General features: G+C 39.9%; 2 long non-coding RNA genes across 2 annotated transcripts; both read left to right on the plus strand.

Moving 5' to 3' along the window:
- The first annotated feature begins 2627 nt into the window (after positions 1 to 2627).
- LOC123579665 lies at positions 2628 to 24709 on the plus strand. The gene is made up of 3 exons (XR_006702881.1): positions 2628 to 2704; positions 16245 to 16336; positions 24339 to 24709. It is a non-coding gene; the product is annotated as an uncharacterized LOC123579665 (long non-coding RNA).
- Positions 24710 to 27862: 3153 nt separating this feature from the next.
- Positions 27863 to 32909, plus strand: LOC123579666. The gene is made up of 2 exons (XR_006702882.1): positions 27863 to 27961; positions 32628 to 32909. It is a non-coding gene; the product is annotated as an uncharacterized LOC123579666 (long non-coding RNA).
- Positions 32910 to 72089: the final 39180 nt, after the last annotated feature.

Consider the following 72089-nt stretch of genomic DNA (forward strand, 5'->3'; position numbering starts at 1 on the left):
TCAGGAACACATGGTGTTTCCAGGGTTCTCTAGACTAGCTCAGGAACTGGACCATGGGCGAGAACTGACATTAGAGTTAGCTGTGAAGACTTGGGGTCACTGAAAGGAAAAGCAGACCAGAACTGAAATTATAGATCTTAACACAATCAAGATGTTGAAGACGACTACTTCTGGTTCTCAAAAGCTTATGCTCTACTATGGGAAACAGTCTAAGAACATGATATACCATGAGAATGTTGTCTAGCAAATGTAAGTGGTTGATTCATGAGACAACTTTTCCAAATGCTCACACCCTCTGGTGGTAGTAGGCAGTCAATATGTCTCTGCCCCATCACAGAGTTTTGCTTATGGCTTTCAAAGTAACTTGGAAGGTGTGGAAAGTGGTGGAGTTTCACTGTCAAGTTCTACAGAACACACTATATGCTCTAAAGCTCTAAAAATTTAGAGGATTGAGATTGAAAAGAACTATGGAGGACTAATGAGTTGGAGTGGGGCTTAAAGAATTTCAATAGGTTACGACAGGGCTTTTCAAGGGCTAATAAATGTGAAAAATCTTGAGGGGGGGAAAGAGCAAGGTGCATTCCTGGCACAGTGCTTTGTCTGGAACACTTCCTGATTCAGCCCAGGAAGTCCTTATTTGGTTAATCCAGGGTTAATTTGCAAAAGCAAACATTTCTTCAAATGGTTGAAAATGTGACTATATGCTTCTCTCTGCTTTTCCTTCCTGACACAGAATTGGACCCTAAGCCTCCCTGAGAATTTTCGATTCATGCCAACGTATCATAAGTATAGAGGCTCATTTCTCATCTTGAAAATCTTGTGCCAGAAAAGAACTCCCACTGGCTTCCAGAGCATTTCTGGCACAAACAAACCCCAGAAGGCACAGAGCAGGATGAGCAGAAGGAGAACTGTGCATGTCTCCCCAAAGCCTGACAGGGCAGAGAGAAGGCTCTGGTGCTATTCCCCTCAGGGGGAAGAATCCCACACACTAAGTATAATTTCCAGGCAAGTCAAGTAATGGGGCAAAATTAAATTGGACTCTCCTTCTGTCTTAAATCTAATTAATCTTCCCCTGCCATGCACTCGCTCCACTAAAATATGGCACTAAAATTCCAGCACTTTAGTTTGCACTTTCCAGCAGCTTTTTGTAAGCAGGAGTAATCTGATCTTCTAGCTCATGAAATCCTAATATGGGGCTGACTTAGAAAAGGGAAAATATTGGTCCTCAGCAAATGTGTACTGAGAGTTTCAGATGCCAAGAAGTAGTATCCCAGGAATAGAATAATACTATTATCATTATCGTCATCATTATTAAGGTTGTACTGAGACTAAGAAATCATCCATTGTGTTAGTTGTTAGTGGAATTACATTCTCCATGTACACACTTAAATATTTCCTGGGAATGATTTGTAGAAACAGCATTGCTTAAAGCAGTCTATAACTGTTGGCAATTCATATTTAATTCTGAATTCGTTCTGGCTTCTGTTTTTTTGTTTTGTTTTGTTTTTGTTTTTGTATACAGTTAGGTGGCTTTGACCTGCTATTGTCTTGGGGGAAGAAAAGTTTGCTTCAAAATCAAAATCAATCTTATCGAAACCAACCCTGACTCCAATATATCTTATAGCTTCAGGATAGAAATATACAGGATTGAGTTAGTTGAACAAGGGTGTGTTTTAGTATTTCTTTAGAACTAAGTTCTTATTAGAATCTTTTCCTCCCTCTCAAGTGAGGAAATCCCAGATAAAACTTCTCTTGTATTTACTTGTTTTGTCCATGCCAGAACTACAAAAGGAGAAACTGTATTCTGGCAACAGTTGTCCTAAGAGGGAGACATTGAAAAATAAGCTAGCATGTTGAAACACTTAGAAATATACCACAAATATTTATGTATTATGGGTTGTTTATTTGTACATGTACATATATATGTTTATATTATAATGATAGCACAAGAGCCAAGATTCTTGCATATTATAAAACTTAGATTTATTACCAACTCTAGTTTCGTGACATTGACTAGAGAGGATGGACTAGAAATAATCACCTCTTTAGCTTTAAGTTTCATCATTTTATAATTTATATATATCCTATCTGATTGACTTAATAAGGTGGAATACATGATCAGGTCACATGCATGCTTTTCTTTCCCTCCTGGAAGCCATGTGTGTGACAGTGTATGCAGGGGTGAATTTCTAAAGGATTTTGTGCGTCAATAATTGCAACAAGATGACAATTGATGTCTAGGTATGTTTTGAAAGGACAGGAAATTATTTTATGCTTCTTTATATTTTTATATTATTTATTTAATTGCTTTCATTATTAAATTGTATACAGAGTGAGGGAATAAAGGAATGAGTGAATGAAAAATGTGCTTATATCAAACAACATGTATAAATCTAAAACAGTCAGATAGTAAATATTCTAAGCCCTGAAGTTCATACAGTCTCTGTTATAACTACTCAACTCTGCCATTTTAGAACAAAAACTATAGACAATGTATAAACAAATGATTATGGCTGTGTGCCCATAAAGCTTTATTTACAGAAATGGTCTGTGGGCCATAGTTTGCTAGTTGCTGAACCGAAGCATCAAGGGCAATCCTTTATTTTCACAGTAACTGTTTAACTTACAGGTATTTGGATGATTTGCAAGACTTCCTTGGAGGGTCAGCTCAGAGGAAACTCTATTTATCCGAACTGTTCTATTGGTAAGCTATCGATACATAGATGGTCTCTAGGACGAGGCAGCCTTTAGTACTTTTCTCCTCCCTGTCAGTAAATTCCTATTGGCCTTGCTGCATTTTATGTGCCCTTCCCATTTCCAGGCTAAATGAGGGAAAGGGGATAGATGGCATAAGAGGACATTGAATGAGACTGCAGGCATCCCAAATAGTCTACCCATTAGTCACTTTGGATTTCCAGCGGGGTGAATGCAGCATTCATTAATGCCCAGAGACAGCCCGGGCAAGGTCCAGACAGTCTGCTGGCAGAAAGAAAGCTAAAGGCAAAGGAAGGCCTGTGTCGATTGTCGTCTGTAGTTATGAGCCTGAGAAATAGTAGCTATGAATCAGCCTGTCTGAGGCTCAGCTGTCTTTATTTGCAACAGTAAGGAAGATAATATTTTAAAAAGCTTTTAGGAATAAAATGAGTCTTAACCACTAGAGAGAAGAATCACAGTCTGCAGCTATATTGCTTCAGGGCCTAATGATGATTCACTGTAAAATTAGACCAATTAAGCACCCTCCCCCAATTCTGTAGTCTTGAGTGAGTTAGATAAGATCATTGGTTCCTTTTGACTCATGCAATCCTAAAATAAAAGGGATCTCAGAAATTTTCTGGTTATGGAGTTATGGGATGTTAGAAGCATAAGACATCTGGTCACCCCTTTTATTTACAGATGAGAAAACTGAGTCCCAGTGAGGTAAGTCATATCCAGTGATTCATAGCTAGTGGGTGGTAAAGGTAGAATATGAACCAGCACTCTTGATAGATTGATTGGTTCATTCATTAAGACAATTATTATTCATTCAACTAATGTAGTTTACACATTGGTTCCCAAAGTGATTTTATCAGAGAAGCCGTTTTGGTTTTTCATGAGGATCAGAGAAGACCAGCATTCCCCAGAATCTACTTCAGGAAATGCTGTAATTATTACTCCACACCTTCAAGCCCTTTCAACTCCACCCACACATCCACTTTACAGGTGAGGGAAAGGAGATCCAAAGAGTCTAGCTTGATGGCTACTGTGTTTGTCTGCATATTAGAATGACATAGGGATCTTTTTAAAGTGCCAAAGCCTACACCGCATCCAGACCAATAAATCACAATCTCTAGGGGGAAAAGCATAGGATGCCCCATTTTTTGAAGTTTCCCAGGCAATTTCAGAATGTAAATAAGTTTTGGGAACCACTGGGACAGGTGATCTCTTCTTATGTTATACCTCATGTAGAGGGACTCACCATCCTTTGTGGAAAAAAATGATTTGGGGACATCAGAAGAATTGGAGTTATACTTCTCTAAAGGAGGCCCCATCTCATACATACATACACACACACACACACACACACACACACCCCAAAGAGTGGTCCTGAAGAAGAGATAAACCAATATAGGTGAAAGTGCTCTAGGAAACCAAAGGAGTTATATACTATAGTACTGTTTTTATCTTAGGAGACATTCAAACTTCAATTACGTGTTGATGTTCTTTTGTCTATTTACTTGGAAGAATTATTCAGAGATTCAAAAATTGGTAAATTTTCTAAAGCACTTAAGCTTTGAAAGTAGGACTAAAATTAGTTACTGATTCTCCTGATATTTCTAATATTGCAGCTGTATGATGGCATTTTAGTGGGAGTCTTTCTGTTGTACGGTCCTAACTTAGCAGCCCACCTGTACTGTCTCTCAGAAAGCTTTAGCATAGATGATGTTCAAAGATTGTAGCAGTAGTCATGGTTCATTCATGCTTTATACAAAGTAATTTACTCATGCTTTCTTGAAAATTAAAGCCTAAAAACCATTTTAGAAGAAACTGTGTTTATACTATATTTTAAAATTTAAAGTTATATTGCAGATGTATCCAATCAAAGATGATGCAGGACTGCCCCCTTTAACTCGATGCTTTCACATAAAAAGCCTATTACCACATTCCACTGAAATACCATATACAATTTTTTCTTGAGTTTTCTTTATCAAATCTATTCCTATCAGCCTCAACTGGGCAGTAGGTGACTTTGGTATAATAAGTTGGAAGATTATGATATATTCAATGTTTCTGTTTTAATAAAATTCCAAATGGTTTTTTAAGGCGGTTGTTTCTGGTTGCAGTTTTAGTGTCTTCAGACCTCGCTTACTTTCTTCAAGTCAAAATGAACTTTCTAGTCCTTGCTACCCTGGCTCATTTCAGCTTCCACTATTTGTGTTTACATTTTTGGCTCTATCTTATTTACCTGAGGCTCACCCCCTCATCCCCTTAGATCCTCTATCCTTCCAGGGGTAAGGCAGAGCAGCAGAAGCCCCCTACCCCAGAGTTGTTCATCTAAAACCAGTTAACTGTCTTGACACAGTCAAAATGCACTCTTGCTCCTAGTGACTTGAAGCAGTGTAGCATTGTGAGCATACTATTCTTACTGAGATTGTGTTTAATTGGGGTTACTTTAAGAGATTATGGGAGGAGCTAAGTAACTCCCACCTCCAGCCATCCCCAGAGTATTCTCTCCTATAGAAGTGTGGAATTTAAGGCAAAATAAGATCTTTTTCCTGCTCTTTGGGTGCCTGGGTGGCTCTTCCATATTCTTACATTCACAAATCTTGCTTTCTGTAGGAAATTGTTTTGTGAGATTTAGGAAAGAAGAGCCAAAAAAGGCTTGCTCTGGGAATGCCTAGGTGGTTCAGTTGGTTAAGAATCAGACTCTTGATTTCAGTTGAGGTTATGATCCTATGGTTTATGAGATCAAGCCCTGTGTCAGGCTCTGTGCTGATAATGCAGGGCCTGCCTGGGATTCTCACTCTCCCTCTCTCTCTGCTCCACCCCCACTTATGCATGCATGCATACATGCTTTCTTTCTCTCAAATAAATAAACTTATTTTTAAAGAAATACTTGCTCTGAAAACTGAAGGACTGAGTCAATAAGAGAATAACTAGAACCTTGATTAAAAAAAAATTTGAAAGCACTGAAGATCTCTTTTCTTGTAGTGACAGAGCTATAAAAATAAACAGGTCATGATGTTCCACTACAGTGACAGAAATACCACTTGAAAATCCTGGGAAAGTGACCACAGGAAGAGCTCTGCCCCCCAAAATGTCACTCAGCTTAGGAGAGGAAAGGAGGAGAGGGAAGATGTGCTGCCCTAACAGGAGAAATGAAAAGGATGGATGACAAGTCCTAGTGTTTGCTTTTGTGAAACCCAAGACAGCATTACATTTATAAAACTTTCTCACCAATCAAAACAGACAGGTTGTTTTTAACCTTCAGTGCATGCAGGCAGCCTGGGTATTTTTATCCTGTGGCCAGTAGATGCTGATCATAGAAACCATGTATCCTCAGGTGCTTCTACTTCTGGAGCATTGTTCCTAGCCTATGTTAACAAAAAATGAACAACCATCATATATTCCCATGGGAGAGAATGGAAAAGGACAGGAAGGAGAGAGATTGAAATGCATCACACTAAGACGACAAAGATAAACAAAAGAATTTTCAAGTGATATTTCCACCACTGCAATGGAGTGCCATAGGAGGGTCCCTGCCCTACCTGACCCCAAGAGGAAGAAAAAAATTAAATGAAAAAACAAGTCAGGAAACTCCAAAATATTAGAAAACATAACTGTCTTCTGCAATAAGAAGTGAAGTCACCATCTGCTTATTTTCATCTATTTATTGCCACTAGGACAATAAACTATGTGTCTTCAGTGTTTGGGGATTCGTTTTTCATGATAGCTGTAGCTCTTCCCTTACTGGCCCAGTCCTTTGGTTTTCAGAACAAGAACTTCTTGGCTCTTCTTTCCTAAATCCCACAAATAGAAACTGAGGGACTACTAAGTGCCAAACAATGAAATAGGTGAAGTTCAATTCATGAGATGTGTCTTTACATGTAACAAGTCAAACACCTCTGCTCTTTGTTTTTAAGAATATCCATACTCCCGGTGCCTGGGTGGCTCAGTTAGTTAAGCATCCAACTCTGGATTTCAGCTCAGGTCATGATCTCACAGTTTGTGAGTTCAAGCCCCGCGGCAGGCTCTGTGCTGACAGTGCGGAGCCTGCTAGAAATTCTCTGTCTCCCTCTCTCTCTGTCCCTCCCCACTCATGATCACTCTCTTTCTTTCTCTCTCTCTCTACAATAAATAAATAAAAATTTAAAAAATTACCCATACTCATCATTTTAGAAGATAATGTCAATGTTTTTATGACTGTTGCTTCCCTGCAAAACATTTTGAGCCATTTTCTTTCATGAGTGTGGAAAACATGACTGAGTATATGAGGACACTGGAATATCTCTTTGTGACATTATTACCAAAATATTGCCTGAAATTCCTCATTTTCTATGAAGCTGATGGTACTTGTTTTCTGTTGTTTCTGTGTTCGTGTGTGTGTGTGTGTGTGTGTGTGTTCCTAGCTTATTCACCGAGGAGTCATATTTCTTTTTATCATCTCGGGCAGTAATATTTGTTACTAGAGAGAAATCTGTACCAGGCTCAACAAAGCAGGAATGGTGACTTCACTTCTTATTGCAGAAGACACATTCCATGTTATGTTTTCTAATACGTCTGGGTTCTATGACTTATTTCTTCATTTATTTTTTTTTTCCTGTTGGGGTCACATAGGGCAAAGAACTTCCTATGGTATGCATAATAATAACTGATGCCCTTATCACTGTCCTGGACTTTTCTTTCACCCAGAATCCTTTCTTTACTTTGCTGCAAAGAAACTGATTGAAACTCCTCTAGCAAAATATGGCACCTGAGAACTGACAATACTAGAAACTTTGTCTAGCTCCTCTTATAGTGGCCCTGATTTTTTGGATAATCAGCCACTCTGAACTTTCAAAAGAGATACAGCAAACCACCGTGTGAGTGTTGAAGGAGGACAGGAGGGTCTAACGCACGTGTCTCACTATCTGCTTTCATCAAAGATCCCATGCACGTGTTGTTTTTGTGATACATTTCCATACATTAAATGGGAAATAGCCATCAAAATTAATGTGGTTTCTTGCTGGGGTGTATGAATTTAAGTGATCTGGATGTGTTCATTCATTTATATAGCAGTTAGTGATTGAGGACCTGGGTGCTAGGCACAGCACACAAGCAGTGGTTCTGCCTACGAATTAGCAGAACACCCTCAGTCTATGAGTCTGAGAAAAAATTACAATATTTCTAGAATCATAGAGAGTACCTTCCCCAGATCTGAAATTTAATTAATGTGGAACTATAAGCAATGGACTTAATTTCAACGGATCTCAATTTTCTGAGAATGTAATAAAGAATCAGGCCCAGCTCACAGGGATGGAGTAAAACTAAATGACGTACTATATGTAGAAGGTCTGGAAGAGGCCAGGGGATCAACAAAAGTTAGATCCTTTTCTCTTGGTACGGTTTGTCTTTCTATGCCCTAAGCGATAGGACCCACTTCCATATCCCTCCATTTGACCTTATTTTGGTCAAGAACAACCATGTGGAAAGATTCAAGTTTCCTGGAAGCAAGACCCATTGGCCTTCACTTGCCAACAGACATTTCATTGCCTTAAAAGGAGCTCTGTGCAGCATGAAAAGGAGAAAAGGATGCTGCTTCAGAGCAGGGTGAATTTACTGCTCTCTGCTCCCTGTAATTTAAAGGGTTAATTTGCTTTCATGTTGCTCCTACTGAGAAACACTGTTATTATGATGCAGGTTCCCACAAAAATGAAGAGAGAAGCTCTTTCAAAGCACAAACTGGAAAGGCCACAGTTAATTTCCATGAGAGTCAAGAGAGCAAAACTTTGGGCAAGTCTTTGAAAATTCACTTGGGACAGTTTATATCCAGGAGACGGTGCTTAAAAGACAGGAATCCCATACCTTGAATTCACTTTCCCATGAAAGCCTGCAGAAATTACTGCAGGAAACAAAAAGCAATTTACCTTTACCCTAACCAACCCTCCCTGCCTTCTCCAACCTCCTCTCTCCTACTCCATCCAGCCCACTACCTGAAAAATTCTAGCAGTAGGAGGTAACTTGCTTTAACTCATTGCTACTCCAAGTGTAGTTCATGGAACTGGTAGCTTTGGCTTCACCTGAGGGGTTGTTAAAAATGCAGAGTCTTGGGGCGCCTGGGTGGCGCAGTCGGTTAAGCGTCCGACTTCAGCCAGGTCACGATATCGCGGTCCGTGAGTTCGAGCCCCGTGTCGGGCTCTGGGCTGATGGCTCAGAGCCTGGAGCCTGCTTCCGATTCTGTGTTTCCCTCTCTCTCTGCCCCTCCCCCGTTCATGCTCTGTCTCTCTCTGTCCCAAAAATAAATAAACGTTGAAAAAAAAATTAAAAAAAAAATGCAGAGTCTTGGGCCCCACCCAAACCTACTTATATTTTCAGATCTTCAGGGATTCTTATGCATCCCGGAGATTGGGGAGCAGGCCTGGAACTGGCATCAATGTGGAAGGGCCACACAAGGCTTCATTCTTAATCTTAGAAATTCTGATCAAAGCCCTGTTTATTATGCATCTTTTATGTCTATTTTCCTCTTGTAAAAAGGAACAAAGGAACACCATAACACCAAAGAAACACCATAACACCAAACACTTCATGTGGAAAATTTAGACTCTAGGAGTTTTAGAACTATGCATTGCTTATCACTGGCCTTATATTATGTTTAGGCCCACTGAAAACCTGCACGTACATTCAGTGGCATTTTGACTTTATAATGTCATTGTCTAATAAGAAGTGTATCACTTTTACTTACGAATAACACAGGCCAGCTTTGAAAAACATACTCTACTTTTGTTTTCTTAAAATAGCAGTTTAATATAAGCCTCTGGATAAAGTAGATACTGTTTGGCTGACATACACTGTATTAAGAAAAGGGTGAAAAAAATCCATATAAAATTTAAACACAGTCAATTGTTAAGGATACTCCAAAAAACTCCAAGACCTGTTTGTGTGTTTGCTTAATTTGTTTTGTTGTTGTTGTTGTTGCTTTTTAAACTAAGACATGGATGTGGGATTAATACTGTTGAGCATGCAAAATATGCAATTAATGTCTAATATAATTATATCATGAAGTATAATTATATCATGAAGTCATGAATTTCTGACTCATTTGTAAACATCATTTATTAGCAGGTAGATGTTGAGCATCAGCCATATGCAAATGATGTTACAAGATCCCTTGAGAAATATGAAATAAAGACATTTTGCCTTCATGAGCTTCCTGTGAGTAGAAGAGATTAACATGTTTATGGCTTATCATTACTCACCACCCAAGAGAAAGCCATATGAGTGACACAGGGAAAAGGGAGCAATGAGAAGTAGAAGATGAATCTGGTCAAGGTCACGAGGAAGGCCACATCACTGAAGGGATCACCCAAGAGAGGTATTAACCAGAGACACAACCTACTGTCCATGCCATCCTTACCTTCCTGAGCCTATACATCATAAGCCCTATATGTTCCTTCACCCAGGAAAGGGTTCAGCAGAGAACCTTCTGGTTGGATTAGGGGCAAAAACCCTCTACTCATGAGAAATAGGAGAAGTGAGTTGGCGGACATGGGCTGTGACCCCCTGACAGGCACGTCCCTTCACACTGTGGCATAATGTGGCCCGGTATGCTTTGAAGGTCTCACATGGCGGTGGTCTTGACATGTCTTTCAGTGGACACTGATTTTTATCACCAATCCATAACAAACTATTTTGCCGACAGAAGGAAAAGGAGGGAGGGGCCATGGGAGAGGAGTGGGGTAGCTGATAACAGTCTGCATTTAGAAAGGGTTTAGAAAGATCAATATAAGCATACTTCTGTGACCACATCTGGCTGCCAGCTAGCTGCTTCAGGATTTTTACATGTACGTAGTGGGGGACTGAAATCATCCCTTGTGCTTCTGAGTTCCTAGGAATTAAAGAGAGCTCACACAGTCACAAAACAAACTTGTAATGCTCTATGTTTATATCAGTTTATACATGCATAAACAACTGTCAAAGCTCATGGAACTGTATATCTTAGATCTGTTCATTTTACCTCACGTAGATTATATCTCAATAAAAACAAATAAATTAATTAAATGACTTAACTGGGAGGGGATGATGAGAGCAAGAGATGGGGATTATATGAAACATGATTGACCTGTCATTGATAACTAACTATTAGGACTGAATGATTGTGATTACATGGGGGTCTCTTTACCATTCTTTCTTTAAAACAAAAAGGCAAGGAACTGGTCATTTTAAAGTCAGAAGACTGGTTTGTCTTTACAGGGGAGGAAGGGACAGCATTCAAAGCAGGCAGAAGGGGAACTGGCAGTGTCTGCTTATTGACACCTGGAGGGTGGTTACAAGGTTGTTTACTTTGTGATAAATCAGTGAACATATATCATTGTTTTCTGTATGTATGTTACATTTCACAATAAAAGTTTCTCAAACATCTGTACCACAAAAAACACTATAAAATACATGCATATAAATTAACTAAAGGATTATACATTGCAAGCATTTCTAGGTGCTGTTTTGTGCATAAATCAAAGTATCCAAGACAGAGATGAATATAAATTCCCTACCCTTTAAGAAACAAAACAGATGAACACTGGGGAAGGGAAGGAGAAATAAGATAAAAACAGAGAGGGAGGTAAACCATAAGACACTCTTAAATACAGAGAACAAACTGAGGGTTGCTGGAGGGGAGGACGGGGGGGGGTGGACTAAATGGGTGATGGGCATTAAGGAGAGCACTTGTTGGGATTAGCACTGGGTGTTATATGTAAGATATGAATCACTAAATTCTACTCCTGAAACCATTATTACACTATATGTTAACTATATTGGAATTAAATAAAATGAAAAAATAAAACATAAATAAAATAAATTCCCCCACCTGTCCCCCCAGCTTTTGCGCTGCTGCTTGTCTCTAAGAGAATAGTTAGATGCTCAGCAGTCAACCAGAGACTGGAGACAGCTTAAAATATTCCACATCTTGGGATGTTCCGTAGCCTGGGCTCTCTAATCAGACAGTTTCATCTCCTTCCTTGTAAACAGGAGCCAACAAGCATTTTCTCACTTCAGTTTAAACAAATCCAACCTGTCCAAAGGCCTTTGCACTTGCTGTGGCTTTTGCCTAAGAATTGGCTCCCACCGAAACCGGACGGATTGGTTACCTCCTCAGTCACTTGCTTCAGGACCTGATGCAAATCATACTTTCTCAGTATGAGAACCTAAAATTGCCACCAAAAAATTGACATTTCCTCACTCCTTTCTCTGCTTTGATGAATGTCAGCTACACAAGGGCAGAGATTTTCATCAGTTTTGTCCACTGCACCCTACAATAGTACCTGGCACGTAACAGGTCCTCAATAATTATTTGCTGAATTAAGTGAATAACTAAGAGGAGAGGTTGGAGTAGATATCAATTTAAAAAAGAAAATCAGTCTTTGGCATAATAAATTCATGTTTAAAAATGACCTTGTGGCTAAAGAGTCTATTTTATACTACTCCATAATACTTCTTTAAAAAAAATTTTTTTAATGTTTATTTATTATTGAGAGACAGAGAGAGACAGAGCATGTCCATGGGAGGGGCAGAGAGAGGAGGAGACACAGAATCTGAAGCAGGCTCCAGGCTCCGAGCTACCAGCACAGAGCCTAACATGGGGCTCGAACTTACAAACCGCAAGGTCATGACCTGAGCCGAAGTAGGACGCCCAACCAACTGACCCACCCAGGCACTTCTACTCTAAAATACTTTTTACTATTTATTTTGTAATTGCTGTAGGTAGAATACATTTTGCATGTTATGGATTGTAGAGCCCAACCTAGGACCCTTTTTTGTACCATGGATTTAATCAGAACTCGTGTGTTCTGAATTCCAAACACCACCATGGGAAACAGCCCTTGAAACACGACCTCTTACTGTGTTAGGATTGTACATCAAGCCACCGCCAGGTCAAGCTGTGTATTCCATAGGCACTACCCAAATTTCTATTACTGTAATTATTACACCAGCTAAAGAACATATTTTAAAGCTGATATCCTGCTGTTGTTATGAAGGGAATTGATTCTAATTTCCAGTTTCCTGCATTTTTCTTAAACATTTAGTCTTTGCAAGAGAAAAAAAAAAAAAAAAAAACCTCATGATGAAAATTCCACACGTTACTAGAATTACTTCACAAACAGAACACTCTTGACTTTGGAATTCCCCCCAGACTCTGAATGGAGCTTACCCATACAGAAAACCTGAATTCATTCTGAAATGGGAGGAAATAAGGGGCAAAATGTTATCTTTGAGCTATGACATTTGGCTTCCAGTGGAAATACAAAATGGACACACATCAAATGTCAAACAAGCTGATAATGGACAGGAAGCACCACTGTCAACACAGCGAGCCCAACCTTCACTGGCAGCAAAACCCTGGATGAAATGCAACTGTTCTAACCTCAAGTCACCCAGGGCATGGGCATAACTGAACCTGCAGGTAAGGATGCAGGATCACAGTGCCTGAGGATCACAGCACATTTCACAGATAATAAGACTGAAGTCTGGCCCACAGGGAAGGCCCAGTGTATTTATCCATTGTTGGGAGATGAGCAAGGCAGAAACATAGCCCCTGGTTCCAAGTCTTCCCTGGCTCCATTATCAGGAAAACAGGACAATATAATACAGACATAAAATACTGAAACTTCCTCTTTGCCATAATTTTGAATCTGTCCTGGAACAGATTTGTACTGACATCAGCTCCCAGTGGGTCCAATATGAAATTTATCTTCATGGCAATGTGACCCTTGGCTGCCAGTAGACTAAAAAAATATAGCAAACAATGGGGCAAATAAAGATAAAGAAGTTTATGCAGGACAAATGCTGCATTTCCTACATACAGTTTTATAATCCCCTTGTCCCATGAATGAATAGGAAACAAGTGGATGCAGTCAGCCATCAGGAACCTACTGTGTTATCTGCACACTGCTCATGGTGATAAAGTAGATAATCTTGCACAGATTGGAACAGGATAACTAACTGATACTGCTATGAATAAATGATGTGTGATACATACATGGTGCGTAGGCAGGGACTGTCATGATATGTTTCCTTCAACTCACTAGCTTTGTGCACTGAAGACCTTATTCTGTTTTCACACTCAGGCCTCCTTAGCTTTAGGGTTCAGGAAATGATTGTGTGCATGCACGTATTTGTGTGTGTGAATGATTTAAGATTTTTTAAGTGTCACACTTATTGTCTTGCTTAGCCATTCTTTTTAAACACAAGTCAGATTTTAATTAAATCACATATGTTTTGAACTCAACACATATGTATATTTTACTTTGACTATCTTTAGGTTATGGTTTAATAACTTTGGTCTTATTTTGCCCTAGTGCGTATTTTGGCTTTCCCTATTAATGTCTTACATTTATACAGCTGTTTTCAAAGCAGCTGTGAAATATATTTAAAATTTCTTCCCAAGGGGAAGAAGCTTAGTGTAAGCAATATAGAAAAAGAAAGGGTAAAAAAAGACAAACATTCTTCTATGGAGTTCTGTAAGTGTATTTCAGATATACCAGGAAATCAGCTAAGCTAAGCAAACACAGATATTTTATGTAGCAAGAACAAAGTAATAGCCCTTTTACGTCAATAAATCACTGTCATAATTGTCCTAAAGCAATTTGATTTGAGGAATAGACTTTGGGGAAATCCTCCTTCCCAAAATATCCACCTTATCTGGCTTTTCCTGATTGCTGAAATTCCACTGTTTGAGAAGGCTGCTATGAAGCCAAGGGGTGCAAATATATCTGTGAAAGGAGGAGCCACTGAAATATTTACACTTCAGGGTGAGGTGTTTAATCAAATGTGATAACTAACTGGGATATGTTTTTCTTGTGAAGTACTGATTTCCAAGAGGGAAGGGGTGTCAAGATAGTGGTGGAAAGACCTGACAGTGAAGGTAAGAAGGTGTTAAAGACAAAAGTCAACATCCTCCTAACATGTAGAGGAGTATAAGTTTTAGTCCATGGGTCTGTGCAGTTAAACATCTGCCCTGAGAGTCTCAAAGTGGAAATTCAATATGAAAGAATCATGGGATGTGGCCCCTTCTTCCCACTTGCCTGAGCTTCCTCTTTACCCCAGAATTTCTGAAATTAAACCCTGTTATTAAAAAGATGTGCCTGATGGAATTGTTCTTTGCATGTGGGTACGGAGGAGGCAGAAGGAAGTTTGAGAATTTCTATTCAAGCTTATCATAAAATAATTTGAGCCCCAGTGGAACACTGCCAGGAATCAGCTCTATACCTCTATGAGGAAAGAAAGGGGTATTGCAGTAGTCAATTTCAGTCATTTACATAGATAGCTTCCCTCCTTTTCCCAGTCTACCTGTTCTCTTCTCCAACCACATACCTGCAACCATATGGCCAAGGAGAATACAGAGTTGCCCCAGGCATGGGGGAACCCTGGATCTTGTCTCAGAGAAGGGCAATGCTGCAATTGTGTGGTGGACAGATCAGATGATAACTGTTCCGGAGCTGTGGGCTTAGGGTAAATGGATTGGCCTCCTTGAGTCTCTAGGAATCCATGTTTAAAGGGAGATAACCATGTACTTCAGAATTTCAACCAACCACATGTTACCTTCACAATTTTACTATGGTCTATGAATGACAAATATAATTACTTATACATTTCTAACTTCCTTTCTTTCATTTCTTTGACCCTGAAATAAAAACCAAGGTCACTTTACACCTCCAAAGCACTTACCACAGTTTTTAATTACGTTTATTTGTATGTCTGGCATACTAGACATGGTTAAGAAATAATTGCTGAATTTTACTTGCTCAGTATTGTCAAAGAATAATTGTTTTGTTTTGTTTTCAAAAATTTAAAACATGGCTCACTTACAAATACAGAATGAACACATGTCAATGATTTCAACTCCATTATGTGGGGTCCTGGACCATGGAAAATTAGTTTCAAAGAGAAATAGAGAATCAGAGGTTATAATAGGCATTTGACAAAGATAGATTAAGATGTCTAGGTTAGACATAAAACTGGTTAATATCCCACAGGGCAATCAAATAGTCACCTTAAGGTTCCATGTCGTAGTGACTATCACATCTGCTTTACACACAAGATTCTGGGTTTGACTCTCAGTGGGACCAAAAGACTGCCTATATTTCCATGCAAACAATTACCTTTGGGGTTATCTTTTCTACCAGGCAGAAGATTCTTACATCCTCACTAGATGAAAACTAACATCTATCATTGCCATTAGATGTTGAATCTAACAATAGTAAAGATCATGCCTTTAATTTTACTCAAATTAATTAATTTTATAAAGAAACTTCATGCCATATACACAAATGGGAAACCAGTATGATTTTCTACCAAGCCAAAGAAACATCTTAAAGTTGGCACTACAGGATGGTAACATGTTCAATAGAAAGACGAAAGCAACACATAAAGGTTTCTTTAATCTATGCCCTTACTAAGCATAGGTTTTAGAGCTGCTAGAGGTCTCTTCTGGCAGTCAACATAAACCATTACAATGAATACTGTGGTCTGCCAAAGACTCTCAATCTAGACACTGTTCTCTCTTTCCTCAAAAGGGAGAAGTGGTAGAGATGTGTTGAAGAAATCCTAGCACCACACAGAGACTTTCCTCATGACAATTAGCAGGATGCCCGACCACCAATGAAAGGTGAGCAACCACCTCACTAAGTGACTCTAACTTTTTTTAGTAGCATGTTTGTTCTACATGGTGGGAAACACAGGGCTGGAGATGATGGGTAATAACCTTTCATGCTCTAACACTGTTTTTCTTATTGTAAGAATAGCATTCCAGAGAGGAAAGAGATGTTAATCTGAGCTTCTAATCTAAGACTTTGGAGGAAAGGTTCAGACATAGGGACAGAAGTCAGAATTCATGACTCCTAACCACATTACAGGTCTATTGCCAATCTAACCATGAATTCTCCTAGAAGAGATTAGGGTATCTTTGTTCCATTTCCATTCAATTTTATGTCTGGGTTGATCAGTCTAGTCAGAACAAGACTGTATAGGGTAACAGGACTGAGTGACTTCCAAGATTGCTAGGAGTCCTGGTAGGCAGTACTAGAATAGCCTTAGTAAGAGTAAACTAGACCTGCTAGGCTTTTGCTTCCCATCTCCACCTCTTACCATCTTGGGTAAGTTATTTAACCTCTCTGAACTTCAGTTTAGTCATCTGTAGAATGGGGATAGTATTCAGGCTTCTCTCACTGAATTACCATGAAGATTAAATGAATAGGCACAAAGCACTTAGAAGAGGAGCTGGCACGTTATCAGTAGTGTATAAATGCAAGCTTCTTTGTGACTGTCCTGCCTGCCTTTTAGATGGTTCCATTCTCCTTTCACTCTCACCCTGCAGCTATTCTTGTTGGTTTTAGGAAATAGCATTTACACAGTAGACAAGATCATATTCTCCACATGTTGGCAGAGGAGCCTGGCAGAGAGAAAATCCCCAGCTTGACTTCAGAATAAAGTCCAAATGGATTGGTTTTTTAAAGGAAAATAGGACTGTTTAAGCAAAGAACTCCAACCAGCATTTGTTCCTGTAAGACCAAATGATGGTAAATGAGCTAGAACTTGGGAGCACAGTAAACATGGAGAAACTGATTGAAGGCAAGGCAAAACAGTGAACCAGACATAACAATGGAAAAAGATTTTAATGGAATAAAAAAATAAAGGGAATTTAAAAGTTGTCCTTGAATAAGAAGAAAAAGCTTTAGGGATCACTAACACATGACTGTTAGATACCCTCTGTAGGAAACACCAAGATTCCGCAATCAGGTAAATGTTCCAAATGGTTCCAATCCAGATAATAGCATTAAGTTATTTGGATATTCATGATGGAATCTTCTGATTTCTACCTGGTGATTTTTAAGGAGTCAATTCAGACAGATCTTCTGGTGTAAACAGAGAGGCTTTCTCTGTTTCAAAAACTTCTTTTGAAAAACATTTGTGGTATGATTCTTATGTTCAAACCCTATGGTAGGAGCTTCCCTCAAGGAGTTTGTAATCAAACGAGTGAAAAACAGAACACATGAATAATAGGAATATGAAACACTGACAGAGTTTTGTCATCCATTTGTTATCAGACTATGACTCTGGAGAAAGGAAGTGGCTAGATAATAGGAAGAAAATTCTGACACTGTTTGCTGGCCGGATGCCACTTTGTTCAGTTCTGGTTGCACCATTTTAAGAGGGAGACCCATGGAGTATAAGATGATGGTTGCAGTAAACCACAGTGGCAGTTGTGACACTTCTCCAGGGATAAAATAAAGAAGGGATCTCTGAAATCATTAGGCCGGCAAATCAGGAGAATCATGGAGAATATCATGGGAAAAAGTGGATTCTTTGTATCTAGTGCCTTTCCAGATCAACTGGATGGAAATAATGAGAAAGCAGCTTTGAGCACATTGTGAGAGTGTAATAAATCATGCATGTTACTGAAAGTGCAATAGGTTATATTTTGAGATAGTGAGCTCTTGACCACTGAAAGCATTCAATTAATTTTTGGATCACCACATATAATGGTTGCTAACCAAGTGACCCCTACATAGGGAACACTTGAGTAGTTACTTCCTACTCTAATATTCTGTGAATAGTAAAATTAAAACAATTAAAATAATTGTTTATTTAAAAAATTTTAAGAATGCATTTCTTCTACAGAATGACACAGCCAAATGTCATTTTGTCCATAATCAGCCCAACAGATTTAGACCCAAATTCTAGCCCAGATCCTTCCTAATTAGGCTGTCATTTCATGGAAATATGTCCTTAACCCCTTCAAATGAAAATTATAGCCTCCTTGTTACTCTCCCTCATAGCATTCCTTTTCTCTTCCTACCATTATCACAATGTGTAATCATATCTCTACCACTTGCCAAAAGCTCAAAAAAAAAAAAAAAAAGGCATGAAACACTGAATTGTTCACCTTTGGATACTAACTACCCAGTGCCAGTGACAATGAGCAGCACACTAAAGGCATGCACATAGTTGTTGAAATGAATAAAAGAATGCGAGTGTCTGCCCTTTGGTTCCAGTTTTTCCTACGAAGTGGAGATAAAAAGTATCTGCCTTCAGAGGTTTGTTTTTCAAAAAGTAAGTGTATGTGTGTGTACACATGTGACTGTACTTATGATCAGCATGCATATGATAATATGTCTAAATGCACACTGCATACGTTTATATATAGGATATCTGAATTTCAACTTCTATATGTTGTAGCACATAGAATGCATCACAACATGAAAATTAACATTGGTTTATTATTATTATGGCCTCCCCACCAACCACAAACACAATATTGAGGGTGCTACCTTTGTAAGAGAATGGTGGGCACCAGGAAGTAGAGACATGAACTCAAGTTCCCGCACTCAAGGTTCTGTAAATCCAGTAGGGAATTCAAAACCTGTAAGAAATGGTGATAGTACCAGAGGCAGAGATTCATTTATTCACTCAACAGTGTATCAGGCAAGAAGGATGCAAAGGCAGATTCTACTTGGAGCCTGCCCTCACATATCACAGAGTCTGATACAAAAGACGACATGGAAATGTCCATGTTCTAAGGTGGTGAGATGAGAGCAAGAAGAGAACAGATTAGAGTGAAAACTAAGCCCAGACTTTTTGAATCTGGGGAAACCAAGGCAAGTGATACTTGAATAGAAACTCAGATCAAGGACTTATAGGAGACAGGGCTATAATTCAAAACATACAAACATGTAGGAACGTACTGGTGTCCACAATATTGGCACTTCCACACCAGTTGATAAGTCATTGCCCCATGCCTCACCCAAGAATTTAGCACCCTGCTCGCCCAGTCCTTCCTGTGGAGCCATACCCCAACAAATCAGCTAGTAAGGGGTCCATTACTGGAGCTGCAGGAGTCCTTCAGGACCTTCCTTGTGTACCACGCTTAACTGGTCTCTGCCTGAGCATTATCGTTTATTGATTATTATCCTTTTCAGGAGGATTTGAGAGTTGGGGGGGGTGCAGGAAAAGGGAAAGCTTGAGGAAGAAGGGAAGTATATAAAAGTAAGAGACAATGTGGTTTGAAATCACTGAAGTCGTATGAGAAGGCAAACGGGTGAGTGGGCCTAGGTGCATCAGATGATGAAGAGCAAACTATTACACAAATAGGACCCTGGCATTATGCTATAGGTATTGACATTTACCACTTTCTAGCTCTACAGCCAAGGGCAAATCATTTGACCACACTAAGCCTCAACTTCCTCATCTGTATAATGGGAATAATGGGGGCACCTCACCTCACTGTGTAGTTGTGAATATTGTCATGATCCATCACAAGCAATAAATACAGAATCTGGAACAGAGAAAGCTATCACTACGATTATGATTTAGTGGCTCTATTCTTAATGCTTTACATGTACCATATAATTCAACCCTCAACATCTGAATGCATTATTGAAAAAGATGGTAACCTCCAGGTAACATAGCACATGAGGATGGATGGGTTTCTGACCCTGAGTTTGTGCTAAAGTTAATTAGGTCCATTATTACTCTGAGAATCATGGGTGTTTAGCTGGGCTGACACAGATTTGCTGCTATGGCAACACAGGCCTTCTTGATGTCCCTGCCTGATAATTTCACAGGCAATGTTATAAAAACTGCATGACCCTAACCCAATCAGAGCACCCTGATAACAGAGAGGTACAGACAGTGAGGTATCAACAGAGCTCAAGAAATACTGTATAAACAATGAAGAAAAAGAAGAATTACCCTTTAAAAAGTAGCTATGAAAATGCCACAATAGCCATAAAGGCCATTTCTAACTCACGTTTTCCATATTACAGTTTGGACTTTGTTTTGCTTCCTTCAATGGAAAGATGTTAAGAGGTTAATTTCAAAATGAAAATAGATGCGAAAGTGAGCAGAGAGCAGAGATATGTCCCAGGTTAGTGCACACAAGGAAGACTTCCTTGATAAATAGAGAGAAGAGAACATCTTTGGGAGGCCATGTTTCCTAGAAGTCTTCTTTTCTGCTTTTTAAATTCCCTTCCTCAGGTAGCTGTATCATATAACTTCACATGGCATCCCATCAGACCTCAGACTTGTGAAGGAAGTTTTCCTCTAAACCCCTGTGATTCCCCTGACTGCTGTTTGAGCCTGTCAGATTAAATATGGATGGAGACTCTGATTTCTAGTTATACTCGGTCAACACAGTGTTCTCAGAAGATGGTGGTAATATCCAAAGAGAATGGACTTCCCAAGTGCACCTGCATTTGGAGATAGCTGGCTCCAAGACTTCCATCTTTATTGGGATCAAGTTAATTTAAAACACAATGAAATCCCAGCCCTCCATCAATAATAGCCTGTTTACTCTTAGGAGACAGATCTGATTTAACCTTTAAGGAAACTCATTTTGGCTTTCTTCCCTGTCTATTGATTTTTTTGTTGTTGTTCTCTTCCACATTATTGGATAGGAATGATTAGAGTAATGACCTACTCACCTACCTTTCTTTTCTTTTTTCTTTTCTTTTTTTTTTTTTTTTTTTTTTTTGTTGTTGGAAGAATATGGCTATACCCATGTCAGTGATGGGAGTTGATGGTAGCTAAGCAGTGGGGAGTGCATGAAAAGACTCTAAAACCCCAAGTATGGAGGCACCTGAGCACCTCAGTTGGTTAAACATCTGACTCTTGATTTTGGCTCAGATGATTTCACGGTCTGCGAGTTCAAGACCCACATTGGGCTCTGTGCTGAAAATGCAGAGCTTGCTTGGGATTCTCTCTGTCCCTACCCCACTCACGCTGTCTCCTTCTCTCTGAAAATAAATAAATAAACTTAAAAAAAATGTTTAAATCCCCAGGTATGGTCATGATATAAGTGGAGGTCTTAATTCAAGTATGAATCTCACCTCTCACAGATTCTATGCTTGTTTATGAACCCTCCTCTCTCCTGCCTTGCCCTGGAAATCTAGGATATTTATCTTCCCCCTGGACTCTGAGCTTTCTACCTAGGGCAGAATTCCAACATCACTCACCCAATAATGGACACATTTCTTTTCTCATCCACCATCCTTACCATTATGACATATATCCAAACATCTGCACACTGCCCCCAATATATCCACCACTCAGCAATTAGAAACGATTAGGGTGACTCATTCTATGAAGAGTAATTTGGTTAGTGTGACAGGGATTTGCATTTTAAAGTAAACAATACTCAAAAGTATGTGACATTTAAGACATACAGGGGAGGCTACTGTGCAAGATATTTTGTATGGGAAAGTGTCTGGTGATAAGTATTGATCCAAAAGGAAACGTAAAGTGGGCACTTACTGTGTCAGATCAAATAAAAAGTATCCTGGTTAGTTACTGTGGGCTTAAGAAAAAAAGTGAAGTTAGTAAATTCAGAAGAAACTCTGTCAGTCAGGCTTTGTGGAGAGACAGAATGCCCACTAGAGAAGGGAAAAGAAGCAGAATAGTGGACTGCTTTGCATTTGTCTAGCCACAGTTATAAAAGGAGCTAAGAACATAGTTTGAATCTGAGCAGAGTGCCTGTCAAGAGTGAACTATACACTTTCACTGATGATAATGGCCTAAAAATGAGAAAATCACACCCAAAGGAAGGAGGCAGCAATCAGAGGTACTGCTATATACCCAGAGGTGGGACTGAGCCCCACGGCCCAACAGCTCTCTACAGAGACCTGTCTTCACCCATCACTTCCTTTCCACTCACTGCTGTTTCTCATGTCCTTAATGTAGCTGAGTGATTTCTGAGTAGGGAACAAGCTCTTATAGCCTTTTCCTTTGAAGCTCTACACATGCTGGTTTGGCTTCTAACTAACCAGTACCTGAGCACCTTTGTGGTTTTGCCACCAAACAGCTGTATGACCAGAGTCACTTAATCTATTTGGACGTCATCTATAAATGAGGGTGCTGGACTAATGTAATGAAGGAAACTAGGATTCCTTCAATATAGGATATATGTTATATTTGACAGATTCTGCTGTTTAGGAAGTAAAAATACTTGAAAAATATTTGAAACCCATAGATCTGCAGTAACCAGATCTATGTGACAAACCCTGAAGTGGTCCAAGAAATTCTGCTGCTTTGACTGAAATATGTCTTTGGCCATAATGATTTCTGAATCATTGGAATTGACTTTACTGTAAAAATAAGACTTGAACCATGTCACCTGATATGGTGCTGCTATGATAGCATCCAAAGAAGCAAGCACAGGGACAACTGAGAACCAGCAGTACTAGGCAGCAAGAGAGAGAAACTGAGGCTAATGATAAAGGATTTATCTTGATTTTCTAAACTCATAGGGGAAGGAAGAGGTTCCAGTTCACACTAATAAGCAATAACGCTAACTGGTAACCTTTTTATATAGTATTTACAGTGTGCCAGACAATGTTTTAGGCACCATACATACAGGAAAGTTCATTTAATTTTCACAGCAACCCTATAAAATAGGTATTATCATATCCCCGCTTTACAGATGAGGAAACTGATGCAGACTAGTTAAGAAGTCTGCCCACAATTATGCAACTATTAAGAGATGGGTTTAGGATTTCAAACCAAGAATTCATATCTTGACTTGACAGTGGACCATTCACTTCTAAATCTCCTGGTCACTACATTACGGGGCCCGCAAAATTTCTCCTAGATGTCAGTTCCCTAAAGATCAGGCTATTGAGCCTTCAGACTAAATTCCCAAAAGACACTAGAGAGAATCTGGATTTCTAATTAATCTAAGGGTTAGCAGGATGTGTGAAATTAATGAAAAGAGTTCTGGTAAATTCCATTTAACTGTTTCTGCTCTCTTAAGTACCTTGGCATGGGAAGTGCTCATAGAGAAAACCATTTTACAAATTGGTAATACACTGAATTTATTAATGCTTTTAACCTTAACAAGCACCATCCTTCAAAGGATTCCCTTTGGACAGAGATGAAAACTGAGGCCAGAAGGTTGCAGTTAAGTGACTTATTCAAGGTCCAAAGTAAGTGATGTCAGAGAGGGATCAAAACTCCTATTTCCTGATTTCAGACCAAGGATTTTCAAATGAGACCAGATGGCTCCTATATTTCATTTCTCTCTGTGTCTTCTTCTTTTTCTCTCCTTCAGAATTTCAAATAAATTTCATCTCAGCATTTGTGTAAGTTGGGATCCCCATGGGAGTTCAAGTCCAGGGTAGTTGAAGTGAGTGCCTAGTTAAAGCAAAGGATTAAACAATCATGTCACACAGATTCCCCTACTAATGCCTCCGCTCTCAATCTCATTGTTGCTGTCTTGACTTACGACTTCATTAATTCACCCCTAGAGTGTTGCCTCTGGTTTCTCTGCCTCTATTCTTCCCCTTTCCAAAATCTATGTCCCTGCTACTTGCAATTTTACTTTTTTACGGTTCATTTAAAAACCTGTTTAAAATCTTCACGAGTTTCTATTATCCTGAGGGTTACTCCATAAGTCCTTGGTGTGTGTAAAGACACTTGGGGTTCATACACAAGAGAAATTTCTGCCTGTACTTCCTTGTATGCCAGGCAGTCTTTGTGGATACTTTAACAACTATAAGCCTTATAAACCTTCTGAGAAACACTATACATTTTAGAGAAGTCAGTACAGTATCACTATTAAGGATATAGGCTTTGGAATGTGAGAACATGGGCTTGACTCCCAGCTCTGCTTCCACTAGCTCCGGACAGCTGGAAGTTGGCTGGAGGATGCATGATCTAGGATGACCTCTGTCACATGCCTGGAAGTTAACAGGTGATTGGCCAGGGGCTGATGGACTCTCAGCTGGTGTTCACCTTGGATTTCTGCCATGTAGTCTCCCATCTTCCAGCAGGGCAGCTCAGGCTTATTCATATGGTGCCCTAGGATCTCAAGGGTAGTAGGAAAAAGGCCCTAATGTCGAAGTATGTTTCAATCTTTTGCATGCATCAATCACATTTACTAATATCCTTGGACGAAAGCAAGTCACACGGTGGAGCCAAGATTCAAGGGACGGTGACTCCACTCTTAATAGACAAAGAGAAATCTTGAGCAATCTAATCTACCATACATTTTAAGTTCCAGTCACCTTACGTGAATAATGCAGATGCTAATGTTCATTGATGAATGATAAATTCACAGTGAGCATTAAATGATATGAAATATATCAAATGCCCAGTACTATACTTGGCACTTACAATGCACTCAACAGATCTACTTTGCTGTTCAAGTTCAAATATGAATCCTATAGTAGTTGCTAAAACATAAGGAATATTCTTAGACTGTTTTGGGGAATCAAAGTTTGTTGCTGCATTCCTGCTGTACAGTTTTAATTCATGTGGCTTTTTTCTTTCTTTTCCTCGTTTTACTGTAGAATATTGATGTGTGTATCTAAGAGATATTACTTAATTTCTAGTAGGGTCCAGCTGTAAACAGCCCGGGGTGGTGGTGTCGGGGGGGAGGGCGGGGGGAGGCTCTTCCTTACACATGCAGTTTAATCCTTACAGTGGACCACAATAAGTTAAAATTGTGGGTAGTGAGGATGAGAAGCACTTCAGAATACCCTTTGGAATTATTGATTTTGTTATAGCTTAATTATTTGGATAGGGTTTCTTGTTGAATTCACAATGCCCACAATTTCATTTAAGACATTTCATCAGAGTTGTGGGGGTCTGCAACTGGCTGTTAAATAGTGTACAGGATATCAACCAATTCATCTTGTCTTAGAATTGCAAAGATGCCTGCAGTTATTCTCTTTGTATCCACACTCTTTCAATGGGATTTTGCACCTCTCTTATCAAGAGAAGCAAAGTCTATTTTGCCACTGCTTGAAACAGCTGGGCTTCTGACTTGCTTTGGCCAATAGGATACAAAGGAAACAATGTTGTGTGAGTTCTGAGCCTCCATCCCAGGAAGCCTTGCACACTGTTATGCTTGACACCCTGAAGCTTTCGCATGAACAAACCTTATTTCACTTGTTGGCGGTTAAAAAGTCATGTGGAAAAGAAGCAAGGCTTACCAGCCAATAGTTGGCCAGCCCCTGGCAAATGCCTGCCAACCACAAGACATCTGAAGGAAGCCCATCCCAGACCTGTTAAGCCGGCAGGTGAATGTAGACACATGAGGAAGCCCTGCCACAGTTAGCCTGGGCTGCTGAGACTGGAAGAGTTGTTCAGGCAATTAAGTTCTGGGGTGCTTTGTTATACAGCAGAATCAGACACAGGACTAATGGTTGTAACCTTCCGTGTACTCTTTGGCAGGCCTCATGAGTAACCTGACACCTCATGAGATAGCCCAATGGTCTGTTTGTTACACCCCATGTGCCTTGGTAGATGGGGAATTAAAATCTTTGCTAGACAATTCTCCCATCTGTCTATCACAAGCATGGGAGAGGAGTTTCTACTCATCGTCTTCCTTTCCCATGGATGTATACCATACCTCCGTGTACTCAATATGCAGAGGTTTCCCATCTGTGAATACACAATGAAATGCTTCTCTGTGGCCAATGTAGCATAAAGAAAATGGCATAATTTTCATAGATCAACCTAAGCTTTACCAGAGCTCTGATATTAGTTGTGTGATCTGAGAAAATTATTCAGCTTCTCTAAGGCTCAGTTTTTTCAACTACAAAATGAGAATAATTTATTTTATCTTATTTTATTTTGACAAGTTAAACTACAGCTTGCAGTTACTATGTTAAAACACAGTATCCGTGTTGTAGTTTAAAGTCAATCTTAAGTTCTTTCACACTCCTCTCACTGAGAAATATATCCTATGTTCTTTCTGTTCCCTTCCCGGGGTTTGTGACTACTCTGACCAACACAATACATGGGAAGTGACACTAGCAGTTTTCAGGCCCAGATTTAAAAGACTAGCTTCCTGTCCATTGGCTTCTACTTCCTGTCTGTCAGAACTCAGAGCCCTGAGCCACCCTGAACGCTGAGCCACCAGGTAAGGAGTTTCAGTACCCTGCTGAAAAGAATACCTGGAGAGGACGAGACACTATACAGAGAGGGATAGGGGCCCAGTAGAGATCAACCTTTGAGACATCCTCACTGATACACCATGCCATGCAAGGGACTAAAGCTGTCCTAGACCCTCCGGACCAGCCCAACCACCAAGACCAATACCAAGAGTGACACCAGGGGGCATCATCATATGGAGCAGAAATTTAGTGAATTCCTAACTACAGAGTCATTAGATATAATAATAAGATGGCTATTATTTTGAGCCACTCAGCTCTGGGATAGATAAGAACAATTTGGGACTGAGAGTATCCTGGGGTGTGAGACTTCAGTGTTTGAACCAGTAAGGTCAGCCTTAATACATATGGAGATTACCATTGCTATTTTGTACTAAAGCAAAAATGAACGATGTTGTGGTGATTTCATTTCTTTTTTTTTTTTTTTTAATTTTTTAACGTTTATTTATTTCTTGAGACAGAGACAGAGCACGAGTGGGGGAGGGGCCGAGAGAGAGGGAGACACAGAATCTTAAGCAGGTCCAGGCTCCAAGCTGTCAGCACAGAGCCTGACACGGGGCTCAAACTCACAAACCGTGAGATCACGACCTGAGCCACGACCTGAGCCGAAGTCGGTCACTCAACCGACTGAGCCACCCAGGCGCCCCTGTGCTGATTTCATTTCTTAACAAAACTACACTAAAGCCACCATGCGATTTTCATACCTTCACAGGAGATGAAAAATATTTCTGGATGGAACACTGCATGATGCTGTTTTATAGAAGATGAACTATTGAAATCCGTTCTAATTGATTTTCCTTATCTACAAGGCAATTTTTTAAAGAAAGGCTTTCTTTAGAACCTTTATAACATGAATAAGAAAATAGCAATGTGAGCCCCAGTGGCATTTCAGACTTCATCTTCAATGAAAGCATTTTTACTGAACTTCTGAAATAACTTTAATTATCTGAGCATTGATAGATACAGCTCATGCCTTGCCATAATTAATTTCTTTCTCAATTGTTATTTGGAAAAGTCTTTAAAAATCTACATAATTACTACCTTCGTTTTTACCCTAAATACAAATTGTAAAGTTATTCATATTGTGAAGTAATTTAAATTGGACTTTTTTCCTAATGGCAAAAATAATGATCTGTGTCAAAAATTTAGAAAATCTAAAAAAAAGCAATGTGAAAATACTTTTGATAAAATAAAGGCATTTTCCCTCTAATTTCTCTTTGGTTATCACACATTTAAAAAAAGAAGAAGAAGAAAGAAAAAGAAATTAAAAAGGAACCTGCATCGCCAATGATATTGAGTCCCTAACAACCTCAAAAGAGGAAAAAGTGAACAACAACAAAAAGGTGAGTAGAATGATACTTGGGCAAAATATAAGGAGAATAAAAGCCACGTATCAGCCCCTGTCTGCACCCACCCTACACAAAGTCTAGATTTCCACAGAAGTAAGTGAATGAATTATGAACCGGCATCTTTTGACTGGAAGATGGAAGGTCAGGATTATGAGTGGTCTAGACACAGAGGGGCCACCTGTACACGTGGTTCCACACTGTTCAATGGCAGGGGCTTGAGGGAAGACCCTTCTTCATAGCAGAATGACTGGGTACAACTACACAAGTATTTTTAACATTTTGGACTCCTATAATCAAATTGCTTTTCCAATGGCTTGCAGCAATACAAATTTCCATTAATCTTATTTTATGAATTGCATTTGGCATTATCATTTTTAAATTTGCTGATTAGAGCAAAAAAATATGGCACTGCTCTTTTTACTTAAAGTTTTTAAATTAGTAATGACTGAATTAACTATCCACATTTATTAGACATTTTTTTTGATTGGCCTATTTATAACCTGTATTTATTTTTGTTTTGGGTGTCTTAGTTACTTTTTTATGTTCATACATATGCTGCCTGTTCAAAATCATTTCCAAGTGGCTTTTTTTCACAAGTTGTATTTATTTATATTTATAAACCCTATTTGCTCATTCTTTTGGGTGACTGGAGAACTTGGCAGAGTAGTGAACTGATATGATTTCCAAAATGTTAAGGGATTCTGCAGTCTAGGCATCCGCTCGAATTTGAGACAGGTGTCTCTCTTGATATAAAACAAAAACAAAAACACCCCCCCCCAAAAAACAAATAAAACCCCAGCCCTCTCTTGGGATTACTGTCTTCCTATTCAATCCCATTATTTCAAATTGCATATTTCTGACCTTTGTAATTACAGTGACACTACAGTGACACTTTTTCTCTATTACTTAAAGTATTTCACACTGTTTCAGCGAGCCCTGCCACCAGGCCCTAAGAGTTGGTGCTGCAATGCACTCTTTGGTTCTGACTACAGGATCTTTCTCTTTTTGGGGAAGCATATTATTCTAAATGCCACAGAGGAGGGTGCGGGACTTTGGTACTGAGGAGCTCCGACTACAAATGGATTGGGTGTAAGGGTTTTTGTGAGATTCAGCTGGTGTCTGGCTTTATCTCCCCCTTGAGTCCAGGGCTGCACATAAATATCACCCAAGCGTTCCCAGAAACAGTTGGCCCAGCTTGCCCGACCCTAGGGGAGTCTGGAGAAACTGAACCCCCCACCGGTTGCTAGAGAATTGCTTGCTTTCCCACCTGCATTCCCCACCCTCAGCTGGTAGGGTTTTAGGGTGGGTGTGTATTTCAGTTTGTCAAAAAGAGATCAGTTCCTGTGCTGAAAGGCAAGCCTGGGGCAGTGTTTGACAGAGCCGAGGGACACCGGGAGGGACAATTACCACGTAAGTGGTTCTCACGCTGGGTCTGGCATTGGGTGCCAGCTTGCACATTAACTCCTTTGACAGTATTTTCCCCAGTTTACTCAACATTCTCAAGGGATGGCTTTGTCGATTGTTTCTCTGGCTGCTGTTTTGACAGTCGATAGCCCCTTGATGCCAGCTTAGGCTGTCTAATAAGAAAGAGGCCAACGTGAAATTTTAAACCCAACAACTGCTGGTCGTGGTATGGGGTGGCTCCAGCTCTGTTCTCTCTTTTTCCCCCTCTCTTGAATGGTAATGGGCTTTTATCAAATGCCTGTCTTTCCTCATTCTCCCAGGCTTTGGGGAAGGAGGATCATGCATTAACCGGGTGGGTCAGAATCAGGGGGGAGTTGAAACTTCCAACGGAAACTGACAGGGGATGCTAAGCCTGAATGTAAGCAGATATAATTTATGGTATTAAGGTGACTCCAGACAAATGCCTATGTTTGGGATATATTCTGTGTCAATTTCCAACGCGAGTCAGTGATAGACTGGACAAGAATCAGGCTCTGACCTAAACAACATGGCTTAGAGGGCAGGGGGTGGGTGGATTTATGAACAGAATCTGCATCCTACAGCCACATCAATAAGACACACAGACATCACAGCTTCATGGTATTTGTAAACAGTTGCAAAAGAAAGGTATAGAAATAGGAATTGCTTTTTTCTCCAAATCCCCTGGTTAGCAGAGCATTCCAGCTAAAGCACATTCCTGGCATCCCTTTAGTGTCCACCTACCAAGGTGTAAATACAGATAAGATGCTCTTTTTGAGAGCAAATCTACAGTCTGAAACTAGCTATCTTGGTATTGTCATGATCTTTCCATATCGCTCATGGTGCAAGTTCTGTCCAACTGTTAATTTTAACCTATTAAATCAATTTTCCTTTTAGCTGCCACACTAAGCACCATTTTGAATTTTACCAATTGAAACTGGGAATAAGTAAAATGCTTGACTTTTCCCCCAGTGACTCTTTATCTTTAGCCCATATTAAAGAATGAAAAAGGGAATACATTTTTTACTTAAAAAAGTTTTTGCCCTTTCAAAATCAAATGTGATTTTCCATGCCTTTATTTTTATAATATAATTTCTTAAAGGATTTCCAACTTGGTTCTACAGAACTGTTTGGAAAGTAAATACAAATTATTATGGACATTTTTGTATCTGATTATCAAATGCCATAGTCTTCTATTTCAATTAATAGAGTTGTAATTTATACACAATTCTTTGTTAGTTCAGAGATCCCAACGTCTCAATTTATGTTTCTCATAAATACAAAAGCAACAGAATAGTAAGAATAAGATGGTGACTCATTCTAGAAATTAAAATGGCCCTCTTAATTGGTCTTCTTAATTGCCCTGACCACACCCTCTTTTGGGGGGAGGGGTAAGAAGAATAACCCTCAAACTAGAGATTAAGTTATAGTCATCTGATATTAAAGGAGAAGAACATTTTAAAAATGCATTTGCTGATCATTGCCACTTGCTTTTGCAGAACCTAATACATCCCTCCCTGATAACATCAAAGGAATTAAGGCCCTCTTTATGTAGCAAATGCTTTTCACAGTTCAATAAGCATTCCTGTTGCTGCTATAATATTTCACCCACATTTCCCCATGCTCAGAGTAGGCCTCAGAATTGGAACTGTTTCATTTCTATTGAAAGTACCTTCATCTCTTCTTGCTGCATTTGACCATCCCTCTCCAAATATTTGTGGGTGATAATCATTATATTACTCAGCAAAGAGGACAAATTCTCTGCTTTGCAATCTAGTTTCTGAGACACGGAGAATAAAAATGTCCTGCCCCGGACTTATCACTCATTTTCCTCTGACTATCTAAAGAACTGAACCAAGAGGTAGTGAGTGAGTGGCTTGACACATGAACCAGAAACAAACAGCAAAAAAGACAGGAATCAAGAGTCCTAATGTGCCTGCAATAGAAACCATTGTGCAAGGCACTTCCTGGGAATTATTTAGGGATTATGGTGTCAAAATTGCTTAATCTGTAGGAAATACCCCAGGCCTTCAATTCACATCAGCAAAAGTGTATTAAGTGCTTACTCTGTGCTCAGGACTGAGTTAAGCACTTAGGGAACAAAGAGAAAATATAAGTGTATAGCTGTATAAGCAAAAGTGTGAGTGGATTCTACCGAAGGTGGTAAAAGGTAGGGTGCATGCCTCTGTGCACATATTATTTTCTTCATATCTTAATAACATTGTAGGTAGGCCTTCTCAACCCTCCCTAGATCTCTCTGAAATAAAACAAGTTTTATTCCAGTTTAATTTTTAGTTACAAGAACAAACACCCTGATGGTTTTGAAACCTAAGAAGGGGGAATCATTAAAATCAACATCTGTCAGAGAGCAAAATCGGGAGGAGGCAGCACTTAAAAAGACTCTCAGATCCTTAAAAGGCCTGCTATGAAGACATGAGGGAAAGGAGGATGAATGGGAAAGGAAACTAAATGGGATGTGTTCTGTATGATTTATTTTAGCAACACCAGAGAGAAGTGTGAGGGAGACTCATGAGTCTCTAACATTTAGGAATGTTTCACTTCTTGTTTTGTTTTACATTTTCACTCTACAAAATGAAAAGACTCCAATCTAACTTTTTCATTAAATCACCTAGATACTTCTCAGGTTTCTCGACCCACTCTAAACCTTCTTTGAAGGAAAGATTCAGCCATGCTTGTTGTTTTAAAAGGTTTCTAATCACAGGAGAACCACATTCAACTTTGCTCATTTCCTGTGCCAATTAACAGACAGGAGTGGCTGTCTCCCCGCTGTTACCACAAGGAATTCCGGGGACTGACCCTTTCAGACGTGACTCCCAGTGCCTGGGAAAGTGGCATCAGTTTGGGGAAGAGGCAGGAAGTTGGAAATCCTGAGAGTTACAGACCAAGAGCCTGAGAACCAGAAGGGCAGGGCAGCTCATAGGCAAAGAGGGTAGAAGCCCCAGGAGTGAAGGAAGCTTTATTTTTATTTCTAAATTTTATTTTGTAATGAAAGTCTAGGTCCTGGGAATAAAACAAGAGCAAAAATACCTTGTTTTATTGGGCACTCAAGGAGATTCCTGGGCCTGGTGAACACTATATAAATCTGCCAAAAGGGTCCAAGTGTTCCTGTCCCCTGAGTTTAGTTGAAGGGAAAGGAAGTTGCTGAGGTTGGCCCAGGAGGCCTAGGGTTCTTGTGGTGGCTGGGGTCCCTTGCTTACAGTTGCTCTGATTTCCTCAGAATCCAGGAGGAGGTTGAATGACGTGGGAAAAAGAGCCTAAGAAAGAAGATGACATCTATCTAAGAGAACTGTGATTGATAAATTGAAAGGCTGAAACCAAATCAGGAAAAGCTCTTTCCCCTGCCTGGAATAATTACCCAGTCCTCCCCTCTTGACCAAATCTTCGAAGTCTCTCCTCCTTGCAGAAACCTGATACACTGATTCTTCTAGTGTATTAATTAACTATTGATATACTGATCTTGTGTAACAAATTACCATAAAACTTAGTGGTTTAAAACAACCACCATTTATTATTGTCTTAAGTCTATAGTGGCCTGGGGAGTTCTGCTGGTTTGGGCTAGGCTTGGCTGATGGCAGCGGGGCTCCTGCAAATGATTAAGGTCAGCAGGAAGTGGGCTGGGTGCTAGCTGGTGTGGGGTGGCCTAGCAGAGAAGACTCAGCCTGTGCCATGTGCTCTCTTATCCTCCAGCAGCCTGGCCTGGGCTTGTGCTCATGGAAGTGGAATAGTTCCAAGACAGCACAAGTGGACAGGACCTCTTGAAGATATCTGCTCCCTATATCAGGCTCAGCTCTGTTCAATTCCAAGGAACCACATGAATTGTGGCTTGAATTGTGACAAGATAGAGCCCAGAGACCTTTCCTCTCTTCTTTCCACAGATATTTGAATTCCCACAGGCGGGTATAAGAACCCCAGTAATGGCTATGAATGAGTTTCAATAGCTCAACAGGACAGGGATATAGGGATTAAGACTATTTTAAAGAAATTATAAAGAAATGTATTCCTGAGTTTTACTGGCCAAAATTTCTACATAAGTTCATGGCTTCTTAAGTCCCAGAACACAGATAGCATATTTCTTAAGTCCAAATACCAGGCAATTAAAAAAAAAAAAAAAAAGTAATTCTAGATAAATACTAACTACATACATAATGTCCTAGGTTTGTGAGCATCAATTTTCCATCTCCAACTGAACAAAAAGAATTATCAATAAGATGATTAGTATGATATTAAGTTATGCAAATGGTGCAGGAAGAAAGAAAAAAGCTCTTGTCCTCCAGGTATTTGTGTTTAATTTGTAGGTCCAGTCCTCTTGTAATCACTGCTTAGAGATAAGCTCAAAGCCAGAAGCACCTGTGGTCAATCTGATACAGGCGTTCTGGCCTCAACAAATTTGCAAAGGCTCCAAGGAATAAGCTGATTGCAAAATGGCCCCAATCTTCCATTTTCATGCCACTTGCAATGTGCCTCCCATCAAGAGGCAAGGTCTACTTTAATACCTGTTGAATCCAGGCTGGCCTTCTGATTCACGTTAACGAACAGAATGTAGTAGAAGTGACATTGCACCAGTTGTGAACCTTGTCATCCTCAAAGGCCTGTATTACTGGCTGCTCCCCTCCACCCAGGACACCTAGGCTCAAGGACAGGAAGAATCATGATCTTCCTATAAAATTCTGCTTTCAGCCTGCCAAAAAGTCTTGAGACATGGAACTGCACAGCATGGCTACCTGTTTACAGTGCAGGAAGAAATATAGGAAGAAAAATATCACAATTTCTATCCCAAATTATCCTGCCATGGCTTAATCATTTTCAAAGAAACTTTGGGTATTCTTCAAAGTGTGTACCAGATCTAGATCTTATTCACATCTCTCCAGCTTCCTTCCTCCCATAACCCTGCTCAGAAAGAAGCAGATGAGTTCCAATCAGCCCTGGCAGCTACCAAAGGGAAGGTCACAGGCGGTAATAATATAGGCAGGCTCAATAACAAGATGTTTGAAATATGCCCCAGAGCTATTAGATGAAGTAGCGGATACTAAAATGTACTCCTAAACCCAGCTCTTTGTGTAACTTCAAGTACAAGCCAGCTGTTCATCAGCCTTAGGAAACAAATGCAGGAGTAATTAATTAAAGGAAGATGTTTCAAGGCTGAACAAGAGGGGAATGATGTTTTGATGCATGAATAGTTGGCCTCTATTGTAAAATCTTTCTTCTTCCCTGTGTGCTATAACCATTTTGGGCAGCTTCAATCCAAATGGAATTTCTATAGCCACTCAAAAAATTGTAAGGTGTGGTTCTGACTCAGTTGTCTGGGAGTCCTTGAGGCTGACCTAGCTAGGGACATATGTTACAAGGAGAGCTCACATATCATGGCACTGCAGCTTTAATTTTTCCAGTCTACTGAGGGTCTCCAATGTGCTATGGACTTACCACTGGGCGAACACTGGTGAACAAAAGACATGTGGCCATTGCCCTCAAGAGCTTACAGTCTAGGGAAGACACAGGTGGCTGAATCCTTTGTTTGAATTTTTCTTTTGCCAAAATAGCTTGAAAAATCATTATCCAAAGTAGACATAAAACCAGGCTCCTGCTTTTAGACTCTCAAATATTGAGAAAGCCCCATCTGTTCTCTTTAGGATAGTTGATCTCCCATTGTAAGACTCACACCATCTTAAACTTTCTCTCACTATTGACTAACTGCTTTTATGCCTATCATCATTCCATCAAATTACCACAATATTAGGATGAAGAAAGAGAGAATCCTTTGATTCACTTTCAGCTTTATGTACCAGATTGTAGTGGCCACTGGATGTATCCACCATGATGACATCATTCCTTTTGCTATCCTCAACACTGAGGAAAAAGAACCTGAGTGACAAGAACAAGATAATGACTAAAAGGAGGAATCATAAGAATTAAAGTCTATAGAGGCCAAACAGGAAATGAAACTAAGTAATGTGAGCAAATAAGATATAACAAGGGATGATGAGGACTCATGAGCAATGGAAGGCACCTGCCCCACATAAGGAAATCATCTGTTAAGGCCCAGCCAATTGTTTCCAACAGGGAATGTGATGCTGTTATTGCCAGAGTTTTTCAAGAGTGCAAAGAAATCCAGGTTTGCTGTGAATTCCCTCAATTTTGCAATTATGAGTAGTAGTAGTAGTTGTTGTTGTTGTTTTCTTTTAAATAATGTATGGGCCACACATAATATCACATTGGGTAGAATGGGGCTTCAGGGAAGCCAACTGGGTGTCCAGAATAAGGGATGTAAATGTACATTAAGAGAATGCCACCACAGCTTCCCCTGCAATTGGGGATGCAGGTCAGTTTAGTCAAATATCACCCATATGGTCCCTTCACCAAAGTTTAAAATCCAAAGAAGACCATATAGGTTTATCACCAGTCTATATAAATAGATGAATCACCCCTTAGGCTGTAGATATCACTGTGCCAAAAATCTTGTCTTGCCCTTGCTCTGTATGGTATGGTATTCACTGAAGCCTTTGGGTTTGATGAGCTAGTACATGCACCTTGGTGTGCTTGTGTACCATGGGCTGAACCACCATAATGTGCCTTTGGACATGGTAGGTTCCTGGGTCTGTCTTCGGTAAGGGAAGCAAATAAAGTCAGTTTTGCCAGAGGTAAGCTGGGGAGGTTGGATGTTCCCCCAAGGAGCCAGACTTCAAGCTGGCTTCTAATTCAGTTTTCCAAAGCAATAGATCTATTCAGAAACTCCTTCTGGTTCAGTTTAATGAAACCACAGAAAATTTGCAAACTAAACTCACCAAGATGAGACAATAATAGAAGGCAGATTTTTCTTCTTTGGATGCCACTGCTAATGAGAGCATCTTCAGGGAGGCGCTGGAGTAAACCCATTCCTATGTCCTCAAGGTTTGGGAGAATATAGAGCTGGCAAGGCTTTGCTTTGTGGGGCACACACCATGCATGCTCCAGGGTCTTTGTACTTTATAAAATGCTCTTTTAGTCTCATAATTATAAAAACTTGCTCCTTCAAGTTTTCAGACCTCCACATAACCACCTCACAGAAAGCTTCCTTTACCAACTTAACTGCATTAACACCCACTGTTACTCTTCTTTCTCCCACTGTATCTAGTTTTCTCCATAAAACTTCTCATTGCCTTCTATTGAGACTACACATTTATTATTTTTCCTCTCCACTAGAATATAAACTCAATGAGGGCATGGATCTGTCCATAAATTCACTGTTGTTGTCTAATATCTATAACATTTTGTGGAAATATGTAGATACTCAAAATACGTGATCACTGAGTGAATAAATGACTATGACTTATATGATAATGCAAGATGTACTTTAAAGAGGCTCTGGGTCTCTCCAAGCATCCTTTTTTCTAGCATCACATCAGATGTCAGCAGTTAACAAACACTTTTCTCCAAACCTGTATTCCACTGGAAATATTTTAAATATACTTGTTTTTAATCTTAAACTTTGTCATTTTGATTCAGCTGCTTTTGGCAAAATGATGTTTTCCTGTATAAACAGAAAAACTTAAAATATTTTTCTCTAAGTTGTTTAAAATAAACTTGGGCCATCAAAAGACCTTTTTTAAATTAATTTGATGGTTTAAGTGTACATGGAAAAAATAATATTTCCTTTCCTAGAAAAGTAAATCTGAAAGAAGAGTGAGCAATTGTAGGCTCTGGTTATTATTTGCAAAATAATAGCTTGGGGCATTGGATCAACTTCCTATCTGTACAATTCACCAATTTCTAATACTGACATTTTAAAAATTTACATCATTTATTTACCCACTCACTGGACTACCTTCAACACAAATTCCAGTTATTTCTTTTTCTGTTTGATAACCAAGGTATTTTTTTAAGCTCATTAAAGAACTAGGAAGAAATACTTGTCCCTAGGCATTTGCTAAAGCTGCCATCCAAGTTTTAATGTTGACAATTTCTCTGTAAAAAAAAAAAATCAAGTATATTATCCCCTTCTCTTATTGCCCATGTAAAAGTAATTTTTAAAGGATAATATTGCATTCTAACACACTGCAGAAAACTAGTGGTAGGAAGAAGTTGAATCACAGGTTAGTTGGAATTAAGCAAACGTTTGAAGACTGGCTCATGACCACTCTGTGTCAAATGATATTGATCTTTGGTTCCAATTTCCATTTACTAAAGAACCAAACTAGATACATTTGCTTTAAATGACTCCCCCTGTGTTTGCATAAGAAGGAGAGGGACTGGAAAATATCCAGAGAAAATTGCCAATTCATTTCAATATGTTTTGCCCTAAGATTCCACCAAAATAGTTCTTGTCAGTGTGACCCAAGACCTCCTTACTAAAACCAAAGAATATTCCCAAATCTTCATCTTCCTTCTCGTGTCATCACCATTTGATACCAGTGACTCCTTTTTTCTTTTTGGCATGCTATCAACCTGTGGCTTCCCGAGCTGTGGCTAGTTTTCCTCCTTCCTTCATGGAACCCCTTCTGTACCTTCAGTATGGGAATCTCTTGTTTTACCCACTCAATAAATGTTTGATAACAAGATACAACCCTAGCTCTCTTCTCTTATTCCATAATATTCTTAAAGGGTCTTACCTGTATGCCCTCCTTTAATCACCCACTGTATGAGCTAGAGTCTAATCTCCAGTCAACATCCTTAAACTTTTAGACAACTACTCACTTTCTAATTTCTAAATGTCTCAAAGACATCCTAAATTCAACTGGCCTAAAAGTAACCTCAGGATCTCATAATCTTATCTTCCTCTGGGTTTTACTTCCCAGATCAAGATACCAACATTCATCCCATTATGCAAATCACCCTTGAGCCTGCTCTCTCCCTTAATCCCCTCTCCAAACCAACTCCAATTTTATTTGCTAATAAATCTCAAATCTGTTAATATCTTTTCAAAATTATAACCATTACTTTTAGGTATTATTTTCTCTGGAGAACTGAAAACCCCTTTGTACCCATTCTAACTGCAACCCCCAACCTACCCTTCTTTAGGGTAGTACAGAAGAGGCCCATCACCAGTAGCTTCAAACTCATTTACTTATCTTTCTATTGGTTTCTAGGCAAACAGGACATATTAACAGCCCACAGAGCCCTTCTCTGACTGGTCTCCACCCACCCCTCAGGCGTATAGTGCTCCATATGGGCCAGCCATACCTGTAGATATTTTTTTCCTGTTCCCTAATGCTCCTTCTCAACACAGTCTTCCATGTGGTGTTCCACGCTCCCAGAGGGGTTTTCTCTGCCTTACTTGGTTGACTCTTACTTATCCCTCAAATCTCAGTTCAGTGGCTACATCCTCAGTAAAAATCTCCCTCACTTTTCCTGACCAGATCAAATCTCTTAGCCCCTTTCCTTTCAGCACTTAAGTCAAATGCAACTTTATATTTACTTAGGTTGTTATTAATTTTTACTCATGGTTTCTCACTAGTATTTATTAATGTCTGCTGTCTTCATAGCTGCAAGTTTCATAAAGACAGGAACCATCTCTAGTCTGCCCACCATTATATGTTTGTTGCCTAGCACAGTGCCTGTCACATAACAGGCACATCCTTAATATTAATTCAGTGAAGGAATAAAGAGAATTGCAAAGTGGTATTTACCTTTAAGCTACATGTCAATGTCAGATTTGGGATGTGTGTGTACCTTTGGGTCCTTTACAAAACAAAAACAAAAACAAAAACCTAGGAATTGGTTGAAGCCTGGAGTTAGTGGCTCTAATCTTCCAATTTGAAGATGCTCTGGAGCTCCAGTCAGCAGACTCTGGATGAGAAAGGAATCAAGTTTAAGAAGGCATTGGAACTGAAAAGGGACAATGTCCAACCCTTTCCACCTTTTACTTTATCAGGAACAAATAACCCCTTATGTGCCTGGTAGGATAAAACATGTTCTAGGGGCGCCTGGGTGGCTCAGTCTGTTGAGCGTCTGACTTCGGCTCAAGTCATGATCTCACCATCGGTGAGTTTGAGCCCTGTGTCGGTCTCTGTGCTGACAGCTCAGAGCCTGGAGCCTGCTTCAGATTCTGTGTCTCCCTCTCTGCCCCTCCCCTGCTTGCACTCTGTCTCTGTCTCAAAACTAAACATTAAAAAAATTATTTAAATATGTTCTCTTATAAAAAGCTCTTCTTCTGACAGCAGTGATTATAATTTCAAAGCCAGAAACATATAGGTTGGTGGTATGGATGGAAAAAAGAAAAGGATAGAGAAAGGGAAACTTTATAAGAAAAATTGGTTCCTATATCTGGAAACTGGAAGAAAAAAAGCATTTCACAAAGGGAAGTGTGAGAAATAGTTACTCTGAAATCTTTAGTACCTAAGGTATAAATTCCCTGTGAGCACATATATGCATAGCCATCATGATTCTGGATTTCAAATAATCTCTCCTGTTCCTATAAAACCATCCCAGAATCTCCAAATTGTTGGCATTCAGATGGGCTCTCCCAGAGTATTTCTCACATTCAGAAGTGACAGAAGAAACCTCTGGTCAATTATGTGTTTTGATTTTTGGCTCAAAAATCAAAGGTCACTGTATACACACTGCATTTTCCAGTTCTAGATAAATAACATTCCTGTGAATCTTAATCAAAACAAACTGAAAGCAGTCCAGTGTGTTAAAACAGGAGCATGTTGGAGCACCTGGGTGGCTCAGTTGGTTAAGCATCTGACTTTGTCTCAGGTCATGATCTCACAGCTCGTGAGTTCAGGCCCCGCACTGGGCTCTGTGCTGACACCTCAGAACCTGGAGCCTGCTTTGGATTCTGTGTCTCCCTCTCTCTCTGCCCCTCCCCTACTCATGCTCTGTGTCTCTGTCTCTCAAAAATCAAAACATTAAAAAAAATTTAAAAGAGGAGCATATCACTACCTAGAAGACATTCTTAACATGTAGAAAGGCAGTGGAGCCCTGAGCTATGGCTAAACTCAGAATACAGTCTTTCTCTACTTTTGGACCACACATCGTGAAAGCTTTTCACAGAAGTCCTACCAGATATTGCATGGATTCTGGCAGGGCATAAGACTCATTTAAGCTCTAGTACTAATCTCAGTGAATGCCCCTTCACTTAGTGTTTTTGCTTCAGACTTGCTTGGATCACCATGATGAAAGGGCAAGGTTGAAATAAAAATTACACTGAACAGCTGGAACATGCAACCTTGAGTACATAAACTAGGAGCTGGTAGCCCAAATTTATTTCAAGGTCATTTTTTACTTAATTTGTCCAATACTTATAAAGTACTTTTTTAGCTACTGGTAATTAAAAACCAAGAGACTTAACATAAAAATCCAGATTCTCAGCCTCTTTTTAAAAACTGCCCTCATAACAATTGTCTAGGCCTGATAGTGCATTTTTCTAGGTTATGTGTCCCCAAAGATACCTCCATGCCACATTCCCTCCACTGACTTATTTAGACTACCAAACTTATCTCTGTAGAAGGGTTACTTACCAATCCTTGCCTACACCCTTAGCAATATTGTCAATCCAGACTCAAACTCTCTTTTAGCTCTGTTCACCACCATCAACTCTCTGCTTCTTTTGGACTGTGAACATTCTTCATGTTTTGACTGCTCTAGGACTAAAGTCTTGCCTTGAAATCCTAGCCCTCATGAGTGGGTACCCACTATTTGAATGATCCTGAAAACACTTTGTTCCACCTATGACAACAGTTCTCAAACCTAGCTTCATATTAGAATTCCTTGAGGAACTCTGAAAACTTTTGATGTTCAAGTTACACTGCAGACCAATTAAATCAGAATCTCTGAGGGAAGACCTCAGTATTCAGTATTTTTAAAGTTTTCCACATAATTCCAATGTACATCCAAGGCTGAAATCCATTCTGGGCAAGTAATATGAATTATCTTCTTCCCCCCATTAGACTGTCAGAGCCCTAGGTTCTGCCTTGGTTTTCACAACCATCTCACTATCAATGATAACCCCTTACGTATGATCACTTCTTTGTATGTTTCAATGACTCTCAACTCTGGCTGTGCATTAAAATCACTTGAGGACTTTTAAAAATACCAATATCCCTAATTAGATCAATTAAATTAATTAAATCAGAATCTCAAGCTAAGGTTGAGAGCTAGAGCACTAAATAACTCCGTCTAATAACACAAACATTTCTAAGAAGATGTATCAGTTTCCTATTGTTAAAATTATCTGTATAACAAACAACCATGATATTAGTGACCTACAGAAACAAGCATGCATTATTGTGCATGTGTCTGCAGGCTGACTGGGCTCATCAGGGCAGCCCTACAAATATTGGCTTGGATTGTTTATACAACAAGGGGATGACTGGTAGTTGGCTGATCTAGGCTAGATGTGGCTGGCACAACTCTGCTGTTTCACACAGCTCTTCTTCTCAAAGGACTAGCAAGCAAGCTTGGGCATGCATTCCTTATGATGCCAGCTGAAGCATAAGTAGAAAAGGGGAAATGTATGCATATATTAAGCCTTTTCTCTGTCACATCTGTTAACATCCTATGGACCAAAGTAAATCCCATGGCAAAACCAACATCAATGGAGCAAGGAGCTATTTTATTCCCATGGAAGCAAGGGGAAAGGAGTAAATTTCTAAATACTAATCTAATCTATCACAGAAGATATAAAGTTATTTCTTTTCCTTTCTTGAATGATAAATATTACAATTTAAGATGTAGGGAATATGTTTTAAGAATTCTTAATTGACTTCACAATAGTTTTTGTGGTCTTTTCAGCATGCAGCCACTGCTGAACCTCTCCACTGACTACTGCTATATAATGTCTTTGACCCCTGCCTGGTTCTCTAGATCCGTGGATCTCTGCTCTATGCTTGTGATAGAAGTAAACAGTTCTCTTGTGCCACCCATTACTGAGTTTAGAAAATAAACCAAGGGATGATATCCAAGATAATAACGACCTGTTTAAAAGTGGAAATCATGGGCTTGTCCAATGGCATAGAACATTCTTTTCTCATTGCAAATTTTGAAAATCTCTTATATACAATAAAGATTATAGCTATTATAGAGAATAGAATTACATATAACTCAGGCTGCAATCTCAAGGATCTATCTAGCAATAGTGGTCAGTGCAGTCTTTAATCACCTTTAATTTGTACCTTTTTAAGACTAACTTCTCCCAATCTTTGGTAGATTATGTAGGGTGTATATGTTGTACAAAAGATATTCAAAGATATTTAGACTCTGCTTTGGAATTAAGTGAAGGAAGCATCTGATCATGGAAATTTGGTGACTGGGCCTAAGATTATGCACATATATTCTTTTCTAGTTGCAGCCAAAAAAAAAAAAAATAGGTCTTTCTGCTGCATGTTTATAAAACCAGACATTATCACCACCTGATTATTCATTTGCTCATACCTCTTGTTTCATTTATTGAAGACAAAGTTGAAATTGAATCTATGCAATCCATGTTAGTGGATTTATGTGTTTGTGAATAATAACTATCCTTCAGTGTTCAGGGTTGACTTTTAGGCTATGACTTGATATCATTTGGATTTCTCTTTTGAAGAGCCAAGGACTCATGAAGTTGTTCACTTTAAATAGGAAAACACTTAGGAGGAGAGGCAAGCAGTACTGCTTCCTTAGGAGGAAGCAGTAGGGGAGGGGTGAAGAAGGGAAGGCTTTTGTTCAGTCATGAAAAATGGTCGTGTGTCTTACGGTGGCCGCAGTTTAAGTAAACATAAACTCTGAACCAGAGATCATACCTATCATTTCCTCAGTGCTAGCAGCACTAAACCAAAATATAGTTTTATTTGGCTAACCCCAAAGTAGGATGTGGGTGCCAGTCTTGAAAACCACATGATCAGGTTTCAAGCAGACACCACTAGGGTTGTGCTTTTGTCTTAAGCAGGAAAGTCATAGAGGCATTACTACTCATAGCACCATCATTGTGTTTAGCAAATAGATGCAACCATAACAACGGTTAACTTCAGAGAGGTCTGCAAGGTCCTTGACCCTTTTACAAAATGCAATCTCTCCATGTTGAAACTCCCCAGAGATAAGAGGCATGTTCAAAGGACTAAGAGAGACAGTAGGAACCCCAGGGCATAGGCTGGTGGGGAAGGAAAGGATGAGATATTCTCCTCCCATGAGTTCTGAAGTCAACTGATCTGGAATCCATGTCTAGAAGCATCATTTGGACTTCTCTGGATATTCGTTTTTTCTAAATGGTGATCCAGCAATGAACAAAAAAGCAACCTGTGCTTTCAACATGCCATCATTTTTTCTTTGTAAGGAAGATTCTTCAGGGCTCAGGATCATTCCATTTGTCTGAAGTACTGCAAGCCTTAACTCTGGGCTTGCTGCTTCAGAGATTTTCATGGTGTGGAGTTTTATTTATTTATTTATTTACCACGGAGTTTGTTGTTTTTCCCCCCCTCTCTGGAGCCAAGGAGGGCTGGGCAGATGATAGAGCTGGGTGCCCTGAGTTAATGACTGGCCCTATATTCACAAGCTCGTTTACTTTTGTTCTCACCTGACACCTCAATGCTGCCAATGAACAGGAATTAATTTTATTGAGGACCACTCAGTTCCTTAAAAGAAAAACTGCTCACTTGGCTGGAAATGCTTTGACAGAAGGCAGAGCAGCCGGTCACACTCGAACACCATCTTCTGGATTTGGGGGCAGAAGGGGAGTGGTGGATTCAGAGGGAGGAGGAGACCAAGCAGTTATTTCACGTGAGCTATTATGGGGCAGCCCGAATCACAGCAGAGTCTATCAACAAGCTCTTGTGCTAAGGACACAGTCTGCTGCCCCCTTTTCTGCTACTCCCCACTGAATCTGTACGTGACCCCCAGCACCCTTCCCAACAATCAACTCCCCATAAGAAGGTAATCATCTTATGGTGAATTGGAGAAGAAGAAAAGGCACTCTAGGAAAATGTTATGATAATAGAAAACTCTTCAGTGTTGTAACCATCTGGTGTACTGCAGCAACAAAGAGGGTGATAATTGAGTGCCCAGTAACTTCTTTTGGCCTCAGATAATGGGCACTCACCCTGATTTGTATTCTTCACAAGAGTAATTCACCATCATTTCACACCACATCTGTACCACATTTCCTCCATCAATACAGCCTTACACATAAGTTACCACACTTAATTAAGTCCACATCATTCTCCTCCAAAGAACAGAAAGGTTTGTGTGGAGGCCTGAGTGGCAAAGAGGCACAAATGAGATTTTAGTGACTCTCGTTTTGTGGGAGGGATTGAGATGGATGGGGGGGCTCATGCCACCAAGGTTCGGCTCCAGGGTGGGGTGGGTGGGGATGCGCCTTGACAGCTTTAGCCTGGGCAACAGCTGTGGATAAGCTTAGGCAGGCAGCCTTGTGGCAGAGCGTGCTTACAGAGGGGATGGCGACCCCATTGTCACATAATCTTGCTTTTGAAAATTTGCTACAATGGATTCGATCTGATTTCTAAGGTGCTGTCACCAGAGCATCATTAAAAGTCCTTTAAGAAACTAGAGAATAGACTAGATCACCAAAGGCAGCTTTGTCCCCTCCTCTCTGCCTTGCTTTGAGGCACTTTCCCTTCCAGCTGACAGAAGGGGCACAGCCTGTAAGCTCTGAACAATTAACACGGATCATTTTATTTTTCTTTAATCAATAAGACAAAGTTACTGGGAGAATCAAGGCAACACTCTTTGGAAGACAGGAGTTTTAAACTTTACTTCACCATCCTCTTGGTTTGATAAGAACAATTCCATGTTGCTATGGTTAGCCACAGATCCACTTTACCAAAAAGTTCATTATCTGGTGTGTGTGTGTGGGCACATGCGTGTGTTTCTCCCCAAAACCACTCCTAGAGGCTTAACAGTCCCCTTCTCCTACAGGCTGTGCAAGCAGCAAATGGAAAGGAAAGCTGAGACTAATGAGAAGGACATTAATCAACAACCTAAGTACCAATGGATGAAAGCAGAGACCCCCCCAGTCTCCCCACTATCTTGGTCATAAGTAAATTAGCAACTCTTTTTCCTCCCTTTAAATGATAAGGAGGGAGCCAGTGTGGGGAACTTGGAGATATTTCTCACAACAAGTGTCAAAATACCCTGAAAGCTCCCGGGGGTCCACCTCCCACACACAGTATGCCCTTCATTTGTTTATCTAAATGCTGACAAATTGCAGTATTTTAACAGCCTATCTTGGGTTTGGCTTCATTTGCATGGCGTGCCCTCTATCTTTGAGCCGATAATGAGGCTCAACATAAAGCCCTCATTGAGGGCTCTGCAGAGCCTGACAGTGATGAATACAGAGCTGGAGAATTAGGTGGTTAGGAGAAGAATATGCTATTGTGCATAGCTCCTATCCTTTTATCTTCCCTGCTGCTCATTTTCAGGTCTTTCAGGGAAACTGCCTCCCTACCCTTTCTGGCCAGTGTCTTTTACCTCTCTTTCACTTTGAATGGGCACCATCTTCCAAATCGTCAGCTCAGCCTGGTGCTATTTTAGTCACCATAATTATTGTCCTGTCTTATCCTATGAAATGCTAGAGGTTTCCTTTCACTGTGTGAGCCACTGAAAACCGGTGAAGCATTGTCCCAGGAACAGTTGGCCCCTCCACCCACTGGATTCTCAGATATTCTCTTCTGCATTGCAGAACCCAGCCACCTTCTGTCAGAAACAACCACTGTCACCGGACAGAGTCCTTACTGACCACACCAGCTAAGTGTAAGAAGGTTACAGAAATTTAGTATGCTTCAGAAATTCAGTATTTTGAAGGTTGTGTGCTCAAGCATCTATAATTTGACTTGATGGTGCTTACATTTTAAAATTAAACACAGAGAGGATATGTTTCTCAATGTGATATGTGGGGAAGAAGCTATTAGGGATGAGACAGTGGGCTCTTATAGATGGAAAGGATCTTATAGATGGGTCTGGCTAATCATTTTCAAAACAAAGGAAGAGGCACAAAAGGTCAAGTGATTTGTACAACATCACACAAGTCTGTGAACTAAACCCCAACGTACACAGGTCCAGGGAAGCACACAAACAAGGTGAGTGAGCTCACAGCAAAACAGCCTGGTGCATTCTACTCTGTTTCAGTTTCCCTAAGCAAGGGCTCCCAATACATTTCATTTTGAGGTGCCCTAGCTCATAAAATGATCGTTTTGGGTTTTTTTGCTAGTATCCCTTAGAAGAATCATGACCCCAGCCTCCATCCATCCTGATTCTTAGATCTAGAATTCATTCTTATTCTCTGATAATGAGGCTGGTAATTCTCATTTCATCTGTTTCCTGCCTGTTTTCCTGATGAGGTGGCTGTTTAGGTGCACCCTAAAGTCCTAGCTTCTTGGATTTCCCTATTTTCCTTTACATTCTATTCAATGGAACAAGCAAGACCTAAAATCTGCTAGAAGTCAACAAAATGGTCAGAAAATCTATGAAACTGATGAGCAAAGAGTCTGCTAGATAATGGCAGAGATTCCATCCAATTTTTTTTGTGATGCCATGAAATTCTGAAAGCTTCTTTGTTAATGCTTACATGTCTGTGATAGATTTATTTCTAGGTCCTTATCTTCTGTAAATGATGCATTTTATTCTCTCCATTTATTAATTTAATACATGCTTACCATGGAACATACTGAAATTAGAAAAGTGTATTTAATTCCTTACTCTCTCTAGTTCATCCTTTGATCATTATTATGTATTGCTATATATGTCTCTGTTCTTTCAAATACATTAACATTATATTCTAAGTTTCAGGGCCACATATTTCTTTCCATTGAAATATCTTGTTTTTAAAACACAATTCTATATAGTGTATATAATGTCTCTAAGAAGTACTGTTTACATAGCTGGTAATAAGTGGCTGGCAAATCCCATGCAAGATGGGGAATAATAATAATTTAACACGTAATTACAGGTTTTTTTGCAAAAGAAATTGTGACTTTTATTACTGAAGGGTACTCAGTTACATAATCTGTTAAGGTGGAAAGCCACATACTTTGTTTATATTTCCTGGATGCAAGAGTCCATAGGATATGCATAGGATAGAGTTGAACAGAATGAAAGGCACTGATTCCACTCCTTACTATCTAAGTTAGGGCATTTGAAATTTGCTTAGCCTTTCTGAGTCATCATTTCTTCATCTGTGAAAGACAGTAACAACACCTCTCCTTTAATACTGTTATAATGACTCAGGATAATGTATATCAGCCGTTTAGCACAGTGTCTGATAAATAATAGTTTCTGCAAGAGTAGGAGCTTAATAAACATACACGTGAAATCTTCTGGAATTCATCTCTGTGATATATTCTCATGCCTCTGGTAGTGTTTTAGTAAAGTCTGAATCTTCCTAGTAGCTTATAGGAGGAGACCAGCGGATCAGTTTTCATTGTGAAGATATATTTGTCATTTTGTATAAAAAACCCAGAGACCTAGCCCCAGCACTGCTTCAAGAGCCATCAAGAGAATGGTGGGAAAAGCCATATGTTCTGCTGGGATGGAGAAGTGATTGATAAAATTTTATGCATGTGTTCCTTGCAAGTCAACAACTGGGGTCTGCCTGAGTGTGGATATGCTGTCCCTATAGGCATTTAAGAGGATGTATTTAGTGGCATTTGAGTGCTAATTTTTGCTTTGGAAAGAAAGATTTGCACATGAGACATTATTAAAAACACAGATTGAGGCTTTAACATATGGAAAATAATAATAATCCTCACAGTTGAGCATAATAACACCAGTCTCATTGTGGAATTCAGGACAGTATATACATTTACTGGCCCCACTAAAAATATCCAGATTATTTGACAGTGTAGAATAGCAGAAAGCATTCCAATGGTTAAAAATCTAGAGTGGTAATTCAATTTAGTTCTTTATCAATTATGCAACAAATCACCAACCTACTTTGAATTTTATTTTTTTAAGTTGTTCACTTCAATAGTGCATTTTCTAACGTATCTTGCAATAAAATAAAGCAAAGATTAACAAAATATTTATAACAGTTTGAATGTCAAAGCTTACAAGAAGGAAGCTTGAGATATAGTTCTGTTCGACCTAGTTACATTGGAGGAGACACCAACATATTCAGATGGACACAATCAGCCTTGAGCAAAAAGAGATGCCTTTCCTGATGAATCTGAACTCTACCACTTTCTCCCTACTGTTTTCACCTTCTTCCTCAGTGACAGACACCCCATTTTAGCTAGGTGAATGACTTCCTGGATAAAAACTACACTTCCCAACCTCTCTTGTGGCTAAGTGGCCATGGGACTCAGCTCTGTCTGGACATGGAACTGGAAGCAGTATGTGCCCATTTGTGGCGTATCTTCTGACCTGCCTTCTAGCATGCCAGCTGGGATGTGTCAGGAAAAATGGAAACTCCCACAGTTCCCATTGTCACCTTTGACCTTGTGAATCGCATCCATATACAATAGAACAACACCAACAAAAAGAAACAGAAAAGTCTTGAGTCTCTGACATGATGGAGCATCATACTATAATTTAAGACTCAATTATGTCCAAAAGTTAGAAATGGGAAGGAAAAATATACACTTCTATGTTTTTAGGCCACTGTTTATTAGGCTTCGGTTTCTATGGATTGCACTAATCTTACTTTATGTATCCATACTCTTCATTCCCTTTTGAAATCCAAATGATTATCAGATTTTCCAGAATCTTCCTGCAACATATCAAGAAGTGATTTGTATTATGGGAGTATATCTGCTGCCCTCTGTGTGAGGCCCAGAGGCTCATTCCCAATATTACTTTCAGGGGAATGAGGTACAAAACCAATTACCATATTTTTCCAGCTTGTATAAAATTCCACTGTCACCATGAGTTCTGCATAGGGATTATATATATACTATTGGTGCTACCCAAACAAAAAAGTGAGACATTCAAATCATTCCTAAATGATCAGTTAACAAGCACTGTTTGGAACTCCTAATTTCTGGTGGGTTCTGTAATAAGCAGTATTCAAAATAGAAGACGTGGTTTTGTACTAAAAGAGCTTCACTGAGAAGGCCAGATATCAAGACTGAAACTTAAATTTAATAATAGGATATAACCTGTAGCAAGAGTTTCTAAAGTGGGCAGATCTTGGGAGCAGTGTCACATGGAGGAGACATGATAATAGGATAAAGTTCATATGATAAATGGGGGAAAAGACAGAAAAAGTGTAAAGGCAGTAGGAATCCATTTACTCAGTAGCCTCATGTGTGTGAGGCTGTGTTAGGTGCTCAGAATGACAAAATTAACCCTGGACAAGTAATCCACTTCACTATACCTTAGTTTCTTCATCTTCAAAATGGAGATAATTAAAAAGTTTTTTGAGGGGGCGCCTGGGTGGCGCAGTCGGTTGAGCGTCCGACTTCAGCCAGGTCACGATCTCGTGGTCCGTGAGTTCGAGCCCCGCGTCAGGCTCTGGGCTGATGGCTTGGAGCCTGTTTCCGATTCTATGTCTCCCTCTCTCTCTGCCCCTCCCCCATTCATGCTCTGTCTCTCTCTGTCCCCCAAAAAATAAATAAACGTTGAAAAAAAATTAAAAAAAAAAAGTTTTTTGAGGATTAAATTTATTAATGCATATAAAGCACTTAGAATAGTACCTATTCTATATACATAGTATACCTATATACCTATATACATAGTATATACTCAATAAATATAATCTATCATTATTGTTACTATTTTTTTTAATTTTTAATGCTTATTTATTATTTTTGAGAGAGAGAGAAAAAGAGAGAGAAGGAGAGAGGGGGAGGGAGAGAAAGGGACAGTGAGAGAGGAAGATACAGAATTTGAAGCAGGCTCCAGGCTCAGAGCAGTCAGCTCAGGGCTTGAACCCACAAACTGTGAGGTCATGAATTGAGCCAAAGTTGGACACTCAAATGACTGAGCCACCCAGCCACGCTTATTATTTATTTATTTTTTTTAGTAATCTCGACACCCAACAAGGGACTTGAACCCACAACCCTGAGATCAAGAGTCGCATGATCCTCTGACTCGCCAGCCAGATGCCCCAGTATGTTTTTTTAGAGGAGCTTAGAATCTAGTGAAGGTCACAAGATGTAAAAATTATTAATAGTGGCATGGTGCAATGATTAATATAACAGAAAGCGTATGCAGCACTCTGTCAAAAACAGGAGGGGGAAACAAAGAGCTGGGAGGAGGCAACTGTGAGTCCTCCCCAGGGAAATCATATTGGAACTCAGACATGAAAGAGGACCGGGAGAGTTTCTCCAGATAAACACGAGAACTTCATGCTGGGGCACAGTGTGTGCAAAGCCAAGGTGGATATGCTGAAGTCTGGCACGTTGAAGAATGCTGCTGGTGCTTGGGAGGACAGCCAGGATGACAGCCACCAACACACGCTGGCATAAACACAGCAGGTGTTTACAGACAGCATCCATTCTGATAGGGCCACATCTGTTCTGACCAGCTAGCCCCCATGCTGAACTGGTTATTATTTTGAATATTATTCCCCCCACTCCCCAAATGGTGTGGGAGATGATGTGGGAAGTATCAACACAGGCTTTGTAAATCTTGGTAAAGAATCAGAAATAAGCCCTGATGGTTAGTTATTTCACTACTTCCTGAAAATCAGACACCTACTTCACAGAGACAATTGCTACAGTTCTTTGCTCTCCTTATTAGTGATACTCTTGCGTAAAATTCTCAGTATCATCTAATTGATATTAAATAGGCAATTAGCACTGAAAAAATATATGTAGAGCTGTGCTCTAGAAGGATGTAAACTATGTCATATGCCATAAGGATATGCCTTATGCAAATGTGATCAAAGAGGAGGTGCTCATGCAATTTCCACACACTTACCCACCTTGCCTAAACCACATCTGAGTTTTTTTAACTGATGATATATATATAGAAGTGATGAGTATCACTCTGGTCAAGCATTAAGAGCTAGTAGTGAGTGTTCCATGTATTTTCTTTCTGTGCTATGGCACCATGGGGTGGTATGCAATGAACATCTTTGCTGGACATGTAGCATGAGTAAGAGAGCTCTGCCATGGTAATAAACTGTGGTTTTAGGATTACTTTGTAACAACACAGGGTAGCACTATGCCAATGTCAGAATTATTAATGTTTTGTGTCCCCCCAAATTTGTATGTCAGAACTCTATCCTCAAATGTGACAGTATTAGGAAGTGGAACTATTGGGAAGTAATTAGGATTAGATGAGGTCATGAGGGTAAAGCCCTCATGAATGGGATTAGTGACCTTATAATTATGAGTCAGGAGAACACTTGCTTCCTCTCTGTGCACTCTGCCATGTAAGAACACAAGAAACAGAAGTCTGTGATCCAGAAGAGGGTCTCACCAGAACCTAGCCATTCTGGCACCCTAATCTTAAGACTTCCATTCTCCAGAACTGTGAGAAATAAATCTTTTCGTTTAAGCCACCTAGTTAGGGCACCTGGCTGGCTCAGTTAGTAATGTGTGTGACCCTTAATCTCAGGGTCATGAGTTCAAGCCCCACACTGGGTGTGAAGCCTACATAAAACAAAAGAAAATATATAAGCCACCTAGCCCGTGGTATTTTGTTACAGCAACCCCCAATGACTAAGACACACACCTAAAATATGTAGTTTTGGTTTAATGACTGGTGGTTTGTAGTAATGAAATATCAGAGACTACAAACATGGGGATCCATGTTTCTAGGGAATAAAATATTTGGTAAAACTATCATCTGAGAAAGCTTACTTGGTACCAGACCATTTGGTTCTAAGTCAGAAACTCAGGAAAGACACTGAAAAACAGAACCTTAGTTTTTCTATCGCTTATCTGTATCTAGATTTGCCAAGGGGTCAAAGATTTGAAAGGGGTGATTTCAGAGAGAACTGACTGGTGCATATGTAGAATTGAAGGAGATAGTGTAGAAATTGGGAGCCCTGCACTGTGAGAAAAGCTGGATTTGAAATCCCTAACCACATAGGTTAGGATTTAAAGGGTTTTTTATGGACAATTTTACCAATAAGATCTTTCAGAGCAAAGAGTTTGTTTGTTTGTTTGTTTGTTTGTTTGTTAATGTCACCTTCTAACTAGAGCCACTAATCTCAATAAATAAAAAGCTAGATGGTATATGCTGAGAAGGCAAGGAAATAGGCATTTTAGAATACTTACAGTTCTTTTAAATATACTGATATACAGAACTTACTGGAAGCATGTGAATTAGAGGCCTACTGAATTGTTGAGAAAATTTTACTGCCAAAGATTTGTAAATCCTGTCTAAAAGTGTCTGCGACTACTGAAGTTTAAAACAACTCTGGTCTCCCAATCATTTATGGTCAGGAAGCAGGCTGACAAAAAGTTGCACAGGCCCAAAGGGCAGCATATTCCCTAGTGCCCATTAAATTTGACCAAAGAATATAATGGAAAAATAAGAATATCCTGGAAGGAGATCCAAGGATGTTGGAGAACAATGTGTAAGCAGTCTCCAGAGAACAGAATGAGTGTCTAATCAAGTAATATTCTGCATCTCCAGATCCTTGGAAGTTTCCCCAGAGAGAGTAGACAAATGGCTGCTATGTGTCTTCCATTATTCCTATTTATTACGATTAACCTTATTTCTCTTGTACCATCATATAATGGGAGTGAGGAGAAAATATGTTTAGTTCATAAGATTTTGGACTAAGAGAAACTATATTTGGACACAATCAAATAACAGTTGTGTATCATATGGATACTCTGCATTTTGAGCAGGATACATGATAGGATGGAATCTTAGATCATTTCTATTGCAGAAGCATTGTTTTCTCTATGTGAGAGTATATCAAGTGGGATTCCTACAGGAAACAGAAAGCAATCTCAAATTAGGAAAATTGAAGTAGGGTTATTGATAAAGGGATGAGTTATAAATATGTAGGTAACATGTTGAGGGAACAGTAAAGATGATGCAGAAACCTGGGGCTGTTGTCATGCCTAGGCCAAGAAGAATGAAGGGAGTGAATGGTTTCCAGGATCTGGAAAGAGAGCAAGAGTGAGTCATTTAGGTCAGTTCAAAAGGCTCAGAAAGCCAAAGTGACCTCACAAGGAGAGAATCAGGGGCATAAATATCCTGACCTAATTCTCCACCTCCTCTTAGGCCTCCTGGGTCTTCCTCTTTAGTCATCTTAGCTGGAAGCCAGTAGGCATTGAAGCCTTTGGATATAGTCCATATATATTAGCTTCAATGGGCAGAAGAGCTGGGCAATGAAGAGGGAAAGAAGATGTTGAAGGGCAGACAAGATACATGGAAAGAAGGAAAACGGGGTTATTGACTGACCATAATGGAGAATTCAGGAATGCAGTCCTGCTCACACCCCTTTTCACATATTCACAATTTAGAGTCTTATTTAGAGAGTAAGTACATGCTGTCAGCAGCAAAGCCTTCATGATGCAGTTGTAGATGGGTGGAGCTCAGAGCTTCAGCCCCAGATCAGTGATCTAGACTTTCAGTTATTAAGAGGTTGATGTAGTCCAGGACTCAACATTCATGACTCCTTTCAAGGTATCGTGCTACTGGCCCAGGACCAGTCAAAGCCTGGTTAAAAGTAAGTAGCAGGGAACAGAGTTCATGAAGTATGGTAGTGTACAAGCTCCAGGAGGTGATCACTCCACATTCTCCACTGACTACCCTACTTACCTCTTGATTGATACATTGCCTTAATGGTACCAATTCTTTATTTTTTAATGTTTATTCATTTTTGAGAGAGAGACAGAGAGACAGAGTGCAAGCAGGGGAGGGGCAGAGAGAGAAGGAGATGCAGAATCCAAAGCAGGCTCCAGGCTCTGAGCTGTCAGCATAGAGCCCCATGTGGGGCTCGAACCCACAAACCGTGAGATCATGACCTGAGCCAAAGTCAGACGCTTAACTGACTGAGCCACCCAGGGGCCACAATGGTGCCAATTCTTTACCTCTCTCTATTCCCATGCCCTTTACCATGTGACTTTCCAGTTCCTTTCACTATAGAGATGGAATCTGGTTTTTACCAACCTTTGAATATAGGCTGTCCCATGATTTGATTTAGCTAATAGGAAGCACAAGAGATAGCATACCAGATCTAAGCCAAGGCTCAAGAGGTCTTATGTTTATGCTTATGCTCTGTGCCTATACAGTCATCATGAGAACATGCCCTGGTTAACCTCCTGGAAGATAAGGAAAATTTAAAGCACAGCCAAGTCACTCCAGCCAAAGTCATCATGGGTTAGGCAACAGCCAAGCTAACCCCACACATGGGAGCAATCCCAGGCAAAGACCATTGGAGATTAGGCTACCTGGAGTTGACGTGAAATGTTTGAACATAGTTACTGTTGAATGCTACTGAAATTTTATTACAGCACTGCTGTGACAACAGATAACTGATACCCTCTCTCATTCCTCCCTGGCCACATTATAGCTTCATAAGGCTATTATTCTACTTTAATGACAGCTTTTACTGCATCATGACTTTAAGTCCAACTCTCATGAACAGCAGTTTTCACAGTGTCTTTGTCTTCAGTCCTTGTAAGAATTATTTTAGGCTCTTATTCACCTTCAATCTCTTGAATAACACTTTAGTCTAAATCAAACTGCCTTGGGTTTAAATTTTAGCTAGGCTTTTTAATAGCTACAATTCTGGTAATTCAACTTGCAAAACCTCAAACCCCTCTTCTTTAAAATGGGAAGAAACTGTTGTCAGAACTAGATGAGAGAATGCACGAAGGTTTTAGAATGTATAATCCTGTGCTTTCACTCTTTGATAAGACTTAGTTATTATCTAAGTTATCTATTATTATTATCTATAATAATCCTTGTTATTATCACACTTAGAGCTGAGGTGTGGCATGTAAATCACCAAACTGGATGGAAGTGGGGAGATGGACTGTGTCTAGAACCACAGTTTTTACTTCTGCCTTATGGTTTGTTGCATCTTTTTCAGGGAAAAACAGTTTTAGTGAGGGTCAGTAACTTTATGAATAAAAGCAAAGAGGCCAAAGTCCTTAGTTTATGTATGGTTTGCGTTTACATATTCCCATGAAGGCAGCCCTGCAGGCTACTGAATTAAGTCAATAAAGTTTGGAGCAGGTGTTTCGAGTGCTGTGCTAAAGCCAGCTTGCACCTGTCAGTGAGAGTTAGTTGTTCAATGTTCAGCCCTTTTCAAGCCAGTATATAAAGTCAGTATTAAAAATTAAACTTCTGAATCTACAGGGAAACAAGCAGCATTAAAAACAAAGGTAGTACATATTCAAAATGAATCATTCCCTAATTAACTTACTATTTATGCTCTTGAGGTTATTTATGTCAATTTTATGGTGGATAACAGTGTGCTACTGCATATCTTTTCCCCCACTTGAGTTCAGCGAAACCATACTGATCCACTGAGGTTGGCCATAGTGGAAATATATACACCATGGAAACCAGCAAATTCTGTAGATCAAGGCTTTTTGTTTCAGCAAGCCAGTTGATCAGTGTTTACCAACACACAACTGACTCCATCAATTGTGCCTAGAAGGCACTGTTACATTCATGCTGGTTTAGAATGACACCCCCTACTTTTGCTGTGTTATATAATATTTTGTTATGATACTAGAAATTTGCCTATAGCTTTCAGTATTCCTACAAGGAAAAATTTTCTTTTTCAACATTATACTGATGAGCCAACAAACTTTAGAACAAGCCATCAGAATTAACTACAGAATGTGGTCATTGTCATTCTTAGCTACCTCATGCTCTGGCAAGGGGTAGAGTGAGAAAAGGGGAGCAAGGATGAGGCAACCTTGGAAACCCAGGGCAAATATTTTCTGAGGATTTTGCCACTGAACCATCTTCTTGGCTGACTGTAGTATGTGGAAAGACTAGTGATTTGAGGAGGGGGAGGGTGGGCACGAGCTAAGAGTTCCAAGCCCTGCTCCATTGCCTACTGTATCTTTGACCTTGCTCTAGTCACTTTGACTCTCCTGGGCTTCAGTTTTACCCAGAAAATGAGAAGAATGCATGAGATAAAATCTAAAATCTTTTTTAGCCTCAAACTTCATGATGTTCAGTTCAGAGAGAAAAAAGGGAAGAAGAGGGAAGAAACAGCTCTTAAAGACTCTCCATTCATCTCCTCTATTCTTTATAAAGCTTTGGTGGCAAGGACAATTTCAGAGAGGTGTGACCAATATGAGTGAAGCTCTTCTTTAAAGAGAGATTTCAATGCAGTGAGAAAGGTTTTTAATAAGGAGACTGTGACCTGTACCTCACAGCTTCTGATTCTGTTAAGGACAGATGAAGAGAAAACTTGGACCTTTCACATCCCTGGACAATTTTAAGAGTAAACAAGCTGTACTGCAGCAGGTGACCAGAAAAAAAGCTGTTTTGTCTACTTTATAGATTGCTGGTCTCTGGAAATATACCCTAGAAGGGGGTAGGAATGGCAGAGATGAGAGATGGGGCCTCGGGTCTTGTTGGGTAAACATCTCCTTTGGAACTGGTGAGCTCTGGCTATCCCCAGTCAGTCCCTGGACTCCTCCACCACCCCACCTTCCTGCTCTGAGGCCAGCAGCCATCCCTGCCTCTGCCTCCACTTGGGTGAGCGGGGGCTAGCTCCCAATGGCACTGGGAAGAGCAGGGGACACTCATCACCCTGAGTCAGACATGCTGGAGGGTATGACCTATTAGACCACAGCACTCTTGCCACACGCACACTGGAGTCTGACTCAAGACCACAAAAGCAGGACAGTCAGACTTCTGCGGCCAAGATCTCCTCACCTCCTCAGTTCCCAAACTCCCTGGGTGTCAGTCATCCATGCTGTGAGCATTCCTGGTGGTGGGAAACCTCAGGGCCCTGGGAGGATTTCAGGAGAAAGAAGCAGTTTAGGGCAGAGTGAATTATACTTTTAAGAACAAGCTGGCACTGTACCCTCAGATGAAAATTCTTTCAGACTTTGCAAACAATTCGTGACATCCAAAGAGGGCTTTGACCTCTAATAATTTTGTTTCTCAACTAGATTTTAAGTCCCCTAAGCTTCCTTGGTTCATGCTTCTTCAGTGCAGTCATAAGAGGCACCTGGGGTATTTATGGTTTGATGAATTTTTCCCTATGGAGCCCTGTTGTTCCAATTCATGACCCTTCTAGAAATGGCCATTCTCTGCCTGGCAATATGACAGCATTGGTCAGTGTTGCCAGCTCACTGGCCCACCACAAATTATGTCTTGTCTTCTACAAACTCACTTGACAAAACAAAATGCTTCAGTGGCCAAGAAAACCCCTCTTCTCTATTTGCTTTAGTTCTATGGTGGAATGAATATGTGTGTGTGTGTGTGTGTATTTTTTCCCAACATTTCCGTACAATTTTGCACGAAACGTATCTAGCCCTGAAAAGCATTATTAGCTAATCTACTTGTTTTGACATGTAGATCAATTTTGATGGTTTCTCCTAATCTGATTTGTTCCCTAAATCATTCTTTTAGTAGTCCTTTACTAATTGATTGATCAACCCAGATTTAAAAGTTATCAATTAATCTTAGCAATATTAGTCCCTTACCATGGATTTTAAGAGCCACTGAATTCTACTCCTACATATACACTGAAGAGAAATGAAATACATGCCCACATAAAAATTTATGGACAAATATTCACAACAGCATTATTCATAAAAGTGAAAAGGTGCAAAACCCCAAATGTCTATCAGCCAATGAACAGATAACCAAAATGGGGTATAGCTATACAATGGGATGTTATTCAGACATAAAAAGAAATGAAGTACTGATATGCTACAGCATAGATGAACCTTGAAAACATCATACAGGCAAAGAAGCCAGACTCAAAGGCCACATATTCTATTTATATGAAGTGTCTAGAATAGACAAATCCAAAGAGACAGAAAGTAGATTAGTGGCTGTCTAGTGTTGAAAAGAGGGGTTGATGGGTGTGAAAAATTAATAAAGGGACACCTCACTAGAGTCCAGAGGCTAGAAGTGGAAGACCTACCACTCAGTGTCAATTACGGGAAGAACTGTTAGTTATAGACTTCAACAGAAGAATCTCAACAGGACAGAACCATTAATTACAGGCCCCCAAAGGGAAAGATGTACAGTGCACCTCCTATAAGAAACTCCTGAAACTCAATGAGAAACCATCATCATCATGAACTAGTGTTTTCCCCCAATGGATTTCTGTTCAAAACAACTCCTCCCAACTTCCTCTTTTTTCTCCATAAAATGACCTTTCCCTTCTTTCTTGCCTATGGTTTTGCCATAGCTTGCATGTCCTGAATTCCAATTTTCTGTTATTCCCAAATACACTCATTTTTTGCTGGTAAAGTAACTGACTCTTAGTTTTAAGGCTAACAGGGGAAATGAGGACTGATTATTAACGAGTATTTTTTTGGTGGGGGGTGGAAAGGTTCTAAAGCTGATCATTGATGATGGTTGTACAGCTCTGAGAATATACTAAAAACTACTGAATTGTGCACTTTAATTGGATGAATTGAATGGTCTGTGAACTAGATCTCAATAACGCAATTATAATTAAAAAATTAAAGAGACAATCTTTCATTCTCTAATTTTTTATTTCGTATTTTTTTTTCCTTTTTGCATTTATCATCAATAATAGCACTTTACCACTGTGCAATTAAGAAAAATATGGTAACAATCATGTTAAGAAACAATAATATAATAAAGTAATTATCAATAATAATGTTAACATACTGTTTTTTAATAGAATAGCCTTTTATATGAAGCAATCGGGAAATATCATTTAGTTGAATGGACCAGCAACAGCTATTATTTTATTGCCTTTTAAAAATTATCAGCTTGTGTGAAAATCCGTTCTTTTAATGCCTCCAGGGATCTGTGTGACCTACTTTGCATTTCTTCTATGCATCATCTCCTATCACTCTTCCCCTGTGCAATGCTCTCTGGCTTGCTCTCTCTCTGCACATTTGGCATGCTCACACTTCAGGCCTCTGCCCTGGCTATTCCCTGTGTCTGGAATGCTCCTCCCACATACATGAGCATGGGTTCATACTCATTCAAGTTTCTGCATGGAAGTCAAGTGCTCACTGAGGCCTCCTGTGACCACTCTAGCATATCCTTCAAATATACGAAATAATTTCTTTATTATGTTTATATTTTCTCGTTGGTTTCCCTTTCAGAATATAAGCTCCCTCAGGTCAGAGATATTTGGTTATTGTATTCCCCAATACATCCCTTGCATGTACCACAGTACCTGGCATATATATGTTCAGTCAATATCTGTTGAATGGATGGACATAGATGCTAGTAGCTGAGTTCGAGGTACACATTCTGCTCTTTGTTACTTTATCAATCAATCCATCTCCAGTTTTAGATATTCTCCTCACTTGGGACTGAATAACCAAAGAGAAAAAAAAAGACAAAACTGGAAAACAGGGAATATGTATCTTTGGAGAGTAAGGAGTTAATCATTTAAAAAGTTAAGAATCCATATAGAGCAATATACAGTCTAAAAAAATCTGGACTACATATTATTATTCTGGTAAAAATATTGATAGATCACTCTGATGTCCTCTTAAAGTTAACATCATATATTCAGTCAGCCAGTTATAAATTGAGCATCTTCTGTGCTCCAGGCACATGGTGTCAGTGATGTAATGGTAGAGCTTACATGGTGGTGGGAAGACCAACAAAAAACAACTAAACAAGTTCATATGATGCCAAGTGGGGCTGACAGCTATAAAGAGAAATCAGTAGGGTACGGGATAAAGAATTAAGGGGTGCTGCACTGGTCGACAAAGGCCAAAGTCAGATAGACTCATGTACCTCTGGGGGAAGAGTGCCTCAAGCATAGGGAACAGCTAATGCTAAATCCTGAAACTGGAACATGTTGGCATTTTCAAAGAAAAGCAAGGAGTGGAAAGGAAAGTGATAGGAAGTGATGTTGGAGTGGTGTCCAGGAATCATATCATCCCAGAGACTTGCAGACCATAGTTAGAATTTATTTTTTTTCAATATATGAAATTTATTGTCAAATTGGTTTCCATACAACACCCAGTGCTCATCCCAAAAGATGCCCTCCTCAATACATAGTTAGAATTTAATGGCTGTATTCTTGGGCCAAGGGAACCTCTGCCAAGTTGAAGTGACATGATCACTTCTACATCGAGTGACATGATGTGATCTTTCAGAAGAACTGTTTTGACTTTGGCAATGAGAATATAAGCAAAGCAATAGGATGCATTGTATATGAAAACCAGAGGGAAATCTGGGGCTCAGGAAAGCAGCATCAGGCCTCATGGAAAAATTAGGTAAGCTGAGTCTTCTTTGTCTTGGAAAGATCAGAGCTATAGAATATTGCCTTCCTTCTGGGACTACTCTGCATGATGAGCAAGCTGGCATGTGTGTAAAGGCACAAACAGGACAGTAAGGAGATGTATCTCCTGTAATGTGGAATAGCAACTGTGTTGTTGTGAGTTTTGTCTCCTTAAAGGCAGGATCCAAACATATCATGGGATATACTCCTGATGTCAGGATGTTCTATCAGTTCTCCAAAGTTACGTAAAACAGGGGGTCTCAATTGAGTTTGCTCCTCTCTTAGATTAAGTTCCCCAAGAGCAATCCCTGAGATAATAATTCAATAGCAAACAGTTTTTTGGGGGAAGTAAAAGAAATACAGATATAGAGGAGGGAAAGACAGGCAGCCCATAAAGGGCATTTCATTGAACCAGCTACTACTGTGAGCAGTTGGAACGTGGTCCTGCTGGAGACCACTGGGAAAGGGTGTGAAGTATATGGCTTGGATTTATCTCACCTGAGTGGTGGTAAGGTCATGGAGGTATATATGTATCATGTCCTGTCGGTCATTCACCTAGGGCTGCTCCCACGAAGTGTTAATTTCCCTTCACTTCTGGCCTGCCATGTGAGTGTCTAAACTGATGGCTGTGGGGGCCATTAGGGCAAAGAAGAAGTTGGGTTTCTGTGCCCTGAAGGAGTAAAGGCAAGGGGCATGGTTGGGGTACCCACAGTATCTGCTCCAACCACCCCTCAGGCCTATTGCCATTCATGGAGGCTACACATAGTGGCACCCTGTGGGGTTTTTGCAATCAGCCTCTTGTTCATCCTGGCCTCCCCAAGTCCAGTCTCTATGCCTCGGGCAGGGCTAGAGGTGTACATCCTCCCGTGTCTAAACCTGCGGGTCATCCTTTGGTGGAATTCACAGTCTTTGCAGGGCTGACAGTATTAGTAGCAGTGAAAACATAGTGAGATGATCATGGATCAGTGATAATACCCTAAGTGGTCCTTTGGGAAACTCAATCACAGGAAAGCAACAGTTTATAAATTATTTTCTGTTTGCAACTATTTCCGTGGGGAAGAAACTAATAAGGCCAGTGGCATCTTTCCTGGACACTAGCAATCAACATTTTTCTGTTTCTGTCCCCAATATATATTGTGTCCAGGGCACATGTGTTCTAAATGATTTAACAAAAGGCATTCTCTCATTAGCAGGCAATGCAAGTATAGTATGATTAGTTTAAGGCATTTTCCTTCTAAGCTGAAATCTTGATTTAATGCCAGCATTAATCTAGGAGAAAATTACATATGATTGGGTTTTAATTAGACTCTGAAATGAAGTATATCTGTGTGTGTGTGTGTGTGTGCACATGCACACACATGTGCACACACTTACATGGAAATGATGACCTGGTTTTAACTCTGGTGGTAAAGGCAAGGTTGTTGTAAGGCAGAAATGACATCACCAGGACCTCAGGAAATCCTCATTCGAACTTCCAAATATACAAATAGATTCTTTTTATCCTGCTGTGAATCAAAATGATGCCATGTCCTGTAATGAAGGATGTTGTGGACCAGGTTGAATGGGAGCCAACCATGCGTTGCCTTTGTTTATAGGGTAGTCATCTAAAAGTTCAGCATCTTTAGGCTAGTAATCACCTTATTTGGAAAATACTCAGGAGTTCTGTTTCCAGATTTATTTTGAGGTGACAGAATTTTCATTTAATCTTTACCTCAGGGTAGAAGACATGTTAATTTCTTGAGGTGAGATGCACAAATATTTATATACTTTAAGCAGATTACTATGCAGCCAAAATTAAAAAGAGAGCAATAGCTGAAAATAATTCCTACCATAGTGACTTGAGTTAAACTGTCATTGAGCCAAAGAATTTCTTAAAAAGTTGTCAAATGCAAATATATGTGGAAGTGGGTCAATAGATAACATTGGCTTATTATAATGTCTTTCATGCAGGAAACCATATGCAACCACTAGACTTTCTAAATATTAACTTCTCAAACTGACCAGGTAACTCACTCCTGGGAATGGCAGGATGAAATGGTCTACTGAACAGGCACACAGGGATGGAAGGGAGTTAGTTTAACTGGAGCACATTCAGGGCAGTGATACTAACACTTCTGAAATCAGCCACTCAACTCTCTCAGAAACACAAAGGTATAAGTCCCCCAAACCCAGCTGCACAGGGCCTGTGTGGCATCTCCACTGTGAGATTTCAGAAACGGGCACACTGCCCAGCTTCCCCAGCTGCAGGAAAGGAGAAATCACCCTAAATGCTGAGATAATGCCTGAACTTGTAGTGTCTTCTGTGCTGCCTTCTGGTCCACCCTCATCAAATTCTATCTTTGTCTTAGGCCATGACTCATGACCCACCCCCACCCCTCAGTCAGCTGTGACTCATAGCTGAAGCCAGATAAACTGAGCCCTGAATGGCAGGAGTGGGAAGCTACAGTGTTTTTTCCCCTTTTTTTTTTTTTTGGCCTAGTGAGAAAAGTTAGGTCAAATGCAGGTGGTGGGAATCTTCTTTGAGGTTTTTGGTTTTGTTTTTTTCTTCTTCTTCTTCTTTCTGGTTTTGTCTTTTTGTGTTTAATTTGGGGGAATTCCTGCACTGGATGAGGGATTCCACTGGGTTTTCCCTTTTAAGGTAATTCAGTAATACTATAGTTCAAGCTTCTCACATTGGGAATAATCTATCTTTGACAGATTGTGAAAATGGAGTTTGTTTGTTTGTTTGTTTGTTCTTATTGCTCTCTGTATCCTTGCTCTTTGCAATGTGACTTTACAGATACTCCCATAAAAGATGGAGGGTCTTTCCTCACTTCTCAAATCTGGGTTTGGACATGGGGCTTGCTTTGGCCAACAAAATGTTGCAGAAATGATGTTGTGTCAGTGTAGGGTCTAGGCCTCAAGAGACCATACATTCTCTGGCTCTATTACTCTGCTTCCTGTGATAACAAACCCAGGCTAGCTTGCTGGAGGGTGACAACCATGTACAGCAGAGCCAAGTCATCCAGGCTGAGGCCATCCTAGAACAGCTAGACCAGCCCACCTGCCAGCTGACCAGAGACAAATGAGTGAGTCCAGCAGAAAGCAGCCAACTTTGGTCCAAATTAACGGAACTGCTCAGCTGATCTGTAGCTTCATGAGAAAAAGAAAACCAGAAAATTGCTGTCCTAAGCCATTAAGATTTGTAATACTTTTTTGTTGTTATTGCTGGAAGTAGATAACTGACCACCCTTGTGCACATTAACTCAACTATATGGACTGACATCATTACATTGAGAGAACTCATGCCATACATATTTCAGAGACCATATTTCTGAATACTGAGTCATTTCAGTTATCAAAATATTGTAGCTTAAAGGCCCTCCCCAAAGTTGGAGAAATTTAAAAGTATGGTCTTAAAAGTATGTCACATGAATTCATTAAAAGTATGTCACACGAATTCATTAAAAAGAAATTTTATCCCCATACTGCTGTACACAGATTATCAAACTTAGATGAAGTCAGTGCTATTGTGTTAGTTTGCAGAGCTACAAAGTACAAAGTATCACAGACTGGGTAGCTTAAATAGCAGAAATTCATTTTCTCACAATTCTGGAGGCTAGAAATACAAGATCAAGATATAAACAGGGTTGGTTTCTTCTGAGTCCTCTCTTCTTGGCCTGTGGATGGCCATCCTCTCCCTGTGTCTTCACATCGTCTTCTGTGTCTAGCTGTGTCCTAATCTTCTTTTAAGGATACCACTCCTGTTAGATTAGGGTCCACTCTATTGACCTCATTTTAACTTAATTACCTTCTTAAAGACTGTACCAACAAATACAGTCACATTCTAAGATAATGGGGGTTAGGATTTCAACATATGAATTTGGAGGGACATACTTATTTTTTAAATTTTTACTTATCTCTTGAGGGTTTAGATTCTTTTTTGAGGGAGGCCTAATTTCTTCTGCATCACAAAACAGCTTGCATAATAAAAGTCTCCACAAAATATATGGTGGAACTTACACTCCTAGGAATAAAGTACACAGATAGGGTGACCATGCATCCAATTGTCCAAAGATAGTTTCAGCTCATACCTATCCTTCTAACTTAATTATAAATAGCAACCCATTTCTCTATCTGTATTTGGATTATAAATTACATGGTCCCCTTCTACATAAGTGATCTGTGTGGGTCTTGGGCACTATCACCATTAAAGAGCTCTTAGAATAAAGCCCCAGTTGTAAACAATGTTAAGAAAAGAGTATTTAAAAATAACTATGATTCCTAGCTACTGTGATTTTTCAAACTCCATGTAATTTATGTAATATAATTCACTTTATGTTTGATTCTGATCCCTTACTACATTCTATCCTATATGTTTCATTAATAGAGTCATCTGATTGGTGGCTTACAGTGAATTTTCAAATTGAAAACTCATCTGCATTAAAAATAAATATGTAATATAGTTCCTTCACCAACTTAGACAGTAGACACAATTAGGGTTTTTCTCATAAAATATGCTACCCTTTACTTTTCGTATAAAGGTTAATTATATCTCACAAGGAATAAATAAAAGTTTAACATCAAAAGAGAGGTTCTTTACAGTTCTTGTCTTCAGAGAACCAATGAAGATAAATAGTCATCCTTACTGGAGACTACAGTGTTTTCTTTGTTGTTTTTGCTTATGTTTGCATACCTTAATATCCTATCCAACTAGCATCTTTAAGCAATTCATTCCAGGTCAGATGTGGAACAAAACTGCCAATTCATTTCTCTCCACAGCTGGGGCAGTCCTTCAAATTGCCAAGGGGAATTCTAGGGACTCTGGGGCCATTCTGAAAAGTGACATAGGCCCATTTCCTAGGATTCACGTGCTCAGTGTCTTCAATTAGATAAAATACTGGGAATTTAACTGAGGTGTCCTAAATTCCATGTGACTTGATGGGCTCAAGTATTTTTAACCTAGTAAAGGAATTCAATATAATTCAAAACAACAAACTCTTTTCTCACCAAATATTATGCAGTATGTGACGGACATTATAAATATGATTGAAATGTGATCTCTGCCTCTGTTCACAAAAAACAGCAACTTTCCTCAACCCCTCTCACTACCCCCCAAAATAAGTAAAACCATGGTTTCCTCCATAGAGAATTATCTATGGGGATTATAGTTGGTTGCCAGACATAATCTCCTTTAATAGACATGTATATTAGTTAACAAAAGTAAGTGATTAGATAAATGGGAGCATTTGGTGTCAACCTCCAATCATTAGGTCTTATTGCTGTGTTGAAATGGAAGCCTGCGAAACACACATACCTACTCTTTCAAATGCATAATTAAAATATTGATTTTGAGGCTCTTTCCCTAGAAGTTCTGCCTTAGGGGATCCGGGTTGGTTCCTAGAAAAATCACTTATTCAAACACTCCAAGGGATTCTGGCAGGAATCCATCCAAATCTCCAGCTGGATAAAATCTACATTGCCTCTCAAGATGAAGGGCAGTAAGGTGGTAGTCAGACCTCAGAAGTATTTAAGAGCACAGAGGGAGGAGGGACACCTCCACTGTAACAGGAGAAAGAAATTATGTGGACAACTGATTGCAATAATGGCTCCAGTTTGTTCTTGCTTCCTTATATGAGGCCCCTTTGCAGCACCATCCTATACTGACACTAGACCTCCCCATGTGACTTATTCTGGCCAATAAAACTCTATTGGTTAATATATATGTTGCACACACACACATATACACATACCATGAGAAAGTGTTAAAGTTGTTTTAGACAAGGAAGACTGTGGATGAATATTAGTATTTTGACTGCTGTTGCATTCCTTTAGTTTTATAATACTAGGCTAACCCATCGAATCATCCATCTATCCATCCATCCAATATTGACTAAGCACTAATTAATTCCAGTCTCTATCATAGGACTTAGAGTTAATACTGCCCCAATAAATGATTTGGTTAAAGCCCTTCTCATCTTTTACCTAATCATTTTTAAATTCTAACATGTTGAGATTTTATAGGGACCTAAAATAGTCAGAAGTACTATAATAAATAGGGTTTTATTGTGCTTCATAGTGGATATTTGGTTCTACATTTTAGAGCCAATCTGGACTCTTTTATCAGTGGCAGGGTTTAGTGCCTAGGTTCTCCAATTTAAGGGCTTTCTACTTCTGCTGATCCCTCCTTCTAGCTCTCAAATGCTAATTGATGGCATGAAATGCAAATTATGTTCATTCAACTTTTAAGACTTGTTCTTTATTAGGCAAACCATCCAGTTTTTATTAATACTTCACCTTTTTAGAACCCTACCACTATCTCCCAACTTCCACTAACCTTTGATGCCACCTAGAATGGGCTTTTGTCCATTTCTTACACAAGTTTTATATCAAGTGTTGAGGAAGAGGAAGAGAATGAGGGAACGACTGTACACCAGCTGTTGTTGCCAAGTTAACACTACTAACTACCATACTGTGAGGCAGATCAGGCACTGTGCTGGGTGTCCATGTGGATGTCTGCCATGTCCCTCCCCAGATCCGCTCTCCATCATCCACTACCCTGTTCTGTACCACAGGGGGCTGACCCACATAGACTGCGTCAGTGGGTTTTGTCTTGATTTGGGTGCCCCCAGAAGCCAACTCTAAGGATGTGGATTATAGTGTTGACATGTATTGGGGAGGAGATCCCAGGACACAGGGAAGTAAGACAGGGAAGAGACTAGATATATACCCAAGAATGAATATATAATCAAGCGAGTTCTCACTGTAGGCAACTGGTGTTGAATCCTGAGGTAACTCCAGGAGACAATGAAGCTTGAGGAAGCTAGGTATTCATTCACTAACTCCCATCAATCATGGGTTTAGGGCTGCTTTTGTGTGCATCAGCTTTCCAGCATGTTTGCTGTGGGCATGGGCCACACGTGCTCCCCTGCTAGGAAAAAACTCTTAGGCCAAATATCTCCAGAGTAAAAAGCCTTCCACGAGTACTTGAGTGCAAATGGGGATGTGGTCAGGGCTATTTAGTTTGGGTAATGGGTGGCACCTGTGGAATATTCAGAGTGTGAGGATAGTGGAGTCCTAAGATTATTCTCAGAGTGGTAACCCTCCTGCCCCCTAGTGTCTACCCCTCTTGCAGTTGCACATCGGCTGCCACCCCTCTAACAAAGTGTGCAGATTGTGTCATGGTGTCCCTCTCCCCGGAGCTCCCTCTCTGGTTTCCCCTAACTGCTCCCTGACTTTAGCCCTTGAGCCCTAACATGTAACAGCTCCAGGGTGTCACAAGCCTTGGGATACTGCACAGGTTCCTTCCTTCATGTTTTCCCTAAACCATGCGTGCAGTGTTGTAAAAAGTCTCCTTGTTAAACAATCCTCTATAACCATTTAAATGTACCCTTTGTTTCCTGATACAAGATATACCTTTATATCTAGAGTAGTCTCACTAATACCTCACAACAACCCAATTATTATGATGTTCCTCCTTTTGCAGATATAAAAAGCTGAGAGATAAGCTGCCCATGTCCTCTGGGCTAGGAGGTATATGAATCAAAATTGAAAGCCAACTTTGCTGAACATGAGCCCACATTCTAAAACCTTGTCATCCAGTCTTCCCATTCACTAGAAGTGCCATTACTAACCCTGACCCTGTCTCAATGCCAAGCCCCATGTCCTGCTGTCCAGCCCCAGCAAGGACCCTATTGGGCACTGGGGCCATCTGATGCAGGGGAATGCAGGGTAGTGTGCAGTCAGGCAGGACCAACTGGCCAGGTGACGCCTCACCAGATGGTCGCCTGCCCCAGTGGCCACTATTGAAAACCTGAAAGAGACAAAACGCCTGTGGAATCGTCCAAGAAGGACCAGATGCTACTTAGGGAAAACCTGTCTATGCTGTGGCATCATGCAACTGATGAATAAAGCAAGGAATGAGGAGCTGCCCTGCCTCATTTCAGAATAAAATAAATGCCTGCCACCCCTTTCCCCCCCATTCATTGTTACTCATAGGTTAAAATAACCTCTATCAAAAGATTAATATTAAAAACAGACTAAAAAATAAACTCCCCATATCTATGTTAAAGATTTCCACGGAGAAATATCTGAAGGGGAAAAATTAACAAGAAGAGTCTTCCTGCTTGCTGCAAGGCATGGGGGTGTATTTTTTTCCACGACTAGTATTTCTGTTGGCAAAGAGTGCACGCTACTGGAGCGTATCCCCCAGGCCTTAAGTAGGGGCAATGGGTCGTGCAGGATGGAGCCTTATCAAATGGGGCTGGACCATGGTTTTGTCTGATGTGACCCTGGGGTGCCTGCTGGGATCTGTGAACAGACAGGGTCTGCTGGAGTGCCCTCCGCCTCCCTTTGTTCTGCCCAGCTCCAGCCTGCAGCAGCTGATCTGGTTATTATGCTCTTGAAAAGAATTTCTAGGTGGCCACAGTGACCATAAGGAACCGAGAAACCACGAGGGCTGAAAGCCACGGAGAACAACACATGGGCTGTTGAGTGCTAATCCCGCCCATAATTAGAGGGTCCCTTTCAGCCCTGTGGTGCCTGTAGAAATCTGAACTAAGGCAGAGAAGAGCTGCCGGAGGTCTGAAGACCACCATCTACCAAATGTGCTGTCATCAGCAAAATCCTCTCATTTCATGGGACTCATCAATTTGAAAAGAAAGTCTGAAGGCTATCTCAAGTGTAGATTGGGGGCAAGACCTAACCACATTTAAGATTTAATTAAAATCACCTTCATTTTCTCAACTCCTCACCCCCCCATTCTTAAAATCATGTGCACTTTAATGGAAATTTATTCAACATGGGTCTGACCTGTTTACCTTAGACTCATCAAAATGCTGTTTTGTAAGAAGGATTTCATATCCAACAAAATTTACATAAGTTTCCCTTGGGCTGTGTTTTTAGAAATAGAAACTGATGCTTGGATCCTCATTAACAGGTTTGCCCATTCTGAGACTTGACATGGCTTCAGCTGTGGCAAATGTCCCCTACCATCCCATCTCCATTCCACACTCCCTAATCCCACCCCTGGCATTTCAACATCTGCATTGTAATAAAGATGATCTGTGCCTTATTGCCTGAATATAACCCATGTGGTGCCCAGGAACACAGCGCCATGTTCTGCGATGTCACCTTCTATTTTAATTTGTCACATACTGCCTGTAGGCTGAGTATAAGAAAATGAATATCTCTGGTCACAAAGTTGCAATCATGTTTGGTAATTGGCTAAAAATATTACATAAACTTTAAAAAAGAAGTAAACCATAGATAACTTTTTAGAGTGATATGAACTGATCACTGTTTTAATTTTATTTAAATACATGTGTTACCAGGGCACCTGGGTGGCTCAGTCGGTTGAGCGTCCGACTTCAGCTCAGGTCACGATCTCGTGGTCCGTGAGTTCGAGCCCCGCGTCGGGCTCTGGGCTGATGGCTCAGAGCCTGGAGCCTGCTTCCGATTCTGTGTCTCCCTCTCTCTCTGCCCCTCCCCCATTCATGCTCTGTCTCTCTCTGTCTCAAAAATAAATAAATGTTAAAATAAATAAATAAATAAATAAATAAATAAATAAATAAATAAATAAAATACATGTGTTACCATTAAATTATAAGGAAGAGGAAGATACTGCTATGTATCTATATGACAGTTTTTACTTTTTTCAAATCCATTATCCTGTTAGATTTTCCTAACAACAATGTGACATAGATAAAGGCAGATTTTCTTATTTCCTTTTACAGATGAGAAAACTCAGGCCCAGATTTCCCACAATCAAATAAAAGAGTCAGGATCATAGCCTGGGTCTTTAATATCTTATGTGTGCTTATTTCATTAAACCAAATCACAGGCTGGAGTGTAGGTCTTTAACTTCAGGACCTACTTGTCCAAGTTCCAGTAAGATATCTGTTCACATCTGGTTCTGCGGCTAAGGAGAGAGAGAATTCTAAACACTAGTTGCCTTGGGTAAAATTCTTGCCTGCTGTAGGATCTCAGTGAATAAAAATATGGCGGTGAAATTCCACTAATGACCCAGCAGGTCTTCCCCATGAGACTGTTGCAAATCCCTTTGGGGGCTGGGAATAAGAATGGAAGATGTAAATTACGTCTCCCTAGAAGTCTGTAATATCAACTTGAATTAATCTCTTATGTGAAGGAAAAATCACCGATACAGGCCTAACGGAGCATGCCTTTGGCTACCGAAGATGCAAATACAAACCTGGAATTTGGAAGGATACTGGATAGAGGAATAGTAATTTTAATTAAAGTTTCTTAACTTGAAGCAGATGTACAATGCCACTAGTTAGCAAATAGTCAGGCTGTGTTTGGAACTAATTTTGAACATCTATTAACTGTTTCATTCTGATTGAGAACTGGCTTTTTAACAGGATATAACCCTGAATTAGAAGCAGCATATAAGTAACCAATTTGCATCCTGCCCATAAGTCCACACCAAAAGGAACTTTGAGTAAGACACACTTATACCACATATGACCCCCCCAAAAGGTCCTACTGAAAGACAAAGGATTTACACACATTTAAATTACATTTCACACAATCTCTAAAATGACTGAGTATGAAGGGGGATTAGCCTAATTAAACAAGGTGGTGAGAATGTCTCAAAGAGATCCAAAGCCCAGAAACCTTCCAAGTAGGATCAGAAGGAAGGCTTCCAGAATATGTCTTGCCTCTTTTCCCTGCTCTCGGGGCTCCCATTACCCGGCCACAGTAGCACACTGTGTATGCAGTGACATCTAGTGACAAAGAAAATAAAACCAGCTGTAGGGACACTTTTCTTCACTTGAGAGGCTCCACAAAAATGACCCTGCTGTCATCACCATAGATTTGTGTACAGTGGTCCCTACTAAACACAGATACATTTGTTTCTACACCAAAAATGTTTGTAGAGGGGAATAGAAGGAAGTACCAACAAGGTTGGGCAAGCTACTCTGACATCAGAACCCAGATGGGCATTTAAAGTACCTTTCTTTCTGTCTGTCCACACGATGAAAACTGATGTTCATGCCGCTGACACACAGTAGGGGATGTCCTGAAGGACTCCTGGCATCTTCCAAGGAAAGAATACATTATGATTAACAGAACATGCTGTCTGATACTCACATTCAAAAGTTTAGAAAAATACATATATGCACAATTTACCCAGGGAAGACAAAGATTTAACCAAACCTCAAGTTAATCTTAACCTATCAAAATCCATTTTAGATTAACTGGGTTAGGCTATAATAAAATAGTTCTCCTTTCATTTTGTCTGATTTCAGGATTTTGAGCAAAATTAATGGAATATATATTATAAATAATTATGATTGTGTGTATTTAAAATCACATCTTTCTCTGTATAACAAGGAATCGGGGGTCTTGTCTTGGTAGAGCTATAAGAAAATGAAATCCAGGGGCACCTGGGTGGTTCAGTTGGTTAAGTGTGTGACTTTGGCTCAGGTCATGATCTCATGGCTCATGAGTTCAAGTCTCACAATGGGCTCTGTGCTGACAGCTCAGAGCCTGGAGCCC

Source organism: Leopardus geoffroyi, chromosome A3 (assembly GCF_018350155.1).
Source record: "Leopardus geoffroyi isolate Oge1 chromosome A3, O.geoffroyi_Oge1_pat1.0, whole genome shotgun sequence".
Lineage (NCBI taxonomy): Eukaryota > Metazoa > Chordata > Mammalia > Carnivora > Felidae > Leopardus > Leopardus geoffroyi.